The sequence below is a fragment of the Tasmannia lanceolata genome, unplaced genomic scaffold (genome assembly GCF_043159265.1).
Source record: "Tasmannia lanceolata isolate RefF3 unplaced genomic scaffold, GAP_Taslan_0.1 ptg000013l, whole genome shotgun sequence".
In the NCBI taxonomy this organism is placed as follows: Eukaryota; Viridiplantae; Streptophyta; class Magnoliopsida; order Canellales; family Winteraceae; genus Tasmannia; species Tasmannia lanceolata.
The window spans coordinates 21,919,918-21,992,006 of NW_027518690.1; the positions used below are offsets into that span (position 1 = coordinate 21,919,918).

The 72,089-nt window shown below is 37.9% G+C and overlaps 4 protein-coding genes and 1 long non-coding RNA gene across 5 annotated transcripts; 3 read left to right on the forward strand and 2 right to left on the reverse strand.

The window, feature by feature from the left end:
* Positions 1–12,193: 12,193 nt before the first annotated feature.
* Positions 12,194–13,075, reverse strand: LOC143891071 (uncharacterized; the record flags this gene model as incomplete). The annotated part of the gene is made up of 1 exon (XM_077395723.1): positions 12,194–13,075. A coding segment is annotated over one exon (882 nt), but the record flags the coding sequence as incomplete, so codon positions are not given.
* Positions 13,076–29,870: 16,795 nt separating this feature from the next.
* On the forward strand, positions 29,871–37,708 carry LOC143891073 (uncharacterized). The gene is made up of 7 exons (XM_077395725.1): positions 29,871–29,964; positions 36,211–36,587; positions 36,678–36,863; positions 36,944–37,036; positions 37,118–37,219; positions 37,296–37,595; positions 37,691–37,708. Exons 2-7 carry the CDS (start codon positions 36,267–36,269, stop codon positions 37,706–37,708), a joined length of 1,020 nt encoding a protein of 339 aa, XP_077251840.1. The 5' UTR covers positions 29,871–29,964; positions 36,211–36,266.
* LOC143891072 (uncharacterized) lies at positions 31,351–32,635 on the forward strand. Its single transcript, XM_077395724.1, has 2 exons — positions 31,351–31,379; positions 31,483–32,635. Exons 1-2 carry the CDS (start codon positions 31,351–31,353, stop codon positions 32,633–32,635), a joined length of 1,182 nt encoding a protein of 393 aa, XP_077251839.1.
* A 53-nt stretch (positions 37,709–37,761) lies between the features above and the next one.
* LOC143890654 (uncharacterized) lies at positions 37,762–38,299 on the forward strand. Its single transcript, XR_013255208.1, has 3 exons — positions 37,762–37,774; positions 37,859–38,083; positions 38,189–38,299. It is a non-coding gene; the product is annotated as an uncharacterized LOC143890654 (long non-coding RNA).
* Positions 38,300–39,440: 1,141 nt separating this feature from the next.
* LOC143891076 (uncharacterized) lies at positions 39,441–40,658 on the reverse strand. Its single transcript, XM_077395726.1, has one exon. The coding sequence runs from the start codon at positions 40,656–40,658 to the stop codon at positions 39,441–39,443; it is 1,218 nt and encodes a 405-aa protein (XP_077251841.1).
* Between the last annotated feature and the right edge of the window lie 31,431 nt (positions 40,659–72,089).

The window sequence follows — 72,089 nt, forward strand, 5'->3', positions numbered from 1 at the left end:
CAACACTCCCCCCTTGTGGGACGTAGCTATCCGTCAGAAGCGGAGCGGTGTTCAGGTCCAATATCGCCTCGTCCTCCCCCTCCTCATCACTACCTATAACAGTCACACTCGGCATTTTCGGGGCCGATGACCAGGTAGGCCTATCCTCGGTCCTAATCAACGATTTAGACCCTGAACTACTAGAAGACGACTCCCCCGAACCGGACTCAGAACTAGAGCTACTAGACATGAAAGCAGGAAAAGAAATGAATGAGACGCGCTCAAGAAAAATTACCGGATCACACTGAATGCTCCTGAATCCACCGCCGTTCACAAAAACTACTCGACCCAAACTGACCTTCGCCGAACTGGGCTTCGCCGGACTGACAGAGGAAAAAGAGGGGGAGAAGGAGGAGAAGTAAAAAAGTGAAAATGAGAAGGTAAAACCCACTCTTATATAGATTTCTCTGAGGCGGTGTGCATTAAATGAAAGGCACACGTCTCGAGGACGCCCGAGTGGTGCCACGTGTCTGTTATTAATGGCGGGCACAAACTTCGAGACGAGTTCCAAGCAGTCCGGCCCAAGCCGGACTGGGTCGCTAAAGAACAAAAAGCAGTCCGGCCAAAACCGGACTGGATATGACGAGTTCCAAGCAGTCCGGCCCAAGCCGGACTGGATATGACGCGTTTCGCAAAACGACAAAAAGCAGTCCGGCCCAAGCCGGACTGGGTCACTAAACGACAAGAAGCAGTCCGGCCCAAGCCGGACTGGATATGACGCGCTTCGCAAAACGACAAAAAGCAGTCCGGCCCAAGCCGGACTGGGTCGCTAAACGACAAGAAGCTGTCCGGCCCAAGCCGGACTGGATATGACGCGTTTCGCAAAATGACAAAAAGCAGTCCGGCCCAAGCCGGACTGGGTCGCTAAACGACAAGAAGCAGTCCGACCCAAGCCGGACTGGATATGACGCGTTTCGCAAAACGACAAAAATCAGTCCGGCCCAAGCCGGACTGGGTCGCTAACGACAAGAAGCAGTCCGGCCCAAGCCGGACTGGATATGACGCGTTTCGCAAAACGACAAAAAGCAGTCCGTCCCAAGCCGGACTTGGTCGCTAAACGACAAAAATCAGTCTGGCCCAAGCCGGACTGGATATGACGCGTTTCGCAAAACGACAAAAAGCAGTCCGTCCCAAGCCGGACTGGGTCGTTAAACGACAAAAATCAGTCCGGCCCAAGCCGGACTGACGAAGATCCGAACTGCCTCTAGAATCTGGAGTGCTCCCAAATCCGGACTGCCTCCCCAGAATCCGAACTGCCCCGGAATCCGGACTGCCTCCATTTCCGGACTGCTCCAGACTCCGGGCTGCCTCCATATTACGGACTGCTCCAAAATCCGGACTGCCACAGATTCCGGATTGCCTCCAATTTCCGGACTGCCCTCATTTCCGGACTGCTCCAGAATCCGGACTGTCTCCAGATTCCGGACTGTCTCCAGAATCCGGACTGCCACAGATTCCGGACTGCCTCCAATTTCCGGACTGCCCCAGATTTCGGACTGCCACTGATTCCGGACTGCCTCCAATTTCCGGACTGCCCCAGATCCCGGACTGCTCCAAAATCCGGACTACCACAGATTCCGGACTGCCCCAGATCCCGGACTGCTCCAAAATCCGGACTACCACAGATTCCGGACTGCCTCCAATTTCCGGACTGCTTCGTATTCAGGACTGCCACAGGCCAAGCCTCGACCACTTCCAATCGAAAGCGTACCCCACCATATTTCCCCAAGTCACCATAATAACTTGGAGAAGTGGGGGGCAACTGATGGGGTGCAACAACGCAGCAGCCTGTTAGCTTCCAACACGTGGCTAGAGGAGGGCCCACCGCAGGACCCTCGTCAGCAGGGGTAGTTTGGTAATTCTCTCGGGGTAGGTGAACCTGAACCTATAGCTGGTCGACACCTGCGTTGGAGGCATTAACTCCCCACCTACCCCAAACTTTCCTTATAAAAAGGCTTCCAAAGCTCATAAATCGGGTATTGAATTCTTACCCTCCACTCTTAAAATTCCCTCTTCACTCCGGCTCATACTGACTTGAGTGTCGAAGGGCCAGTCCGGAGTACACTCCGGGTAGGTCATTCTGACCTCGTTCGCTTCTGTGCAGCACACAGTTCATCCGGACTCTATTTCCTTCACTTCAGCTCCTTGGGCCCTCCAGCTCGGCTCTTACGTCACTGCCATATCTGTTAACCGATTTCGGGCCTAACACTCTCTATCTAGGATGAAATCCAAGTAGTGACTTGGTTTGGCAACCTAGAGGGGGGGTGAATAGGATGTTTATAAAATCTTTACCTTTTAAAAACTTTTCTTAAAATTTCACCCAAGACTTATCCCTTGTTTAATTAAGTTTGAAAGAGTTGAAGTTAAACAATATTACAAATTAATATAAGTTCAAAACCCTTGTTGATTAGCAAACTTAATTAGGTAATTTTAATCGCCTAATTAGCAAGGTTAAGATTTTTATGTTGATTATCAATGCTAACTACTCACTCAATTCTAAGCACAAATAATCAAATAAGAGAGTGAGGGGGAGTGAGAGAAATACCAACCACACAAGTGACACAAAGATTTATAGTGGTTCGGCAAACGGCCTACTCCACTCTACTCAAGGTCGCACTTGAGGATTTCCACTATTGAGACCTCCACGGCGCCCGGCTCCGAGGCTTTTACACTCCAAGGGAATTAGATAAGGATGCCCTTCCACCTTTACAATGACTCTCCTTCTCCGCCGAGTTCTAAGCGCTTTCTCCCAAGGGAATTAAAAACTACGGATGCCCTTGCCACCGATCGAATAAAGAAGAAGAAGAAGTATTAGCCTCTTACTAGGCTTGATTACAAGTTGTAGCTCCAAGGATGCTCTCAAAGATAAACAAGTTTAAACCTAACCAATCTCAAGTGGATTTTCCCAAAGTCAAGGCACAATGAAGGATTGGTGAGAGATTAACCCAAAAATGATTCACAAATGGATTTCTAGGGTTTATTAGAGTTGGACAATGTTCCTCATGTGTTTTGGACCCTTGAATGGGTATATATAAAGTCTCAACTCCATGTGACCGTTTGGGGGGTAAAACAGTCAAAACTGGGTCAAAAAATCAACTAGCCGTTGCACCCCAACGGCTATATTTTTTTGAAGAAAAACATTTCTCGGAGTTCCGAGCGAAATTCTCGGAGTTCCGAGCAAATTCTCGGAGTTCCGAGAATTCAAACAGAGCCTTTAAGTTTAGAATCTGGTGCATTTCTCGGAGCTCCGAGAATGTTCTCGGAGTTCCGAGACTGGTTTCCAGCAAACGGTGTCGAACTTGTAAAATTCATATCTCCCTCATTTCTCGTCGGATTTTGACGTTCATATACTCTACGGATATGAGAAAAATGAGAGCTATCTGTTAAAAATATTTTCAAAAATATTTGAAAATGTTTTAAATAAGTTTTGATAGGATTTAGTTGCTGGTCCAGGTTGTTGCTTCGGAACTCTGTTTTGTTCATTCTTGTGTTGAATGCCATATGGGTCCCAACATGTTGGTACACCACCATGGCCATTCACTTATCCATTTAAGTCCTTAAAGGGTGTGTTAGTCTCTTTGAAAAACATATTTTTAGGGGTTTAAACAATGTGCATTGACAAGAGGAAATGCAAGAGAGATAGGAATACATTCTACCCTTTCTATCACTCTCTTGAACTCTTCTTTTGAGCTGGGATCTTCTATGGTTGAGCTTCCATGCTTGACATCTTCAAGTTGTGGTACAAGCTCCTTGGTCCTTTGCATTAGGTTCTTGATCCTCCACCTTTGGTCTTCATGAACTTCTCTGTATGTTCAATGCTTGATATGGATGATGTTGAGCTTCTCCTTGGTGGATCCTCCAAGGTGTGATTTGTCCACAAATGCTCTAGCTCCTTTGGTTGGTTCATCTTCAAGCATAGGCCATCAATGGTGTGTGCTAGCATGGATTGACATGTAAATTCCTTGTATATAGCACAACACTCAAGGCAAACAATTAGTCCATAAATGACTAATCAATTTGCGTTTGTTAATCATCAAAACAAGGTGATTGAGTGAACCCATAGGGAACCCTTGGGCTTACAATCTCCCCCTTTTTGATGATGACAAACCAAATTGATTAGATAGGTGGGAGGAACCTCTTATGAGGATTAGATAGACAATTTAATTACTACTCCCCCTCAACATATGCATGAGTTATATTTAACAAATTATAATAAAAGGATGCATATGATAATGGATCTAATCAATTGTACAAATTCTCCCCCTTTTGGCATTAGCAAAAAGGAAGGATTAAGCTTTTAAGCACAATTACATAAAGCATAAAAGATATTCAATGAGAGTATGATGCTCCCCCTAACAACTTATCATGAGTTACCAATTAAAATCAAAGTATAATCCAAAGTATATTGGCATGATAAGAGCATGTCAACATAGGAAACGAATCGACTAAGATAAATCAAGCCTATGTTAGAAAAACAAAGAGACATTCTAATTTTAGTACACATTCTTAGGATATATCTTTGTAGATATATAAATCCAATATAATTTTACCCTATGACCCGTAATATAATAATAGATTAGCAAGTTAAAGCTTATATTTAAAATGATAGATCATTTAAGCTTCCCCCCTTAGTATTTGTCATTGGCCTTAGATAAACCTAAGATTTAAGGCATGGCATGACACATAGGCCAAAGATATGACAATGGAATACTTGGCCACCAAAACTTATTCTTGGAATAGATGATATCATATTAGATCATCCAAGATAAGTCAAAAAGCCTAGAAGAATATGTCACTGAGACCTAGGCTATGGGCTTCTTGTCTTAAACTCTAAAACACACATAAAAGCACAAGACAAGCCCGAACAACCCATGTGGAGCAATCATGCTCCAAATGAGTGTACTTATCATATGTGAGGTGATAACCACATTAGGAATCATATGATAAGTAACTAAGGACAAATTTACCTTTAAGCTCCCCTTTTGAAAATGAATCATGCAATGCATGAATCCAAAGGGATGTCCTTGCATAGACTCCAAAGGTTTTTGGATATATTTTCCAAAAGATACCAAGTTAAACTCAACCCTTGGGCTATAATGACACTTACTCTCCAAGTGTCAGTTTATCATGATAAAATGATAGCCATAGTCTATCTCATCATGATAAACAAGCATAGCACAAAAGATTTTCAATCTTTGGCTCATGCTCCCCCTAAATGTGATATCATATTTTCAAATTCACGCTTTACTTCCTTAAGTATGTAACATACATAACTAGTTAGGGAGATCACATATATATGTATACCTATTCATGTTTGAGATGTTGGCACAAGGCCAATTTGTTAGATATTTTAATTAATGTGAATGTACCATCTCCCTCTTAGAATCTAAGAAGGCTAAGGGCACCAATTGAGTGACTTTTAAGATTAAAGTTTAACATCTCATACGTGTAGATATTATCAAACAAGGGGTGATACCTATAGAATATATATAAACCAATTTGAGTTCCATTCTATAGGACTAAGACATAATGAGAATGGTCAATAAAGTACCATGTCTTAGAGAGACATCCATGAATCATGAAGGTGAGAGTATACCTTACAAGAAGGATATGATCCATATCAAGGCCTTCATGGATAGTCTACTATGTTTGGACAAAGTGAACATGACAAATGAAGTACAAGGTCCAAACATTACATCTACATCCACAACCACATGTAAAATGACAAGGCATTAGGCACAAAAGTACATAAGCCCATTGAAAACCAAAAATGTGTGGGAGGCACATGTTCCCATCACAATCTAATGTATACAACCACCTTAGTGAATTTTAATTTTACTCAAGTGAGTAAATGCCCAAATATGATTCTAGATTTCTATGATATTTTCATTTGAAGTCATACATTGAATCTAGATTCATGATTTAACTTTCCTATATAATATATATCCTTTTATGAACTTAAGGAAAGATCTAAGGATTTTATAATATATGTATCAAATGATGCAAACTACCTTGGACACATGTATTCCATTTATGAACTTTCATGACTACTTGAACAAAATACATATAACATATCTATACATATTAAGGTTCATCTTAGTCATGAGATTATCCAATTAAAGCTCTTTGGAAATACACTAATTTTTAACCCATCTATGATTCTTATTAGATTTGATGAAAATCATTAAGCATGTAATAGAATGGGTTTTGATAGGACAATTAGGTGCAAAGTAATAAACATGTTTGTTCACCTAAGGCACAAAAAGATATCTAAGAAGGGATTTGAGTTATTTTCTTAGACATAGCATCTAATACCTTAGTTTTACTAGAAATGATATATTAAAACAATTAAATACTCAATTGTCTAGCAAGTGCCATATTTGTCCAAAATAAAGTTAAAAGAATAGTACTTTGGCATTTTCTCAATTTTTGCTCAAATACTATTTGATTGCCAAAAATAATTTCATTTAAGTTCAAGTCTTAAAACCTATGGGTTTCTTTTCTTTTGGTTTTTCTAGAATGATGTGATCAATTAGCCTAACTCCTAGCAACTACCAAAACGGGTTCAAATTTTAAAGATGTACTTGAAGCTTTTAATTTGAACACATGGGCAAGAGATGCTGTTGTACACTCTATAAGGATCAATTTATGGTTTTCACATTAAATGCTCTATTGTGGTTGTCATGTGGATGAATGACATATTTTAAGTGCATGATGATTTTTAAGTATATGTGGGCACTTAAACTAGGAAACTCAAAATGATATTCAATTAGGCTCATCATATCAAAGTCTCAAATTAATTACATTCAAGCATATAGACTTTGAATTTTAAGGTGATATATATAGATATATGTTAAGCAAATATGAGCATATGATATCTATATACACATGTTTTGAAAGGATTTTCAATTTTAGGCCCAACATGTATTGATACAAAAAAAATTAAACAAGAACAACCACATTGTATCAACAAATATATTTTCAAATGATATTCAATTAAAGCACATCCCCTAATCTAAAATAAACACAATATAGATCATGTTAGGGGTTTTGGAACCCAAACCATCTTGGTTCTAAGCAAGTTTGTCCTAGGTGATAAGTCCTTTTTAACCCAAACAAACTTACTACTTTTTACAAGTTTAAAAGTACATTTAAACTTGTAATGTCCAAATCTACCACAATAGTCACAAGATGCATAAGAGTAGGTAGATGGACGGGATGAACATGATGAATTACAAGAGTGATCATGATGGTAATTGAATTTTACATTCTCTTGTAACTTATGATTTTCCAACCTTAATATTTCATTCTTGATGTTTAAGTCATTGATTTCCGTTTTAAAATTTATTAATTCAAGAGATGAAAGCATTTTGATTTTCTCTTCTTCTTCTTTAAGGAGTTGATTTTCCTCTCTTAGTGAAGCAATGGTATTACTTAGTTCAATAAAATCTTTTTTAAAAATTTCATTTTCTTCACTAAGATGTGCATGATCTATTTCTAGTGACCTAAACTCCTTGTGAATACTAGCTAAATTATTTTTCAAGTTTGAATTCTTAGCTAGTTGATCCTCAAGTTTCTTATGTAATTCTTGAACATTTTCAACAAGTTCTTCAAGTGTGAATTCGGCATTATCCAAGGGGTCTTCATTAGATAATCCCATTAAGCACATGTTTTGATTTTGAAGATTTTCAATAGAGTCCAAAATATTTTTAGCATTTTTACAAGAGGATACTTTCTCATAAATGTGTGGTGGTAATGCACAACATGTTGCAATTAGGGCTTTTGTATTTAGTAAAGATAATTTTTTATTATATTCATTTAATCCTTTAGATCTAGCATTTAACATAAATCCATTTTCAATTATCTTTATCATATCTTTATCTAGACCTTTTAAGTATGTCTTCATATGGATCAACCATGATCCATAATCCGAACCATCCAAAATAGGTAGTCTAGATCCCATCTTTTAAGTTGCCAAAAAGTTTGATCTTTTAACTCTTAACCGGTTAGGGTCTTAATCAAGAGCCCAAGCTTTGATACCAATTGAAATCCAAGTAGTGACTTGATTTGGCAACCTAGAGGGGGGGTGAATAGGATGTTTATAAAATCTTTACCTTTTAAAAACTTTTCTTAAAATTTCACCCAAGACTTATCCCTTGTTTAATTAAGTTTGAAAGAGTTGAAGTTAAACAATATTACAAATTAATATAAGTTCAAAACCCTTGTTGATTAGCAAACTTAATTAGGTAATTTTAATAGCCTAATTGGCAAGGTTAAGATTTTTATGTTGATTATCAATGCTAACTACTCACTCAATTCTAAGCACAAATAATCAAATAAGAGAGTGAGAGGGAGTGAGAGAAATACCAACCACACAAGTGACACAAAGATTTATAGTGGTTCGGCAAACGGCCTACTCCACTCTACTCAAGGTCGCACTTGAGGATTTCCACTATTGAGACCTCCACGGCGCCCGGCTCCGAGGCTTTTACACTCCAAGGGAATTAGATAAGGATGCCCTTCCACCTTTACAATGACTCTCCTTCTCCGCCGAGTTCTAAGCGCTTTCTCCCAAGGGAATTAAAAACTACGGATGCCCTTGCCACCGATCGAATAAAGAAGAAGAATAAGTATTAGCCTCTTACTAGGCTTGATTACAAGTTGTAGCTCCAAGGATGCTCTCAAAGATAAACAAGTTTAAACCTAACCAATCTCAAGTGGATTTTCCCAAAGTCAAGGCACAATGAAGGATTGGTGAGAGATTAACCCAAAAATGATTCACAAATGGATTTCTAGGGTTTATTAGAGTTGGACAATGTTCCTCATGTGTTTTGGACCCTTGAATGGGTATATATAAAGTCTCAACTCCATGTGACCGTTTGGGGGGTAAAACAGTCAAAACTGGGTCAAAAAATCAACTAGCAGTTGCACCCCAACGGCTATATTTTTTTGAAGAAAAACATTTCTCGGAGTTCCGAGAAAAATTCTCGGAGTTCCGAGCGAAATTCTCGGAGTTGCGAGCAAATTCTCGGAGTTCCGAGAATTCAAACAGAGCCTTTAAGTTTAGAATCTGGTGCATTTCTCGGAGCTCCGAGAATGTTCTCGGAGTTCCGAGCTCGGAGCTCCGAGAATGTTCTCGGAGTTCCGAGCTCGGAGCTCCGAGAATAATTCTCGGAGTTCCGAGCTCGGAGCTCCGAGAATAATTCTCGGAGTTCCGAGACTGGTTTCCAGCAAACAGTGTCGAACTTGTAAAATTCATATCTCCCTCATTTCTCGTCGGATTTTGACGTTCTTATACTCTACAGATATGAGAAAAATAAGAGCTATCTGTTAAAAATATTTTCAAAAATATTTGAAAATGTTTTAAATAAGTTTTGATAAGATTTAGTTGCTGGTCCAGGTTGTTGCTTCGGAACTCTGTTTTGTTCATTCTTGTGTTGAATGCCATATGAGTCCCAACATGTTGGTACACCACCATGGACATTCACTTATCCATTTAAGTCCTTAAAGGGTGTGTTAGTCTCTTTGAAAAACATATTTTTAGGGGTTTAAACAATGTGCATTGACAAGAGGAAATGCAAGAGAGATAGGAATACATTCTACCCTTTCTATCACTCTCTTGAACTCTTCTTTTGAGCTGGGATCTTCTATGGTTGAGCTTCCATGCTTGACATCTTCAAGTTGTGGTACAAGCTCCTTGGTCCTTTGCATTAGGTTCTTGATCCTCCACCTTTGGTCTTCATGAACTTCTCTGTATGTTCAATGCTTGATATGGATGATGTTGAGCTTCTCCTTGGTGGATCCTCCAAGGTGTGATTTGTCCACGAATGCTCTAGCTCCTTTGGTTGGTTCATCTTCAAGCATAGGCCATCAATGGTGTGTGCTAGCATGGATTGACATGTAAATTCCTTGTATATAGCACAACACTCAAGGCAAACAATTAGTCCATAAATGACTAATCAATTTGCGTTTGTTAATCATCGAAACAAGGTGATTGAGTGAACCCATGGGGAACCCTTGGGCTTACATAGGACAAAGCCCTAACTCTAGAGGAAGATTTTTTGAAAACAATGCTTTGGAAGATTTTTGGTATTTTTAAAAGGGTTAAATGATTTATTTACAAAGGTTTGGCTGGACTTGGGATGAAGATCCCAAGCTGCACTACGTACCTCGTGGAAGAGGATCAAGCCAACGTAGTTCGAAAGCAAACTTTCTTAACTACGCACAAAATGTTTTAAATTTTCAAATGTTGTTAATGCTTTCAGATTTTAAAATGAGTTAACACCCTTTCAGCTAGAGGGGAATCGATAGAAGAGCCTCTATACCCACCATATCGCGGTAGAGTATTACAGAGGGAAACGGGATCCCTAAAGCCTAAGGGGGAAGAAATCAAAACGGGGGAACTAAAGTCCCAAGGAAAAGAACAATCTCAAAGAGATGAAAACAAAACTAAAGAACCCTAATCAATCTCCAAAGGAGACGATATCTGACCCGCGAGGGAAAACCCTAAACAAACGAGAGATGAAAAAGCTCCTAACCCTAAGGGTAAACTTCTAAACAAAAGGGACAGACAAAAACCCTATAAGAAGAATTACTAAACATCAGTCACTTAGGAAGGGTCCTAACTGGCTAAACACTCTAAGAGGAGAGAATCCCTTAACCTGCGAAAACTTTAAGGCAGGAAGGGAAGAGGCTGGCTCAAGAAACGTTCCATCGTTGCCTAATCCGACAAAGTGTTCCCAAAATCGAGAGTCCCGAAACTCAAAAAAGGATCCCAAGGAACGCGCAAAGAATGATCTCGAAAGTGAAAGAACTCCTAAACCCTATAAGAAGTAATGACCTCGAAAAAGGGGAAACCTCTAAGCCCTGTAGAAAATGATGAGATAGGAAAATGGACACGAAGGGCAAAGGGGTGGCTCAAGAAACATTCCGTCATCGCCCAAATCCGAGGATGATATGCCCAAAATCAATGGAATCCCAAAATGCAAAGAGTATCCCTAGGAACTTGAAGAGACTGTGCCCGGAGAGGGAGGAAATCCCGAAGAAAGGATCACAACAAAAACAATGAAGGGGTTATGCTTGATATACATATATATGAAGCCACGGAAACCAATGGCCGAAGAGCGAATGTGGCAGCTTAAACATAGGTGGCTTGATGGAAATCATATTCAGTTAAGCTCTTGGAGACATTTAACAGGTATAACCTCATGTAAACATAGTTGGAGGTAAAAGAATGCGAGGAAGCTTTCAACCATAATACATCGAAACCTGAGACTTCTAGGAATTTGGATTATATGACATTTGTTTGAGAGGCATGATCATATCAACAGAACCTTTAAGCAATAGAAGTGATAAGGTTAGGCCAAAAGAACCCAAAACGATGACAAGAATAACATTGAGAATATAAACCAGATGATGCTTTCCAGACCAAATGGATATAATCAGCAAGATGAAAGATTAATCAAGATCCGAGAATCCCAATGCTGTACCGAAACAAAAATAGGCCGTACATTCAGAAATCAATTAGCTTGCATACTAAAAGAAAGGAATGTTATGCCCACCCCTTTTCTTATCAAGGAAAACTCGTTCGTAGTTTTAAAAGTAGCCATGAATGCATCAACAGGGCTGGCCTAGAAAGAAAGAAAGAGCAGATGTGTGAAGGAATAGAAAACGATGACAAGGGGCAGATAAATGGAGAGTCATGACCTGGGGAATATAAACTGGGCCCAGACCCAAAAATTCATGCTAGAAGAAAATGCATCAATTCTCAGGTATGAAATATAGTAATAGGACAAAATAAATGTCCCAAACTACCAAGATCATTCATCTTGAACTAGCATAATAATTCCATGGAATCACATAGCATGCAGTAGATCCTCAAACCACACTTAATCATCTCAACACTAACTTAAATGATGGAAATTAATGAGAAATTATACCTGATTCCTTATGCTCAACAGATTGCTAGATGATAGAAAACAAGTGTGATGACCGTAAAAGTGAATTGCTCGAAACTCCGGCGGAACCAAATGAACTACAGCTTTTCGGAAAAGCCACGAGGTGCCATGGAATTCCTGCAACAATTATTTTCTTCTCCTTTATCTACAACCAATATCCTAATGGCAGCCCTCTCCCAAAACTCCAAACGAAGGTATCAAGCCTCCATTTCACACGAATCAGAGGTAGCAATTGATGAAGAGATCAGAACCCCTTCTTCTCTCTCTGGAATGGCTCTCGCGAATCCCATGTTCGCGGTCAGAGCAGGAGCGCACCAGTAATCTCCGGTTCCGAAAATGATCTTGTTCTTCACTGCAATCTTTCTAGTTGTGGGAAGACCCATCATACGTTCCGAAGGATTATCCTGCTTTCCAGATATGACACCTTGTAATACTGTTAGGATTGGGTTCTGAAGCTCGGACATCACCTGTGCCATAACGAATTCGAAGTTGTTCTTAAAACAGTCTCTCATTTCAGACTCTGATGTTGTAAGCAGACGCTCCGCACCACCATTACTTATTCCTGAGATAAGCGCAACCAAAGCAGTTGTATCAAAATTTACCATAGCTTCACCCGACATAGCCTCAGGTTTAGCAGTTGCTATATCCACGAATGCAAAATTCATTCCAGAAATTAAAGAACAGAACATATTACTTGAAACCAATCCAACAGGATTTTCAGGGAGTTCAGCAGCTCCAGTGATTTGACCTTCGATGCTCTGATCAGAATGCAAGTCTGTGTTCTCGACAATATCAACCTTTAGCTGGAATGCACGGGCTCCTCCGCATACTCTTGATGTATCATTACTATTCGCAACTACATAAACCCACTCACCCTCTAATTTGGTAAAAATAAGAGAATCGGGAACGCAAAACTCGGTTCCAAACTCGATGGCCCCAAATTCATCTCCAAGCTTCTGCGAAACAACATCATCGACCCCAATGGAGAAAAACAAAATTACTAATAACGGCTTCAGAGATTGTGCCGAAGCCCCTGCCAGGACCTGTTCTACATGGGCTCTTAAACCCTTATTTCTGTGAGAGCCGGGCCATTTTTTTTTTTAACTCCAAGAAATTCTAAAGAATGGTGATAATGGAAGAGAATTTGAGATGGGTTTGAAGAGGTTTTAATAAATCTGGGAGGTGGGTTTTAGAAATGGGTTTGGTATATGTGGGTTTAGGGGTGGAGAGATGGGCGGAAATAATGGGGGTTACCGGATGGGGTTTGACGGAGAAATGAGGGAGATGGCCGGAGCTCCGGTGGGAAAACAAGCCGAAGGAGTGGGTTTTTCTTCTTCTTCTTCCTCAACTTGCCCTCTCTCTCTCTCTCTCTCTCTCTCTCTCTCTCTCTCTCTCTCTCTCTCTCTCTCTGTAAAATGAGGGTTTGATGGTATGGTATTGGGGTTTTGGGTTCCAATAGGATGGGGTTTGAGGAGATACAAAATGGTGGCTGCCATGGGGGTCGGATTGGGGATGGAAGATGGGGTAAAATGAAATGGGTTTTCTGGTGGTAACTGCGAGGAGATGGAGGTTGAGTTTGTGGATGTGGTGGAGATGGAAGATGGAAACTATGGCTGAAATTGAGGCAAGTAGAGAGGATGGGAATGGGTTTGGTAATGGTAGAAGGAGGTATTGGGGTTTGATTTGCAGGGGAAAGGGTGGAAATGGAGGTGATGTTAGGGTCGGTGGCTAGCAAATTAGAGAAGGGGAATAGGGGGAGAAATACAGAGGCGATGGTGGCTCCGATGGCTTCGCCGGATTCCGGCAAACCCACCGGAGAAGATGAGTAAAGGAGATCGGATTCTCCTCTCTCTCTCTCTCTCTCTCTCTCTCTCTCTCTCTCTCTAAGCTCTGCTCGGTGTTGGTAGTGGTGGCCGGCCAATGGTGGTGGTCAGATTAGATGCGAAAATGGGGAGGAGAAGATGGTGGTGGTATTGGAGGAGATCCTATGGAGGTGGTGGCCGGTCCTCCTGCTCCTTCTTCTCCCTCCCTTTTCTCCCTTTGCGGCGGCATAAATCCTCCTCTCCTTCAAACCCCAGTCGATGGGTTTTATTAAAAAGAGATGATGAATTTGACCCCTTTTCTCCCCCGGACAGCCCCCTAATGCGTGATTTCCGAAAATTTCTAACCAAGAGGGGGGGGGGGGCTAAGTAGAAAACGGGGTAAGAAATTTCTTTCTCTCCACATGATTCTAAACCCTCTGATTTGATCCAAGGGCCACTAGGGATTGCTTGTGAAGGAAGCAACATAAAATTGCCAAGAATGCCCTCTTTTACATGGGAAATGAAGTATTTCACCCCCCTTTTCTGAACTTGCACCACGACACCGTCCTAACCCGTTCGCTAGGCAGACGTGCACGAATCTTGTCGAAATTTCGTAGGGACCTTGGTGGGACCCTAAACTAGCCTAGGGTGTAATTTGGGATCCTAAAACAATGATTCGAAAAAGTTATGCACAAAAATATGGAGGTGCAGGGCACGGTCAAAATTGGGTGTCTACAGTCATAGACCAAATCAAAATCTGACGATGGATACCAACAACTTTATGATCAGGGGGATCAATAATTATAGACCATGGTCATAAAGACAGCGGGCAAGCCGTCGACCAGATCTAAGACAAAACAAGCAAACAAGCCAGGATCTAATCCTAATGGGTAATATACACAATACGGATATATGACACAACAATAGAATGGGTACACAATCGGAGAGTAACAACATGAACCTATAACACAACAAAAGAATGTGTAATGTATACACAATATGAATCAATGACATAACAAAAGAACGGGTATACAATTGAAGGGTAATATATGCTGTGGCCATGAGAACGACGGGTACAGGCCATCAATCAGGTGAACCTGAAAAAACGCAAATGCGATTGACTAAACCAAGGATATCCCACTAGAAATAGGTCCTAATCTAATCAACCGACAGACTCAGATATACACAAGGAATCTGTACAATCCGAGAATAAAAAGACAGTCTATGGTCACAACAATGGCAAGAGAAATACCACCAACCATATTGAAAGAATGTAAATAGGATGAATTAGACCGGGAATACCCACTGAGAATGGGTCCTAATCTAAACGATTGACTCAACAAATAGGGTATGTACAGGAAGATGACAAAATCGTAAATCGACCTAGCAAATAAGATGTGTACAAAGGAACGACACAAACTGTACACTCAAGAAGCAAAAAATAGACCATGGTAACGACCAAAGAAAATTACCGACCATGTTAGAGAACTGGAGAGTGAAAAATATAGCTAATAGTTAGACCCGAAAACTTTACTGATGGACAAGTCCCGGTCTAACAGCTATCACAAGGATCGATTAGGTTCATAGATTTTAAGTGAAGCGGATAACGAGGAATCAAGAAATGGACCATGGTCATAAAAGGTGGTGAACAAGAATCATCGGCCAAATCCAAGACTGAAGTAGTGAACAAACTCTAATTGGTGATAATAGACCAGGAAACCTCAGTAGAAAGTAGGCCCCAATCTGACAGCCGATAAAACAGATATAAATCCGAGATACAGAAATAATCATATGATAAAGATGACAGGGTAGACCGCGATCTGGATGATGACCAACCAAGAGCCAGGGTCATCGACCGGGTCTGAAAGAATGGTATGACTGAAATAGATAAAGAAACCTTATTCGAAAAGATAAGCCATAATCTAAGAATAATACACTATACACACATATATACATATATACACACCATAACCAGGGGCACCAGCCCTTATCTAATCTAACGGAGTCGAGAAAGTCTCGACTCACGACAGACTAGTGAGTGTACTAGTACCGTGTTGTAGCCATGCAAGGTGAGCTACCATAGTCTACAAGTGGGACAAGGCTCCTAATTCTAGGCTTCACATGTGTAAGCAACACATGTTCGTCCCTATATGAATGCAATATAGATATATATAAACACAGGCACCTCCTAGTTGGTTTCACTAAGTCAGTAAGTATATACATAATATATAAACAAAGTAGGGCTCCAGACTCGATCTATCGGGCACTATGCATATGATCCATACTTTAGATGTATAAGACAAGTACACCGAGTGTTATACATAGTATGCTTCATTGCTCATCGGCTGCTGTAAACACAAGTGCACTGAGTGTTTACGGGTGCAGCACTGGCGCATAGCTTGGAAATAGATTCAACAGCGCCATCAGGGTAATGACATCTCAGTTGGGCACGCATTGTATCTATCCCGTGGAGCCAATAATGAAAAACAATGAAAAATAATGAAAGAAAATAAAAAATATGATAATGCATGCTGTGCAGTGTGTGAATCCCTCGTTTTAATCACGCACCTATCTGGTGCCCCTGGATTCTAACGATAAAGCTCTCATTTGAAATGATTTTGGCCCAAATTTCTCCAAAGTTAATTAAAATGACATTTTTATAGAGTTAGGCATTGTTTCAAGAACTCCCCAGCAGAGTCGCCAGCCTGTGAACCCCGATCTGAGAGGACCGGTGCCGAGGGACGCGAGATCCCCCCTACAATCCTCAAAGATCTCCACAACATGAAGGAGAGCTCTACCGAGGAACTCTCGAAATGGTTGCCACCTTCGCAGCATAGCACGAGTGGCGATACAAGATGAATGAGATACCTCTTGATCCAAGGATGAATCCTCAAACCATGACGTACCTAAAATAAACTCAGAGTCGCCATCCATGGATAGGCCATGGAACCCCAAAAACAAATCCTCTGTGCAATGGATAACCATAAATATATATATGGGCTCGTGCTTGGTTACGAATGGAGAAAGTTTGAAGAGCACCCCCAATTCGCCCTAGTGCGAACACTTGGTCTCTTATGCCATTTATTTATTAACTTCGAAGAGTTTTGGGCAAAAATCATGTGAAATGGGAACACGCATCTCCGAGAAAACGCCTATCTAATCATGCATGTCTCGGAGATGAAAATAAGCACACACAAAATAACCGAAAGAAATATCACCTAAGAATAACTAGGTTATGAGTGACATGCCTAATAAGTGTCTAAGTTCTGGTGGACGAACACATGCATGCTACAACTAAAGGTATAAGGTTTGCACAAGATGAGAAATCTCAAACTAACATTTAATCATGAAAAGAATTAAGATATAATAAACGAAATAAAGATTAAACAGAAATACAGGCAGATAAAAGAATAAGCATGAGAGTAAGCCAAGAAATGAACACACACTATCATGATCCTATTCAAAAATTATCATCGATACACAAACACAAGCCATAAGTGCTAACAATAGACCCTAAGACTCTAATGCTTAAGCCCGAGCCTTTAGATGATCTGATATTCATCCAAAGAAGCCTACGTATCCCCGCCTCCACGAGAATCAAGGTAACGTAGTTCTTCGCACTTATTTTAAGCTATGATGCCTAAGACGTCTAGACCTCTATCCTTGACTCGACCTAAAAGACCGGACTAGATTTTTAAAGCTTCTTGAGCGATTATTAGGTTAGAGTGAATTGTGAATTTTAAGACACCCTATATGCCTCTTTGATAAATTACTCATGGGCAATGACATCCATTGATCTTATTTCCCATAGACTAGTTATCAAATATATAATTCAATACACAAAATTATTTTAATTAGTTAATCTAATCCAAGCCCATGGTAGATTCTAACCCTAAGTAATCTTTTATATTGAATTAAGGTTTTTACACTATTCCAAATTACTTTTGCAATTTTTTAATTTACTTTTGCCCTTAGAATTTTGGTTTTCTAATTAAATTAGATAAGTAGTTAAAAGAGATCATTAGAACCTTGATACACTTTGCCTAAATTAGGATTTTAAATAAAAAAGATCTTAGTTGAATTTGATTCTTAGATTGAATAGAATATACGCTTATATATAGTGTTGGCTCCGAGGTCTAAGTCCACGGAAATCCTGAGTCCATTCCAGGCAACATTATATCATAGCTAGTATTCTAATCGGTACAAGAATAGGATTGACAACTAGATTTCTCTTCCCTGAGTTCGACCCGTATTTACACGATTCGTGCACTTGCGGTTATTTAATTTCTCAAACAAGTTTTTGGCGTCGTTGCCGGGGAAGAGAGTTGCATTAGAATCTTAATTATTCGAAGTGTTAGATTAGTAGTTACTTTTAGTTTAGTTATATTTTTTGGTTTCTTGGCTATCCATCTCTCTTACTTGGTTTTCCTGTGTTTATGAGTGAAGGTTGGGTGCGAAACTCGGCCAATCGACTAGAAAGAGCAAACCGGTTAGAGACGGCGGAAGACATCGCACCAAATCCATATCAAGTAGTCATGGGGGAAGAACAAGAGCCGCCCAAGAGTTTGCGCGATCGCTTCTATCCGGCCCGAACCGTGCAACCTTCTTGCATTAGATTGCCGATTGCACGGCAATAATTTTGAGCTAAAATCGCAATTTATCTCTTTGCTTCCTCATTTTCATGGCCTCCTTTCGGAGGATGCTTATTTATTTTTGCATGAGTTTGAAGGTGTATGTGCTTTGATTAAGTTGCAACAACTTACCGGTGATGCGGTAAGTTATGGTCCATTGAAGTTTTAGAAAAAAATTAAAAAAACTGCTGAAGACGCGACGAGACGAGACGAGAATAAAAATTCAAGAAGATGGGAGAGAGTTCAAGAGAGAATTGATATATAGATTTTGGGTGAGAAAGGTTGCTAAATTAAGGGATTGAAAAATATGTAAGGTGGAGATTAAAAAGCTAATCTTAGGAAACAAATGAAATGACAAGCTTAAGGCTTGAATGGGCTTTCTATATCTCTTTTAAAAAACACATGGGTTACTTTCCTTCTTTTTTTTTCTTTCCAAAGGTTTGTCTAAAACCTTCTAATTATTTTTCAAGCAACTTTCTAAATGGTAGAAAAAATAATGGAAAGTTTCCAAGTTGAGGAATATGTGCATGAAAGGACCAAATTGTCCCTATCTTTCGAATGAATTGCAACCATGCCATATACTTTCGCAAATGGCAAATCTACCCTTCCTTTGTAATGCACATAAACAACTAATAATTCCCTTCTCCTCTCTTGATCATTTCAATCTCAACCATTGGAATTAAGATCCTTTCTCTTCTCTTGTTTTTCATCTTTCATCCTTGAAATTTCATCTTTCAAAGCAAAGTAAGGAGGTGTGGCATTATCAATTTGATCATACTAAAGCATAATGCCAATTCGGCCAACTAAGGCATCTTGGAACTTTGGATTCTCATGGCAATTGGTCATTTCTTCCCTATTTTCATATGTTAAGCTCCATTTCCTTCATAATTCCAATAAAAGCCCTGAAACAACAAAAACAACAAAAATACCTTAGTAGCACCGCTTAAAACATAAAATATGCATGCATCCTACCACTACCATTCACACATAAATGTGTTCATCAATGTCCTAGCTAAATGCAAGTTAATCTTAAACTAATGCCGGTGGTTTCTATATCCTATGTGAAACTAGGCTGTATGTCCTAGGGAAAATAATAGGATCACTAACGCATCCTACTCTAGTGTGGGACCCCGATCCCGCGAGAGGGGTGGGACACGAGCCGCCACACTCTCTCTTAGTCTCTCGTACCCACGCGATTGGCGTGTGCATTTTTATTATTGATTTTAATTCATCTTTTATGTGAACTTGGGATCACTAAGGCAATCCGAATTCCACACAAAAGAGAGTGACAGAGTCGCCACTTAGATGTGGGATCTAGGACCCATAATTAACCAGAAATCTAGACTCGTTACCTGGTTACAAGAATGGAAGGTATGGGGAGTTATCCACCACATGCACCATTCATGCCCGATAATCGGTCTTCAATTCCCAAAAGTTAACTCTTTTAAATTTATTTTAAATGGCTCATTCAACTCTTTGTTTATGTGCGAACTATGCGACATGCATCCTATGATCTAATTTCAATGTAGATCCTAAATGTGTATCTTGATTTCTTAATTTGTTTGAATTCAATCTAAGTGAAAGTTCTCCTAAAATTCTAATTTCATGGAAAAATCCTAAGTGATTTAATTAAGCATTTACAAGAAAATTAATATACAAAACCTCACAATTTGTTGTGGAGCCGACTCGCGGTTGGTATGCCATCAGACATCCAAGCTGCCTACGTACCCAAGCCTCACTGGGATCAGAGTCGACGTAGTTCGGTGCACCTAAGCTAAGCTACTTATGCCTAACTCAGCTAAGACACTGATCTAGAGTGGATCGACTGTTTCAACAGTTATAAGAGAAGTTATTTAATTCAAGTTGAAGATTTTATTATCCTAGGATTTCATCTAAGATGCTATATGATCCTATCTAAGTGTAAGTTGTCCCTTAGACTAATGCAGGTTAACCTACATCCTATGTAACTAGGCTTGTCCTAGGAGAAATTTGGGTGACTAGTGTAACTAGACCTATGGTATGGTTGCTATCCATAGCAAACGTCCGTGATGAGGCTGGACTCCTAACTCTAGGACTCCCTAAACCTAAGACTCCCTAAGACCTAGGACACGACCTGACATAAGTGTTCCTAAGTTGGGCTCTAATGGTTCTTATATCGGAAACCATAATCCAATGGTTCCGAAAGACATGAGATAAATTGATTCAAGTTCTTGAAGTTAATTAATTTCAGATTTCAAGGATTTTCGGTTTCTGGACATTTAAGGAATACGAAAGGTTCTAGGGTTCTCCAATTTCGGCCTCGAATGGCATCCAAGGAAGGGAATCGTGCGCTCTTTCCTTGTGCAATTTAATACTTAGGTTATAGCACCTTATTGCCTGGCATATCTCAGGCTTTCCGTGGACAGTAACCTCGGAGCCAATAACATGCTATAGCTTAAATATTCAAATTGTCAAAGATCGGTTGCAATTGGGATACGATTATGGATGCACTGGTCATTTTACCAGGGAAATCTAAAGATCCTAAGATTTCTGTTTTAATGGATTAAATAATTAATATGTAACAAAAATTTAAGGTTCTTTAGAAATTTTGATAATGATTTTTAATTAATTTCAATTTTGAGTGGATTTTATCAATTTTAAACCACATGAGTGATTTTACAAGTGAATTTATTGCAAACGAATTCGAAATTGATTGAAATTTCTACAACAGCAAGATGGGAATGTATGTAGCTTACTAGAAAAGTTTTGCAGACTTTTACATTAAGCTTCTATTTAATTTTGATTTAACAATAATATGACCAGATTGTTAAAATAACATAGAAACTACTAGAAATATGAATCTAAATTCATTGAAATTTCTACATAAATAAGATATGGGTAAACATAGCATGCTTTGAGATTGTCATGAATTTTAAAAATCATTTACTACCAATTTCGGATTTTTCAATTTTAAGACCAGATTATGGATTTACACTACAATCCTTAGGAAACAAAATTCAAATCACTTGAAAAGTTTACAGCATTGCCATATGAAATTTAAGACTACTGTAAAACTTTTGAGAATTTTAATTGTGATCTGATATCAGTAAAAATTCTCACAAAATCTGATAATTTTCAAAGAAAACATTAAATAATATATTAAAAAAAATCCAAAAATTCTCAAAACTTCATGGTAGAATGTATCAGTATCATATTAGTTTTTCACAAAATTTCATTAATTTTGGAATCTGTTTAGTATATATTTTATTTTTCTTCGTCAAAAAGATGTTTTTGAAGAGTTTTCTATTTTTAAAACACGATTTTCGAGAAAATTACGACTCCGGAAAATGTCCTTTAACTTTGTTCCGATGTGATGAAAACAAGAAAATTTTGAAATTCCACAAAACAAATCATCCTGAGATAGCTATTTTTTCAACTTTTATAATTTATCAGCCATTATTTTAAATGAAATTCCACTCTTCACTCAAATTTTCAAAATCCTTTGATATAATGTCCGATCCAATCCGATGGTTATTTTAGTCTATTTAAATAGATCAGTGTATTAAATTTCGGGACGAATCGGAATTGAAACACCCATGTAAATCATGATTTTGAGCACACACATATAATATCGAATTAAATTCAATTAAATGCTAAAAACCATGCAAAAATATATAAAGAATACCAAATAATCCTGAAAAAATCTGAGAATAGTGCACCTACCTGTGATGGAGATCCTCGCCGAATCCAAAAGCCAAAAATTCTGAAAAATCTCGCCGACGCTCGATCCTGCGTCCTTTCTTCCCTTTCTTTCTTTGTTTTTTTTTTATTTCCACCACGTTGATCGCGCTCCTTGTCTTTAAGGTGCGTAGATCCGAGGTATACGCTTTGTCGCACCCTTTTTTATGATGAAGAAGACCCAAAGAACACTCCAATAATTCTTGATTGTATGATGCCTTGGAGAAGAAGAAGGAATTCAAGAATTCATTTTTTGAAGAACACTTGAGAGAGTGATCACACTTAAAGGGAGAAAAAAAAATTTCTTGGGAGGAGAGAGAAAATGGACGAATTTGGATTTTTTTTTCTTTTCTGGATTGTTTGCTTTGATTTTTATATAAAAAAAAAGGTTAGGGTTAAGAGAGAAATAGCAATTTCCAATGTGAGAGCTCCCTTTTTGGCTTGTTTCCAATTTTCCCCTCTTGCTTTCTTTCTTTCTTGTTTCCAAATTGGATTTGATTCCAATCTTAATTTGTTGTCAATCAAGACAAGTTATTCTCATTCCACATTGCTTCTCTGGAAGAAAACATTTTTAAGCAATCATTCCTCTTTTCCTTCTTTCCTTATTTTTATTTTTTATTCTTTTTATTTTTCTTTTAACAAATATGATGTCACCATTGTGACATCATCAAGGTGGGTGCTCAACTCATGTGGGTCAACCATGTGGGCCGCCCACCATGGTGGTTGACCCATATGGGTGAACCCACATGAGCTCCTTCTTTGCGGGCTTTAGCCCAATGGGCCATTTCACACGGGTTTCGGGTTTTTCCGTAAAAAATCAATAAAATCTTTCTAAATTCAATATTCTATATATGGACCCAACCCATTTGACATTTATGGTGCATCCCTCACACATGATCGGACCATCTTTTTTGGGAAATAACTTTTCGGACCAAAATGCCCCTACTTGACTGTTAGACATCCAAATGCGACCAAAATACCCTCAGATTGGTTCACCCCTAAAGGGAAAAATTAAAAATGAAAAGTCTTTGTGGTCAAACTTCAAAAAATAGAAACTTTTAAAATTAGGTCCTTTCGGTGAGCAATATTAAACAGAATCATTTGGTATCCCCTGAAAATACCCAAAATGCCCTCAACACTTAAAATTTCCAAATTAAGCGAAATTCCTGAGAAATTCTAAATTTAGCAGGTTTTTCAAAATTCAGGAAATCATTCATAATCTCTCAGACATATTTCGGGGATCAAAAGAATTACATAGGAGAAGACCAAATTACCCCAAGGTGCTAGAATTTTGGCGAGACTAGGGAAAACCCTGAGACAGATTTTCGAAAATTTATGAACGGACTCAAGATTTCTTAGACACAACTTAGGGACCAAATATGATATGTTTGGAAATGTCTAAAATACCTCCGAAGTGCAAGACTAAGAGAAAATCTTGAGAGATCTAAATTTAGCAGGTTTCCCAAAGCTTACGAAATTACTCATAATCCATCAGCCGTACCCTCGAGGTGGTTTTAGACATATGAGAAATGATTGAAATATCCATAAGATGATGAAAATGTGGAAGCCCCATGAGTTTATAAAAATAGCAGCTTTTTCAAAATTTGTAAAATCACTCAAGATTTCTCAAATACAACTCGGGGGTCAAACGAGACACATTGGGAATGACCAAAATACCCTTGCAGTGCAAAATAGGCAAAAATGAGGGAAACCCTGAAAATTCTAAAAATAGCAGGTTTTTTCATTTGCTTGGAAACTTGAACTTTCATCTTTCAGAGGCCAAAGGAACCCCCTAGAGACCTTCAGGATTGCGAATCAACTTCAAAACTCTCATAATGAAATGAAATCTACCCTAAAATGTATGGATGCCTAATCTAATGCTGAATATGGATATAAAAATTGATGATACTACCGAATCTTTTTGCTTTTTAAAGCCTAGCAAAATGGGGGTGTCTACAGATGCCCATCTTTTGTAGAGATGACGTAGTCATCGAATACCAACGCAAAAGTGACAGTGCCATTTTGCGTAGCTTTGATCGACAAAGGACTCTCTAAACACAATGCAACCTAACATAATGCAAGACCCTAGATGAAATCCTAGAATTTGAACATATATCAAAATCATTTACTCTAAACACCATGAGATGACAGTTTAGAATAACAGATAATCGGATTTATTCTGGGTGCAAAAATCGTGCAATCCAGAACAAAAGATGATTATGATGCGGCGCCGTTTTCGAACGGGCAATGAAGGAATGGGATACCATTTTCAAACAGATTTTCGGAGGAAAAAAGGAATACCGTTTTTGAACGGTTTCCGAGGAAATGAGACGCCATTCTCAAATGGTCTTAGAGAGAATAATGGATGACTTTCGAAAGATTTTTAATGAAAACGAAGCATCATTTTTTAATGAGCTCAGACATATTTATATGGATTCAAAGGACACTAGATATCATTTCGAATGGATTCAACAAGAATGAGGCCTCGTATTTGTACAGGCCCACAAGGAATGAGATATCAGAATGAGACACCAACTTTATATGGTTTCCCAAAGAATGAACAACCATATTTTTATAGATCCCAAAGAAGAATAAGAGACTATTTTTTAATAGACTAAGGAAGAATGAGATATCGTATTTGTACGGTGCTCAAGAGAGTAAGAGACCATTTTCGAATGGACCTGGAGAGAATGAATCAACGCATTTATACGAATTCCACGGAAATGAGACATCACATTTATATGATGTCCAAAGATAAGTCAGAGATAATGGTAAATCGTATTTATACGAATGCCAAGGAAAATGAGACACCATATTCATATGATACTCAAAGATAACTCAGAGATAATGGAATATCGTATTTATACGAATTCCAAGGAAAAGAGACATCATATTCGTATGATGTTTAAAGAGAAAAGACCACTTTCAAATGGACTCATGGAGAATGAAATGACGTATTTATACGGATTTCCAGAAAACGAGACACCCTATTCATATGATGCTCAAAGATAACTCAGGGACAATGGAATATCGTATTTATACGAATTCAAAGGAATGAGACATCACATTTATATGATGTTCAAAGAGAAAAGACCATTTTCAAATGGACACAGGGAGAATGAAATGACGTATTTATACAGATTTCCAGAAAACGAGACACCATATTCATATGATGCTCAAAGATAACTCAAGGACAATGGAATATCGTATTTATACGAATTCCAAGGAATGAGACATCATATTTATATGATGTTCAAAGATAAAAGACCATTTTCAAATGGACTCAGGGAGAATGAAATGACGTATTTATACGGATTTCCAGAAAACGAGACACCATATTTATATGATGCTCAAAGATAACTCAGGGACAATGGAATATCGCATTTATACGAATTCCAAGGAATGAGACATCACATTTATATGATGTTCAAAGAGAAAAGACCATTTTCAAATGGACTCAGGGAGAATGAAATGACGTACTCATACGAATTTCCAGAAAAAGAGACACCATATTCATATGATGCTCAAAGATAACTCAGGGACAATGGAATATCACATTTATACGAATTCCAAGGAATGAGACATCACATTTATATGATGTTCAAAGAGGAAAGACCATTTTCAAATGGACTCAAGGAGAATGAAATGACGTATTTATACGGATTTCCAGAAAACGAGACACCATATTCATATGATGCTCAAAGATAACTCAGGGACAATGGAATATCGCATTTATACGAATTCCAAGGAATGAGACATCACATTTATATGATGTTCAAAGAGAAAAGACCATTTTCAAATGGACTCAGACAATGAGGCACCGTTCACAAACGGCCTCAAGGAGGATATGAGACCATTCACAAATGGACTCGAGAAATGAGGCACCGTTCACAATCGGGCTCAAGGAGGACATGAGACCATTCACAAATGGACTCGAGGAAAAGAGGCACCGTTCACAAACGGGTTCAAGGAGAAGATGAGACCATTCACAAATGGACTCGAGAAAAGAGGCACCGTTCTCAAACGGGCTCAAAGAAACAAGATAGCTTTGATTGATGAATTCAACAACGAAGAATTTAGAGATTTTTCATGAACTTGAATTTGACATAAGATTGGATTTGATGAATTTTTAATTTTTTGAACTCAATGAAATCGGGGATATTATAGATCGTGCCCGACAAAGATATTGAAAACTAGGACTTTGACGAATGATGAAACGACAAACCCTAGGAACGAAGAACCATTACTAACAAGAATGGATTAGGGACACTTTTATGAAACTTCAACAAGATTTTTCTCAAAGAGACTGCTGGTCTTGTCTTATGGGGATTTTGATAACTGAAACCTTGAACAAGATACTTGAAATTGGTAATCTAGAACAACGGCTCCCTTGGACATTAACATGGAAAGTAGGATTTGCCTCTTGACAGGTGTTTAGATAAATATTTCTTGACCAGGATAGTATTTAACTAACTGGAAGGAAATTCTAAATTTTAATGGTTAATCTTTCTGAGAAATTGGCTCAACCACCATTGCATCTGAGGCTCTTCCAAGCTTAAGGTGCCTTCCTGGGGTATGATCTTTTTACGAAAACTGGGCTTTCTGGTGTTTCTACTTCTGAATTTTTCTGAGCTGATCTTCTTTGAAATGTAGCTGTTTGACTAGATTCTCGAGCTCTTTCAGGTACAATTGCAGGGAGCTGACGAGGCCGGGCCTCCTTCACCGAGATAGTTGCATCATTTGGACACAAGGACGACGATTGACTCTTTCTAAAGAGAAAATTTAGATAAAAGGCACTACTCAGAGGATTGAGGAGCTCTGAATGAGTGAACTTAGAATAACAAAGATTGACTGACTATACTGACAAATAGAGTGATGCTTCTGACCTGATTAATATTTTATTTGGTAAGTCTATCCTTTCGAGGAATAGTTTTTCAATTGGTAAACACTGGACTTTTTCCTTAAAACAGTAATGCCTCAAGGATTTAATTACGATCCCTAAGATTGTTAGCTTCAATGCCCCCAGTTTTGAGGATGCCACTTGAATTTGCCTGAACTCTAGTTGATCTTCAGTCTTGATACCGACTGTAGCCTTCTTATAATGATTCTCTTACCGCGACCAAGTCACCTCCTCGGGGTTTTTAACTTGGCGGACCGTGTTAGCCTTAACTTTTGCCCGAACCACCTTTCTAGGTTTTTGATCCAGCAGGCTATCCTCTTAGCTTTTGCCTAAGCCTGCCCTTTCGAGTTTTCAACTTAGCAGGGGAATGATCTTAAATTTTGCCTAGACCGCCTTTTCAGGTTTTCAGTCTAGCAGATCTTCAAACTCCGTTCTTTTCTTATTCATCATCATTTTTTTGTTATTTATTGTGTCTCGGGACCTAGATCATTAGTTCTGAACACCGGAAGGACTTTATAGGTAAGATAGGGCTTTTCAAAGAATGGCTTAAGGCTCGACAAAGATTTCGACCGAACCTGTGAACAGGTTGCCTACGTATCCCAGGGTAGGAATCAGGTCGTGCGTAGTTCAGGGCGAATGCCCCTAGTTTGAAGATAGATTGTTTGAAGGTTAATTGATTTTTCTTTTTTTTCTCTTTCTGGAATAGTTGACTTCTCTTCTTTTGGAACTTGTCCCCTCTTTTTTTTTTTTTTTTGGAACGATTGAAATTTTTTTATTTTTTTATTTTTTTTTAATCGACCGAACTCGGTTCAACCGAGCTGCCTATGTACCCCAGTGTAGGGATCAGGTTTCGCGTAGTTCGAGGCGAATGCCCCTAGTTTGATGGGTTTTCAAGAAAATTTCATTCAGGCTCAAAGGGTTTGCAAACCGGTATTCTTTTGACGTTGGGTTTTGATTTTGGGATTTATTCGGCCGAAGGAGGCCTTCCGATGTTCAGATTGGGAATCGATCTAGGTTACTAGAGTCCCTCTGGTACTGATTATTTATTTATTATTATTATTGTTTTTTTCACGGAGTTTGACGGCGTTTCCAGGTAAGAGATAATGGATCTTCTTCTTTCAAGTTTCTAATATGTGCTTTCGACTTTCATAGAGCGAAACTTGTTCTTTGACATCCTCCATCTATGGATTTGTAACTCTTGATATCTGATGATCACTTTTCAATGCTTGCTCTTGAACTTCTTATCTCGAATTTGTTGGCTTCATGTTATGAATTTGAGAACCAAGGTCATTGATTGGAAATATAAAAGTTGTTTCCACTCTATGCCCCTTGTATAGCATATGTCTTCTCACTTTCTTCATTCTCTTTTAGCTTTCTATCTATGTCTTGCCCCTGGTATCGGTTGTAGCTTTTCTAGACAATCTTCTTATTCTTGAAATAAGTTTATCAATTCTTCATACTCTTCAGAGGGTAATGTACTTTTAATCGGCATTCACTGAATCAAAGTTTTAGTGCCAATGTTTACCACTTCAATTTCATCTTTGAAAGGCTGGGATTGGCGCTCCTCCTCTTGTTCAAGTAATTGCTGTGACTTAAGTGGAGTTTCGTCAATTTTGTCCTCATTTGAGGAGGGAGTCTTACTTTCAGATCAGAAGCATACTTAAGAAACAGACACCAGTGAACTATTGGAACTGAAATTTTTATTTAAAGAAAAAGCTATTACATCTGACGACCTATCCTGAACATGCTCAGGATTCATAACTCTGAATAAAGAGAAAAGCAAAAGATATCTTGCCCGGACTAGGCATTAACCTTGAACTGTAAAACCGGACTCAACAATTGTACTGACCATGATGACTGACTCAACATAAAATAGCAAACGACTAAAACTTTGACTGCCGCAACTGTCTAGCTTCGGAGGCTTGGCGAAAGCTGGCTCATAAATGGTACTTTCAACTTCTGATTCTTTTCATTGCAACCGGACCTGTGCACCTTTGAACCCTCAGTTATCTAAGCATTGCGATCGGCTGGCGGCAGTACTGCATGATTCGGTAATGGGTTATTGGTAGCATCGGGTCTTGGCTCGAACACAAGGCATTTATTGTCAAGCAACCTCTGGATTCTAAATTTTAGGGCAATGCAATTATCAGTGAGATGGCCGGAATTTCTATGGTATTCGCAGTGTTGATCTGTGCGCCAATTTACTGGTAAAGGATTAGGAAGAGCCCTAATGTTGGGCAGGATTATGCGACCTGAGGCTAGACACTCCTTGAGTATCCACTACAAGAAAAAAGGGTATTACCGGCGGCTATTTCCCGGCGGTTGTAATCACCGTCGGCAAATACCAAATTTCATCGGCGGTCCCGGGAAAAACGCCGGGAATCTTGATAACATCCTACTCTCTTTTTTTTAATCGTGGCCACAATTTCCCGACGGCCATGACCGTTGGCAAACTTTTGTATTCACCGGCGGTAATAAGTGAAACCGCCGGGAATACTTGATCTATAAAAACCCACGATCCCCATTTTCCTTTCCCGCGCGCGCGTGAGCTGAGAACCCGCCTATTTCCTTCCACATCTTTCATCGATTTGGGCATTTTCCTTCCTCGCGCGCGAACCCCTATTTCCCTCCCTTTTTTCCTTGCACCTCTCTCGCCGCTTAATCGACTCTCCTTTCAACGAAGCTAGGTGATTTCATTTTTGTTTTCCTCCACCTCTGCTCTGTATTTCCCCTTTTGCCTCCACCTCTTCTCCCTATTTCGTTTGGTGGTAATAACTGTTTTTTGGATCTCGTTTTAGGGTTTTGCAAAGGGTGGGAAAGAGGGCTTGAAGAAGATAAGGATAAATTTGTTTAGGGTTTTGGAGATTGGAGAAGAAGAGAAGGGTCTGATCTCTCTCACCTCACAAAGATACCAAGAGGTAGTTGATTTTCAGCCCTAAAATTCTTTTTTATTTTCTTTTTGCTCGTTCCTTTCTAACCTATCTAAAATACCTATTTATTCATGGTTTTTCATCAGAATGTAAGGTTTTTTGGGGGTTTTCATCTTATTTTGGGGGTTTTGTAAACAATCTGAGCAGATTGGTTGAGAGATGACCCGTCTCTCAATTGGAATGGGGTTAGGGTTTGATTTTTTACATAATGTGCAATCCCTCTTGCTTCTAGTTTTGAAATTCCATCCTCTTTTATTCTGTTCTTTTATTTTGGATAGTGTTTATAATCTTTAGAGATTGTATAAATGGATTTTTATAATTTTGGATTGTAAAATCCTGTATTTTAGAAGCTAAAACCTGGACTTTGTAAGCTAAAACCCTTATTTTATAATCCTGAAATGAACAATCGAGATTTTAGCTTATTGGGTTATATCTTATAAAATTCAGGTTTTAGCCTGTACAATGCAAGATTTTACAATCCTAGATTATAAAAATTCTTGTATCCAAACAGCCCGTACGAGTTGAATTTTTTGAATGTCATGTGAAGTTTTTTTTTATTTATTATTCTAGCATGTTTTCGTTGTAGTTTGTTACACAAGTGAGTTTTGTTATTGATGTTTTGTTACTTTATTTATATGTGCGAGTCTTGATTGGATGGTTATTGATGCTGAATTTAATTATCTGCATATGAAAATTGGCACTTGCTGATAAATGAATTTATAGAAATGCCATGTAATAATTTGTCTTATCTTCAGCTCTTTGCTGACTTGTTTCATTTGATTCTTGATTCTTAGCTGGTAGATTCAATTGTTCTACCATTGGAAGTGACATGCCAGTGTCATATTGATGACAAGTGTCATGCCAGTGTAATATTTATCTTCTGAATGAATACTAGTTTAATACCCTGAAACTTAAGATTTTCATTTGGCCTCGAACATTGTTCATGATTAGACGGATGTCTCTCTAGAGGTGGAAGGTGCGAAATGACCAGTCACTCCAAAAGCTTATATGCAAGTAAGTATAAATGTTCGTGTGCATACGTGAATGCAGTAGTTGGATTTTAGCCGAACTGTTGGCATCATACTCCGATCAGGTGGGCTCCACTTTGGATTACCAATTGACCCAAGATTGTTCTAATCAGACAATCCTTGCCCACACACCCATTTATAAGCATGGATTACCAAGCTAGGATATCATTATTCTTGAAGTCGTTCCTCATCTCAACCAAGAATATAGACTCCAATTTCACAATGAAACTGGGATTCTTTATTTTAACAAGTGTGTTTGACCTCAATGACACTTTGTTTTTCTTCAGTCGTACACATTCGTTCCAATCATTATCATTCTATCCTTGAGTAAAGCAGGAGAGTAGTCATGGATAAAAGTTGGATGCAACTTCCAAGGTACGACCCTCATAACGTAGGGTTAGTTTATTAAATTTGGATTTAACTAATTCGTTATCTTAATTTATAAGCCTCACGCATGTTCCCATTTTTGATAAAACAGAGTTGACCCAGCATATAGGGCAGGGTTGGATCGGTTCCTTGATTTTGCATTTGCCAAAACTAATTATGGGAACAAGATCAAATGTCCATGTGTTAAATGTGGCAACATTTATTTGGTTGATCGAATACAGGCCGAGGATCATTTGGTTGTCAATGGGATGCTTAAGGGCTACGATACATGGATTTTTCATGGGGAGGCAGTGCCATCGGCGTGTGTTATGGCTGACAGTGATCACCGAGTGCACGATGAACCCATACTACAAGATGAAATGCATGAAATGTTACACAACCTCAACCCATTGTTTAACCGTGCTATGGACAATGTGCCATCAGACGGTGGGGTTGATCTAGGAAATATAAGTACGGAGGGGCCAGATTTAAATTCGCAAAGATTTTTCAAATTATTAGAGGACGTCGAGCAGAAATTATACCCGGGCAGCAAATTCACTAAATTATCCTTCCTTGTTCGACTTTTTCACATCAAGTGTCTCAATGGATGGAGCAACAAATCGTTCACTATGTTACTTGATCTCTTGAAGGAGGCACTTCCTGATGGTGAAGCGTTGCCAAAGTCATTTTATGAAACGAAGAAAATTATTAAGGATTTGGGCCTCGATTACAACAAGATAGATGTATGCCCTAACGATTGCATGTTGTATTGGAAGGAAGCTGCTAATGAATTTAAATGTCGCACATGTGGGGCATCGAGGTGGAGAATAGATGCAGTACATCTAGATGACGAGCCATCTACAAAAGGAAAAAAAATTCCTGCCAAGATTCTGCGTCACTTCTCACTAAAACCAAGATTGCAGAGGCTATACATGTCGAGGAAAACATCATCTTTTATGACATGGCATGATGAGGGCCGCACAAAAGATGGTATATTAAGGCATCCTGCAGACTCAACAGCATGGAAGACTTTGGACTGCAAGTATAAAGAGTTTGGTTTAGAGACTCGCAATGTTAGACTTGGGTTAGCAAGTGATGGCTTCAATCCCTTTAGGATGATGAGTATTGCTCACAGCACGTGGCCAGTTGTTCTAATGCCATATAACTTGCCACCATGGTTGTGCATGAAACAACCGTATATGATCCTCTCACTACTTATTCCAGGACCATCTTCACCAGGGAATGACATAGATATCTCTACTTGAAACCTTTGGTAGAAGAGTTGAAGGAACTATGGATTGATGGTGTGCAGACTTTCGACGCAGCGAGGAATGAAATGTTTCAAATGCATGCAGCTGTGTTGTGGACGATTAGTGACTTCCCGGCGTATGCTAACTTGTCAGGATGGAGCACGAAAGGAAAACTGGCTTGTCCATCTTGCCATAAAGAAACGTGTTCTCAAAGGTTGACTCATGGAAGCAAGCAATGCTACATGGGCCACCGACGATTCTTACCAATCAATCACACATTTCGATCTGATAAGTCAGGTTTTGATGGGACGGAAGAATGGAGGGTAGCTCCGATTCCGCTATCAGGCAGTCAAGTTCTGGATCAATTACAGAGCATTAACGTAACATTTGGTAAGAAGCCGGATACTAGTGGGAAGAAGCCAACTACAACTGGGAAGAAGCTAGATACACGTGGAAAGAAACAAGATACACATGGCAAGAAGTCAGATAACAGTGGGAAGAAGCCAAATACCCATGGAAAGAAAAGGAGGCGTGAGAAGAATCCCAATGAACCTAAGGAGAATACCGAAGAGATGCCTTGTAAGGAACACAATTGGAAGAAGAAAAGCATATTTTTTTGTCTTCCGTATTGGGAATCATTGTTATTGCGCCACAATCTAGATGTGATGCACATCGAGAAGAACGTTTGTGATAATGTCATTGGGACGTTACTAAATATTGAAGGAAAAACAAAGGATAGTGTAAAAGCGCGGCTAGATTTAAAGAAAATGAATATCAGGAGAACGCTTCACCCAATAACTAAAGGAAATAACAAGACATACGTGCCCCCAACATGCTTCACAATGTCTTCAAAGGAGAAAGATATTTTCTGTGGTGCCTTGAAACACGTCAAAGTTCCAGATGGTTATTCATCTAATATCTCACGACGTGTGAATATGAAGCAGCGCAAGATTTCAGGATTGAAGAGCCATGATTGCCATGTACTGATGCAACAGCTATTACCATTAGCTTTACGTTCATCATTGCCAAAGACCGTTAGCTCGGTATTGATTGAACTTTGTAGCTTCTTTAGAGAGTTGTGTTCAAAGGTTCTCAAATCGGGCGAACTTATGAAATTGAAAAATAGGATAGCACTAACATTATGCCATATGGAAAAGATCTTTCCACCGGCATTTTTTGATGTTATGGTGCATTTGTCGATTCATTTAGCGGATGAGGCAAGGTTAGCTGGACCAGTACAATACCTATGGATGTACCCAATCGAAAGGTATGCAGAGCTTCTCAAACTTTGTTTCAACAGTTAATTTGTGTACATATTTTCAGTACAGAACGTAATACAAGTATTCACGTTTTGTAGGTACCTTCTAATATTAAAATCGTATGTTCGCAATAGAAATCGTGTGGAGGGATCTATTGCAGAGGGGTACCTTGCGGAAGAATGTTTAACGTTTTGTGCAAGATATTTGGAAGGGGTTGAATCAAAGTTGAACCGACCACAAAGGAATGACGAAGATGCTCCGTGTGAATTTGAAGAAGGATTCACTATTTTCTCAGTATCAGGACGCACTCTAGGAAAGATTCATATGGAACCCATAGATCCACGGACAGTCAAACAGGCACATCGATATGTTCTCTTCAACTGCGCTGCTGTCAACCAATATCTTGAGTAAGTTACTTCAAGTGTCATAATTTAATATTTCCCGACTCTTCTTTTCTCTTACATTCATTGATTCACATGTAGAAAACACATTGCCGAACTTTGGAGTGAGCGTCCCCGTGTGCTCCCAAGGGACATAGATCACACTCACAACGAGCGGTTTCCAGATTGGTTTAAAAAACATGTCAGTTTTTTTTTCTTGAACTCAGAACAGGTTTATTTGAAATACAACTTTTTTCTATAGCCATAATCACCCATTTTTTGTATAGGTTGAAAAGTTGCATGAGTCAAATGAGCAAATCTCAGAAAAACTTAGATGGTTGAGCGGTGGTCCATCTAACATTGTTAGGAGATATACAGGCTATATTGTAAATGGAATCCGCTACAATACTAAGGATCGCGAGCAGGGAAAAAGAACACAAAATAGCGGAGTTGTTGTCATTGCAGAAACGAATAGCTTTGCGAGCGCACGAGATAGAAATCCAACCGCGGGAGATGTTAGTTACTACGGTGTCTTGGCGGATACATCGAACTCAACTATTACGAACAACTGAAGGCATTGCTATTCAAGTGTGATTGGTTTGATATAACACCCAATAGAGGAATAAGAAAGGATGAGTTCGGTTTTACGGTTGTAAACACGGCCCGACGTTTGTCATCGGATGAGCCTTTCATATTGGCATCGCAAGCACAACAGGTGTTCTACGTACAAGATAAACCCAATAAACCCAACAACAATGATTGGCATGTAATCATCAAGACGAAACCTAGGGATTTGTACGAAGTGCGTGGAGACAATGACGAGACATATATACAGAGCGAAGCGGTGGAAATCCAGAATTTGGAAGAAATTGAACAATGGGAACGGACAGATATTGTTGGGACAGAGATTGATATACCATTGGATGTCTTCAGTCAGGAAAACCAAGACGAAGAAGAATATGATACGGAGCAAGATGATAGTGATGGAGTTGATAATACCTCCGTGGAACTCGATGGAGGCAATTCTGAGTGATATTTCAAATTTGAGTTGTGTCATGAGGTGTATATGTGCCTAAGAACAGCTTGGTCATTGTACTCTCATGTATGGTGTTGAAAAGTTTCTTTCGTGGAATATTTTCCACCTCAATCATAGCATGGATTGGGTCCATCATTTTACATTAAAAGGTTTTTTTTGGCATCATTTCTTCAAGTGTTAAGAACTCGTTTACATCATTTGGTCATTGTACTTTTATTTACATAACAAGTTTTTTTCTTCTGATTTTCGACTGTGCAAGTGTTAAGAACTCGTTGCTCTTGCTCTTTCTATACTAATTATATGCAAGGTCGTGTGGATTATATGAAGTCCTTGAATTAGAATTGGAGAAGGTTCTGATATCTGATATTTTTTCATGCATTGGTAAACAGAAAGATCTGTTTGATTTCCTTGAGCATCCATCAAACAAGAATCCTATTTGAGGTATGTAACATTCGACCATTGAAAAGTAAAAAAAAATCATATATGCTAATTTATATGCTCTTTAGAAGGATGTTACTCCTCTTAAATTCAGGTGCATGAAAAAGTTTCATTTGATAAGTAGGTTCATCTGATGGTGGTTTCATCTTCATCCATTGAAATTTGAGAATGCTATGATGTTTTCCTCTAGCAGGTCTACTTACACAGCTTATTTATCTTGATTTTTGTTGGTTTGATTTTTTTGGTATTTATGGTCTGTTCACTTCAGATTATACACCTTTTTCACATTTTCTGTTGACCCATGATGTATAATTCTAGCTAACCTATATCCTTTAACTGTATGAATACTGGGGTTACAGCTTATATGTTGTCCCTTACTGTTTAGATTATGTTCTTGATTTTTTTCTCCTTGGATTGAAAGGTTGATTAAATTTTGAATTTATGATATCTCTTTCTATGTATTGTTTCAAGTTACAGGTTATCTTATACATTTAAAAAAATGCCTAGAGAGAGTCAGGCTCCATCCCATTCACATGACTTTGAGCGTATGGATGTTCAGTCTGAAGAGGAGCCTCTCACTGACCAATCTCAGGAGGAGCATCCTAACCGGTCCAGTGCCTCCTCATCGAAGAGGAAAAGAGGGCCTACACGTTGCAAAAAGACTTGGGGCCGACAAGGACCGCCGGAACCAGTTGAATTCAACCAAATTGGGCAGCCAGATTCAGAAAATACAAGTCCTTTCGAAAGTTTCCTCGGGAATATTGCGAGGACAGCTGAAAAATGTCCTATCTCATATAGGGACTGGAGGAGGGTTCCACTTGAAAAAAAAAAAAGATATGTGGGCAATTGTCAAGGTAAACGTTGTTGAATCTGTATATATGTCTACATTTACTTTTATTATACTAACCTAATGATACTTATATTTCACTTGACATGTAATACAGACTAAATATGACGTTCCTGAAGACAACAAGCCGTATGTTATAGCAGACCTTGGGAAGAAATGGCGGGAATGGAAGTCAACCCTGAGGACTAAATACTTCCTCCAAAATGAACCACCACCACCTGGAAGCGTGATCCCGTCAGAATATCAAATTCTATGCGACTTTTGGAACTCTACTGAAGGGCAGGTAGACAATATTACCTCCTGTATTATTCTCTCCTTTAAAATATTATAGTTATATATCTATTTATTGTTTTCACACTGTAGAAACTTTGCGCAACAAATAAGGCAAACCGAGCCCAACAAACGATAGCACACACTGCCGGTTCGCGGAGCTATGCAAGAGTGACCAAGATGGAGGTAATTTCAGCAACCTTTTATGTTGATTTACTATCTCTTTTTTATATTGATCACTTGCTGTCATTATTGAAATGAGTACAGTTCAAAGCTAAGAAGAAAATGCCGAGCCGTGCGGATACGTTTGTGATTACCCATACGAAAAAAGACGGAGAGGCTGCAGATCCTAAATCCAAGGAGATTATGGTATGTTTTACATAATTTTTTATTTAGGTCAACAACTTTATATAACTTGTCATTATTTTCCCTCATATTTTTCAAGGCAAAAATTAAAGAGCGTCAGGAGCAGAATCCCAAACCTGAATCGAGCAGGATCCCTTCCAGAGATGACCTCTTCGGCCAGTTAATGGGCGAAGAGACACGTGGTAGGGTGCGTATGCTTGGGTTTTTTGCTACTCCCTCTACAACATTGGGCACTGCAACTAGGCCTCCTCAACCCCGAGGAAATAGTTTTCATCTTAACACGAAAATGGCCCAATTAGAACAGGTGAATGCAATTATGGCAGAGGAGCTGACACAAGTGAAACAACAAATGTCACAGATCTTAACCTACCTCCAGGACGTCAGCCCCAACTACGTAAGTTTTTCACTATGTCCCTTAGGATTAATATGTAAATATTTCATTTCATACATTTATTACACTATCTTTCTTAGCAGACTCCCGAAGATGTTTAGCAGTCGCGAGCTAATGCACCTTCCTCTTCTAGCAGTCATGGATTACGATTACCCTCCTCAGACGAGGTATAAATCCGTTATGTAAATTCTGACTTGATATTTCGATCATCTACATAAGTCATTAATTTTGTTTCTTATAATGTTGATAAGGTTGTTTTATTGAGTAAAATACGAAAGGGAGTTCAAGTGGCAAGGGGCATTTTTCTGAGCAGAGATCCGAATGATGAGGTTGATGATTTGCCGATTGGACTTGGATACTCCGTGGTCCAAATCGATGTCGTATTTGAGCTGGAGGAACCTTTGCTAAAGCCATCCCTATACCTCAAGACTATTGGAGATGCAGCGGGAGCACCAGTCGCTTGGCAGTCCTATCTTGTAAGTAAATGACCAATGAAAATTTTACTACTCCTTATTTTTGCTGCTATTAACTTGGTGTTTCTAATTTATTTTAATATTTTTTTGTTTGATTTCTTCTTGCAGATTAGACCAGCTCATACCGCTTGAGGCCGACCTCTACTATATGTTTTGATTGTTTTTCAGTTTCATAGTTGATTTTCGGACTATATACCTTTTGTTGCATTGTAATAGACATTTTGATTTTGTAAAGTTTCCTCGTTTATGGACTTTTGTATATCTTCTTCGTATAATGGGTCTCTTACTTTCTCTAGAATTAAAACTTGTGCGCATTATATTGCTCGTTTGCCTATTTTATTGCTATGGTGTTGCTGTTTAACTTTGAGGCTTTGGTGGTTTTGAGTAGATACCTAATTACTGAACAACAAATGTGGACAAGCTCGAGAAGGTACAATTCAATCAATTTTGTATGTAATATTGCCTTATTTGTCTTCTTCTTTTTATTTATTCACACATAATTTTTTTCAGGAGTTCGTTGTAGAGCTTGCGTGCCATGACTGAAATGAATGGGATGTAATGTTCTAGAAGGTAGATGCGGATTGGACCGGCTACTACCAAGAAGAATGTCGGTACTCAAGAACTACAATATCCTGCAAAAGGTGTGCATAGTCACGTGCAATATTTTAGTTAGTTTGATTATGGTTATGATCATATTTTCTTAATGGGATAATAATTAGAGCATTTTGCAGGGAAAGTTTGCCATTTAGTTGTTTATTGATGCTAAAATTCTGAAACCGACATTCTTCTTGTTTGTTTATATCATTTGATCTGTTAAATAGACAAAGAATGTTCTTGTTTCATACTCTTCTTAGTTTAGGGGTTCTCTGTTCAGAATTAGGAAAAAATTCTCCTCAATTTTGTTCACTTATTTATAACATTCTGTTTCTTTGGATTTATTTTCTTTTCAAATAATTCACATCCGTATGCTTATGCGCACCTCCTTGCATTTTGATATCAACAGTTCCACAAATTATTTCATCGTATGCTTGCACTGCATAGTTTCGATTTTCTTCATTATAACATTGATGGGAATTTCTTTGCAGCAATGGAGCATCTTCAAAATTCTGGTGCTTCTTTATTTGTTTTGGACCTAAGAGATAATCTAGGTGGACTGGTGCAAGTTTGTTCAATATCTCCATCTCTTACAGATATAGTTCTCAATCCAAATCAAATAAAATTTGACCAACTAATGTTGTCTGCACAGTAAAAAGATGATCTATTACCAACTAATGCTATCTTCATTAATAAGGTCATGGGACCATCACTACATTCATTTTTAACTATGTTTATTAACAAGAAAATGGAGAAGCACAGACACTCAGACAGTAGGTTGAGTCTGGTCGATATATAGACCACAAGTTTCTTTACCCGCTCCAATCATCATTTTCGTTGACCGGTCCTGAAATAAGCAATGATCAGGGAAGAAAGTTACAAAACAATTGCTATCATGAGTGAGTTTTTTGACAGAAAGCAAATTATAGGAAAATGAAGGAACACATAACACTTGGTTGAGGACAAGGTCATTTGATAAAATGACAGTTCCAACATGTAAAACAGGAGCAAGGTTGCCATTGGGCAATTTAACTGAAGCAGAGGTGGCGGGTGAGACGGAAGACAGAAGAGATGGGGAGCAAACAATGTGATCGGTGGCACCACTATCAATAATCCAAGAGTTGTACGATAAAGAGAGACTAGAGCAAAGAGAATTACCTGCAAGGTTCGCAATGGAACTTGAAGTACCTGCCTGCAACATGTTTAATAGTTGTTGGTGCTGTTCGGGTGTGAATTGAAGGGCTGTTGCATTGGAATATGCCCCTGGTGCAGCTGAGGTGTTGGCAGAGAGAGTATAGTTGTGGGCAGTAGGGACTGTTGCACGCTTGTTAGTGCCAAAAGAGGGCTGTTTTCCACGTGGAGTAGAGTTATAACGAGGGTGACTCTTTGGGAAGCCATGAAGCTTGTAGCATTGATCCTTGGAATGACCATGCTTCTTGCAATATACGCAAAAATCAGTTGGGGGGTATCGGATTGGAGCATGCTGTCCATTTCTTTCAACAATTGGCTGGACATTGAGCCGAGTAGAAAAGGCTGTATTTTCATTAGTTTGTGGAGAGATATAGAGGCCACGTTGGGTCTCCTCTTGGAGAAGAAGGGAGTAGGCACGAGAAACGGATGGCAGAGGATCCATAAGTAAAATGTGACTGCGGACAATGGCATAAGACTCGTTCAACCCCGCAAGAAATTGCATGAGTCGTTCTTGTTCTTGGTATTTATTAAAGTTGGAGGATGTATCACAAACGAAGGTAGAGTAAGAGGCTAATTCATCCCACAAATGCTTGAGTTTGGTGTAATAAGAAGATAGTGAAAGTTGATCTTGGTGAAGATTGGGGATGAGCTTTTTTAACTGAAAAATACGAGGGGCATTTTTGCGAGAAAATCTTTCAAGAAGGTCATTCCAAACAGCATGGGCTGAAGGTAAATAGACAACACTATCAGCAAGGTCTTTTTCACAAGCATTAACAATCCAGGAAGAGACCATGGTATTGGCTCGAACCCAAACATGGCACGAGACCAAGTAGCATAATTCTCTCCGGTGAGAGAATGAGAAACAAGAACAGTCCCTGGATTGTCAGAGTGATGGAGAAAATAAGGATTGTTGGTAGAGACATTTTCCTCGTTCGTACCTTGAACGGGAAAGTCATTGGAGTCTGTAATATTGTCATTGGCAGATGTGACATGGTCATTTGAAGACATGGTTAAAAGGATCTGTGGTTAAAGAACAACACAAATAATATGAATAGTAGCTTCAACAATGACACAAACGATAAGGGAAAGGAGTTGAGAACGAAATCTTGTGAGAAGGTAAAATGGAGTTGAAGAAGATAGGCCTAAAGATCGTTGTTTGCTTTGATACCATGTGAAGAACAGAATTTCATAATAGAATGCTATATCTCTTTCTTCATTACATTAGAGGTATATATACAATTACAAGAATAAATTAGGATCCCAAGATTGTAGAGAAATCTCAGGATTAGAATACTACAAAAGAAAGTCAAATATACAGAATAAATTACAGCAAATATCTTGGCTGTCAATTACAATAGAGATGGAAAGAATTTGCCAGCAATCTTTGGCTAAAGATGGAAATGGATCATGGCAGAGATTTGAGCCAAGGATAGAAATGAATCATGCCCAATCTTGGCCTAAGGATCTTGTAATATCCAAAGTAGAGATCTGGCATCTCTTAACATCATAAATGCAATGTAATAAGTTATGAAACATAAAACTTTGCCACACAAAAAAAATGAAATGTAATAGATTGATTTACTAAAGTAATTCTATGTAAAACAAAATAATTTAGATCCCACTCACCTAGCAATTTTCATGATGCTCATAAGTGGGAGAGATAGATATGGTGAAGGAAGAATACATGGCCGAACTTCTGGCTGTCTACTCAAAATTCCCTCAAGCCAATGTCTATGCCACGAACGTGCAACAATCAAGGGAGTCCAACTATGAAAAGACAACAAAAGACAATGATAAGAAAAGCATTTCTTACTGCCACTTCTGCAAAAAAAAAGAGGAAGCAAGAGATAAAGAACAGACAAAATCATGCTCAAAGAAAATTAAAACAACAATGATGAGTTGTCCCCATAAATGTTATGATCCTAGCATCCTACCACCAGGACAGGAGGCTCAAACCTAACAACAACAAATACAACATGGCATAGCAGAATCACAAATTTTGGGACCCAGCACACATTGGGTAGTCTCTATAGTCTGCAGTGATTTGAAGACATGACATTTCAAACAAGTGTTTATAGCTTGAATACAAGTTGAAAAGTCAACAAAGTGCCAGTCTTCTTTCAAAATTATGAAGTAGGATTCTTACATATTCTGGCTTGGGGGCTAGCTTTGCCCTACAAAAATAAGAATTCACGGTTGTCACAATGCATTGTTTCCTCTAAGTTCAAGGGCACACTCAGAATTCGTTTAAAGGCCCAAAAGTTCTGATTCTTTGTCTTTTCTCTAGTATTTCCACAGTTTTTTACAGTGAGACTTTCTTTTTATTGGCCAAAATCCATACAAATTCCTGAATCAGTTAGTTCCCCACTTCACACTAAAGCTTCAATTGCCTGGATGCTGTAATTATATAACAGAGAGAATACAATCGTCCAGAGAGATAAGAAGGTTTGTTCTAGGAATTCAAAATCCCGCAAAGATTAATCTAGTCAAGGAGATACTAGTTTTACTCCTCTATATATCATGTCGGTAATGTTCATTGGCCTAAAGAACTGAATACACATGTAAGACATGTACTAAGCAAATGTAGGGGGAGTGGGTACAAAAAAGGAATGGAAAAATACTAAGTTAAGGAAAAACTACTTATGTCTATGTTTTAGGTAGCAGATGGCATAGCATTTGGCTGGCGACTTTGGAGGGATGTTCCATGGTACACCGAATGGGGCCTAGTTTCTTCTTTAAATCAGTTTTCCATTCCATTGCATCACACTCAATTTGTTGGGCACTACTTGTAGTATTTTGATTTAGAAATGCATATTGCTTGGCAAGTGTATTATCCCAAGTGAGGCCCACATGACATGACAATGAGGTATTAGGTTTCCAAATGGCCAATTGGTTAGGAAAGGAATTTGAAGTTTCAATTGGAGATTAATTGCATCTATAGTTAAAAGTTTCGATTCGGGAATAATTCGGTAAGGCAAATATTTGGGAAGAGTTAAGTAAAAACATGTGTTTTTCTAGTTACTACACATGGATTTACTATATAAATATTTATTTTCCTAATTAAGTCACATTAAAAAGCATGCAAGAATGGTTAAGTACATGGGTTTGCTAGATTAGGATGTGAGTTTAAATTTCACTACAATGAATTTTTCTGTACTTATGAATTTCTCATGGGACGTACTCATCATATATATGAAATCGATGGATTATCTGAAATCCATGTTTAATTCAGAAAACTCATTCTTAATTTGGGAAGTTCTTGTTTAAGTAAAAAATGTGAGAAATTTTCAATTGTTCAGAACATTCTGTTGCATCTATTGTTGTACCCTAAACCAAAATCAGTACTAAATGTCTGCGTCACCTGCTAAATTTATTGAACTCAAATTTGATGGAAGCTCTAAAGGAAATCTCTGAGCCTATTCAAGTGTTGGTGAGGTGGTTCAAAATCATTTAGGAGTGATTGTAAAGGTTTTCTCAGACCCTATCAGCATCAAAGATTCCCTCACAAACCTTCACAATTCAAAGGCTGAATTAGTGGATAATTTATTAGTGAAAGTAATATTTCCGAACTATAAAATTTCATGGATATGATTTTTATTTGCATATCCTTATTCACTGCTGCGTGCTATGATTTACCATTTTAAAATTGTGAGGTTGACAGTGCTATTTTGCTCATCACAGGTTGGCATTGAGGTCGCTAAGCTATTTTTAAATGAAGGGGAGACGGTATGCATTTCCTACGAGATATGAACTTTGAATATTTTCCATTCTAAATCTAATCAACAACAATAATTTTTCAGTTTGTTCCCTATTCAAAGTCAGATACTCATGTATTTATGTCACTATAAACTCCCCTTCTTTTCATTTTTTACTTTGTTGTTACTGATTTGAATATTAAGCTGGCAACTAAAACGAATTTTGGCTTAACTAGTACCAACTCGAGGAAGGGTATGTGGAGAACTTAAAATCGAATAGTACTTGTGGGACGCAGGGTTACATGGAGGGATGTACATAAGAAAGATAAGTGATGTTATTGGATGTGTAGTTCTACTTGTCTTTGATGTGGATAATGTGTTAAACGATAATTTGTTATCAGGTATATATGTACCCATGAAGAGAATGAAGAATAATAACCCTCTTTTATTTTTATTTAAAAAAAAAAAAACCATTTACCGGCGGTCCTGAACGCCGGTATATCCTCATTTACCCCGCCTCCAAAACTATTACATACGCACCGGATAAAACTATTATCGGCGTTTATTAACCGCCGGCACTTCGTTTGCCTTTTCCCCGGCGTTTTCTAACCGCCGGCAATAAATTCCATATAAAACTTTCCTCTGAAATTGGCCGGCGGTTATAACCGCCGGCCATATATGTTTTTTGCCGGCGGTTGAATACAACCGCCAGCAATATATTCCCCCACAGTATTTTCACCGGCGGTGGTATGACCGCCGGATATCCGCCGGTAAAATTATCACCGACGGATAGGCCATCTTTTAGCGGCGTTCTAGAACGCCGGGGAAAACCTTTTTTCTTGTAGTGATCTCAGATGGTGGAAGAGGGAGAGGGGTAAATTCTATCTGGGCCTGTGGTCGAGGTGCGACAGTAGGTTGGGTATAATCGATCACCATGGGGTTCTGAGGTTTTGAAGGCTGAGGCTTGGAGCGGGAAAGGTTATTAATTTCAACTGATGGAGACTTCCTGAATTCTCTGGTATTCGGGTTACTTCGGTTGAATACACCTTGAGCCATAGCCTCCTCTATTTGGGTGCCTGCCACGATAAAGTGTTTGAAGTCCGGATAATACTGCAACGACATGTGATACTGGAGCTGGGGGGAAATATTTTTCATGATTATCTGGACCTGCTCTTCCTCAGAAGGGCGCTCCATCATCTGAGCTGCTAGTCTCCTCCATCTTTTAACAAAAATCAGAAAGGATTCTCTCGAGTCTTGCTTGGTTCTCTCTAAATCATTTCTAGTGATTTCTGCCCCATCATCATATTTGAACTGCCTGATGAATTGCTCACCGATATCCTTCCATGTCCTGTAACGAGTCTTGTCTAGGACCATGAACCATCTCTTAGCAACTTTAGTAAGTGAAACAGGGAACAGCTGAGCCATCTGTTCAGGAGATAAGCCTTGAGGCTGACACATGATGGTGAACATTTGCATATGTGTGATTGGACAACCCACACCATCATATTTGTCAAAATCTGGCATTTGAAAATTAGCAGGGAGACGGATTTCGGGAAACAGTGTGAGGTCACTGGGATTGAAACCGCCCTGGTCCTGAAACTGGATGTCCTGAACCTTCCTGGTAAGAGTTTCTAATTTTTCCATAACTGCCTTGTCTATCATGGACTGAGAAGGCCTACTGCGATCCTCGCTGTACTGCTCTTTTTTCAGATCTTCTTCGGTTTTATCAGGGATAGGGATGAATATTGGCTGGGCAGGTACGGCTGAAGTAGCTGTATGGTGCATGGGCCCTTTATCTTTGGACAACGACGGTCCCAATTTCTCAGAAAGCTGAGCCTTGATAACTCGGTTCTCTTCTTTGAGTTCTTGAAGTTGCTGGAGGATCAAAGTGAGAGTATCGGTGATAGCAGCGGATGGAAGACCATCTTGGTTGTCTGCCATTGGTGAGAATGAGGACGAGAAAGGGGGAGATGCTGGGGTTCTCAGAAAAGGTGGCGGAGAGACAGATTTCCTCTCTAACCGTGAAGAAATTCGAACCCAAGGAGTAGTAGGCTTAGCTATGGTGCCAACTTCCTGTCATGGAAATAATGAACACGAGGTATATGAGCTTGACATTCATGGAGTGTTCATTCTTAATGACTGAAAAAAAGATTACACATTTAAGGAAGTAATTGGGACAATAGAGTGAATCCCAAAGGACCAAGATATGACAATGATAATAAAATCGTATAAGGAAATGCCCCTAGTTCATGGATCATGAGAGTGAACTCTGAAGGACTTAGCAAAATATTCTTGAAAAAGGTTGTCCTTAGAGTAAGAAAGACTAAGGGTACAAGCATGATCAGATCATCAAGATTGCACAATCAAATGATCGAGACACAATTTCTACCAATTGAGAAAGGGAAGGAAGATATAATCTAATCACACAAGAGGCGTATGATAGACAGACGATCAAAAGATTAGATGAGATTACATAAGATTACTTTCAACGGATAGATCATGAATGACTAATCCTATGAGATCTTAGGAAAGATGGGATTTATATCCTAACCCCAAAGGAAATTTTTTTTAATCTTCGTACACTTTATCAGTGCTACCTGAAGGCATCAAACCCTAATCCTAATCTAGCGGAGTGGAGAGAGGATCTCGACTCATGACTTTGTTTGTGTACCTAGGACCAATCGCAGCCATTGGAAGATGGACTACGGCCTAATCTAGACACAAGTGGGTAAGATATCCTAAACTAGGCTCACACACGTGATGCACATGTGTTCGTATACTACATGCATGTGTGGGTTAATCTAGGGGTAAGGCCAAGAGTTCCCTTAGCGCGAATCCATGTTCGATATACTGTACCAGTGTCCGGCGTATCAGTACATGAACAAGAGATCCGTTTACGCACCATAAGGTGCTAGGCTAAGGGTGGAATGCTTCTCTAGCACAGAGGCACCAGGTGATGAAATCCCAGTCAACCATGCTAGATAACACTCCGGGTTCCTAAAATAGGACGTGTGTGCATGTGAGATGCAAGGGTTTAGATGCAAGTGATGTAAGTGTGTGCAATAAGTTTGCGCAATTTATGATGCCTTCAGATTTTGTTAGATTAAGTTGGAGTAAAATGTGATGAGAAAATAAAACAAGACAAACAAACTAATCTAGCAAACATAAAAGAGATAGAGTTTTTATGAGCCAATTAAAATAAATTAAAATGAATTATCTTTTGAAATTTTAATGAAGTTAGGTGGTTCCCAGCAGAGTCGCCAAACTGTGTGACCCCGATCCCGCGAGAGGGGTGGGACGCGAGCCGCCACACTCTCTCTTGGTCTCTCGTACCCACGCGATTGGCGTGTGCATTTTTATTATTGATTTTAATTCATCTTTTATGTGAACTTTGGATCACTAAGGCAATTCGAATTCCACACAAAAGAGAGTGACAGAGTCGCCACCTAGATGTGGGATCTAGGACCCATAATTAACCAGAAATCTAGACTCGTTACCTGGTTAGAAGAATGGAAGGTATGGGGAGTTATCCACCACATGCACCATTCCTGCCCGATAATCGGTCTTCAATTCCCAAAAGTTAACTCTTTTAAATTTATTTTAAATGGCTCATTCAACTCTTTGTTAATGTGCGAACTATGTGACATGCATCCTATGATCTAATTTCAATGTAGATCCTAAATGTGTATCTTGATTTCTTAATTTGTTTGAATTCAATCTAAGTGAAATTTCTCCTAAAATTCTAATTTCATGGAAAAATCCTAAGTGATTTAATTAAGCATTTACAAGAAAATTAATATACAAAACCCCACAATTTGTTGTGGAGCCGACTCGCAGTTGGTATGCCATCAGACATCCAAGCTGCCTACGTACCCAAGCCTCACTGGGATCAGAGTCGACGTAGTTCGGTGCACCTAAGCTAAGCTACTTATGCCTAACTCAACTAAGACACCGATCTAGACTGGATCGACTGTTTCAACAGTTTTAAGAGAAGTTATTTAATTCAAGTTGAAGATTTTATTATCCTAGGATTTCATCTAAGATGCTATATGATCCTATCTAAGTGCAAGTTGTCCCTTAGACTAATGCAGGTTAACCTACATCCTAGGTAACTAGGCTTGTCCTAGGAGAAATTTGGGTGACTAGTGTAACTAGACCTATGGTATGGTTGTTATCCATAGCAAACGTCCGTGATGAGGCTGGACTCCTAACTCTGGGACTCCCTAAAACCTAAGACTCCCTAAGACCTAGGACACGACCTGACATAAGTGTTCCTAAGTTGGGCTCTAATGGTTCTTATATCGGAAACCATAATCCAATGGTTCCGAAAGACATGAGATAAATTGATTCAAGTTCTTGAAGTTAATTAATTTCAGATTTCAAGGATTTTCGGTTTCTGGACATTTAAGGAATACCAAAGGTTCTAGGGTTCTCCAATTTCGGCCTCGAATGGCATCCAAGGAAGGGAATCGTGCGCTCTTTCCTTGTGCAATTTAATACTTAGGTTATAGCACCTTATTGCCTGGCATATCTCAGGATTTCCGTGGACAGTAACCTCGGAGCCAATAACATGCTATAGCTTAAATATTCAAATTGTCAAAGATCGGTTGCAATTGGGATACGATTATGGATGCACTGACCATTTTACCAGGGAAATCTAAAGATCCTAAGATTTCTGTTTCAATGGATTAAAGAATTAATATGTAACAAAAATTTAAGGTTCTTTAGAAATTTTGATAATGATTTTTAATTAATTTCAATTTTGAGTGGATTTTATCAATTTTAAACAGCATGAGTGATTTTACAAGTGAATTTATTGCAAATGAATTCGAAATGGATTGAAATTTCTACAGCAGGAAGATGGGAATGTATGTAGCTTACTGGAAAAGTTTTGCAGATTTTTACATTAAGCTCCTATTTAATTTTGATTTAACAATAATATGACCAGATTATTAAAATAACATAGAAACTACTAGAAATAGGAATCTAAATTCATTGAAATTTCTACAGAAATAAGATAAGGGTAAACATAGCATGCTGTGAGAGTTTCATGAATTTTAAAAATCATTTACTACCAATTTCTGATTTTTCAATTTTAAGACCAGATTATGGATTTACACTACAACTCTTAGGAAAAAAATCCGAATCACTTAAAATTTTTACAGCAATAAGACATATGAAATTTAAGACTACTGTAAAAATTTTGAGAATTGTAATTGTGATCTGATATCAGTTAAAATTCTCACAAAATCTGATAATTTTCAAAGAAAACATTAAATAATATATCAAACAAAATCCAAAAATTCTCAAAACTTCATGGTAGAATGTATTGGTATAATATTATTTTCCTTCGTCAAAAAGATGTTTTTGAAGAGTTTTCTATTTTTAAAATACGATTTTTGAGAAAATTATGACTCCGGAAAATGTCCTTTAACCTTGTTCTGATGTGATGAACACAAGAAAATTTTGAAATTCCACAAAACAAATCATCCTGAGATAGCTATTTTTTCAACTTTTGTAATTTCTCAGCCATTATTTTAAATAAAATTCCACTCTTCACTCAAATTTTCAAAATCCTTTGATTCAATGTCCGATCCGATCCGATGGTTATTTTAGTCTATTTAAATAGATCAGTGTATTAAATTTCGGGACAAATCGGAATTGAAACACTAATGCAGATCATGATTTTGAGTACACACATATAATATCGAATTAAATTCAATTACATGCTAAAAACCATGCAAAAATATATAAAGAATACCAAATAATCCTGAAAAAATCTGAGAATAGTGAACCTACCTATGGTGGAGATCCTCGCCGAATCCAAAAGTAGAAAATTTCGAAAAATCTCGCCGACGCTCGATCCTGCGTCCTTTCTTCCCTTTCTTTCTTTGCTTTTTTTTATTTCCACCACGTTGATCGCGGTCCTTGTCTTTAGGGTGCGTAGATCCGAGGTATACGCTTTGTCGCACCCTTTTTTATGATGAAGAAGACCCAAAGAACACTCTAATAATTCTTGATTGTATGATGCCTTGAAGAAGAAGGAATTCAAGAATTCCTTTTTTGAAGAACACTTGAGAGAGAGAGATCAAACTTCAAGGGAGAAAAGAAAAAAAAATTTCTTGGGAGGAGAGAGAAAATGGACGAATTTGGATTTTTTTTTCCTTTTCTGGATTGTTTGCTTTGATTTTTATATAAAAAAAAAAGTTAGGGTTAAGAGAGAAATAGCAATTTCCAATGTGACAGCTCCCTTTTTGGCTTGTTTCCAATTTTTCCCTCTTGCTTTCTTTCTTTCTTGTTCCCAAATAGGATTTGATTCCAATCTTAATTTCTTGTCAATCAAGACATGTTATTCTCATTCCACATTGCTTCTTTGGAAGAAAACCTTTTTAAGCAATCATTCCTCTTTTCCTTCTTTCCTTATTTTCATTTTTTATTCTTTTTATTTTTCTTTTAACAAATATGATGTCACCATTGTGACATCATCAAGGTGGGTGCTCAACTCATGTGGGTCAACCATGTGGGCCGCCCACCATGGTGGTTGACCCATATGGGTGAACCCACATGAGCTCCTTCTTTGCGGGCTTTAGCCCAATGGGCCATTTCACAAGGGTTTCGGGTTTTTCCGTAAAAAATCAATAAAATCTTTCTAAATTCAACATTCTATATATGGACCCAACCCATTTGACATTTATGGTGCATCCCTCACACATGATCGGACCATCTTTTTTGGGAAATAACTTTTCGGACCAAAATGCCCCTACTTGACTGTTAGACATCCAAATACGACCAAAATACCCTCAGATTGGTTCACCCCTAAAGGAAAAAATTAAAAATGGAAAGTCTTTGTGGTCAAACTTCAAAAAATAGAAACTTTTAAAATTGGGTCCTTTCGGTGAGCAATATTAAACAGAATCATTTGGTATCCCCTGAAAATACCCAAAATGCCCTCAACACTTAAAATTTCCAAATTAAGCGAAATTCCTGAGAAATTCTAAATTTAGCAGGTTTTCCAAAATTCAGGAAATCATTCATAATCTCTCAGACATATTTCGGGGATCAAAAGAATTACATAGGAAAAGACCAAATTACCCCAAGGTGCTAGAATTTTGGCGAGACTAGGGAAAACCCTGAGAAATTCTAAAAATAGCAGATTTTCGAAAATTTATGAACGGACTCAAGATTTCTTAGACACAACTTAGGGACCAAATATGATATGTTTGGAAATGTCTAAAATACCCCCGAAGTGCAAGACTAAGAGAAAATCTTGAGAGATCTAAATTTAGCAGGTTTCCCAAAGCTTACGAAATTACTCATAATCCATCAGTCGTACCCTCGAAATGGTTTTACACATATGAGAAATGATTGAAATATCCATAAGATGATGAAAATGTAGAAGCCCCATGAGTTTATAAAAATAGCAGCTTTTTCAAAATTTGTAAAATCACTCAAGATTTCTCAAATATAACTCGGGGGCCAAATGAGACAAATCGGGAATGACCAAAATACCCCTGCAGTGCAAAATAGGCAAAAATGAGGGAAACCCTGAAAATTCTAAAAATAGCAGGTTTTTTCATTTGCTTGGAAACTTGAACTTTCATCTTTCAGAGGCCAAAGGAACCCCCTAGAGACCTTCAGGATTGCGAATCAACTTCAAAACTCTCATAATGAAATGAAATCGACCCTAAAATGCATGGATGCCTAATCTAATGCTGAATACGATTATAAAAATTGATGATACTACCGAATCTTTTGCTTTTTAAAGCCTAGCAAAATGGGGTTGTCTACATCTAGTCATCAGGCGGCGATGTGAATCGCCAACTGACTGGACGGAGGCGCTCCTAGCTAGGACAAACTCCTAACTCTAACACAAACACACATCAAGCACATAACAAATCAAGGACAAACTCCTAGCTCTAAAACTCTCCATCTATAACAAACTCCCAACTCTAAGGGAAGAGATTTTTGAAAACAAGGTTTTAAAGTTGATTATTCAAAAAAAGATTTAAAATGTTATTTTCAAAAGTTTGGCTGGACTTGAGATGAGGATCCCAAGCTGCACTACGTATTTCGTGGAAGGGAATCAAGCCAACGTAGTTTGAAAACGAACTTTCCTAAACTGCGCTGCTAAAACTCAACACTTTAGATGCTTTTTGGATTTTTCTGATTTTTTTTCAAATGCTTTTGATGTTTTAAATTTGTCTTGAAGTGTTTTTTATATTTTTGGTGTTTAAAGCGTGTTAACACCCTTTCAGCTAAAGGGGATCCGATAGAAGAGCCTCTATACCCACTATATCACGATAGGGTATTAAAGAGGGAAACATAATCCCTAAAGCCTCGGGGGAAAGAAAACAAACGAGGGAACTAAAATTCCGATACGAGTAAATAATCTCAAAGAGATGACCAAAAGCTGACAAGACTTAGCCATTCTCCAAAGTATGATATCTAACCTATGGAGTAAAATCCCCAAACAAATGACAGATGAAAAAGCTTCTAACCCTAAGGGCAAACTTCTAACCAATGACGCTGAAAATGGGACTAACAAGACAAAAGGTGCCTAACAACTCTATGAGAGGGGGGGGAGTATGAGGCTAGGTAAGCCTTCTAAAGGGAAAACTCTCTAAATGAGACAAGACTTGTCTCCAAATAGGGGCTCTACATGGCTCTTTCATTGCCCTTGCAATGATAAGACACTAATGACTAAGAGGGGATCTAAAGACTAAGAAAATCTACTAAATAAAAGAGGGGAGTGCTACTAGAACCGAACGAGTCCCCTAAAGATGGGCTCGGGCTAATGCCTTCATCGCCATTACAATGGAGGGAAACTGATATCTGGGGGTATCTAAAAGTTTAAGAAATCTCTATCTTAAAGAAATAGGGAATAAAAGGAAAGAGCGTACTACCACGATCGGGTAAGTCCCTTCAATGATGGGCTTGGGCTATTGCCTTCATCGCCCTCTTTCTCTTCTCAAATACCAATACCAAAATTGAAGATCCTGAAAAAAATAAAAATAAATCAAAAGTCAAACCCAACCCAGTGCTCTTTGAATATTCGCTCGAAATCAAGAATCACAGATGAAATGAGGCTAAACACATAAATCTGCCTATATTGATCAAACAAGCAAGAACATAACCACTAAAATAAAGCTGAAGATAATAGTGGAATTCCACTACTGTACCATACATTATCAAAGCGGCAATACCGAGGTAAGTAACTCAATCACATTGTTATATTCCTCAAATACACACACCAAGGATATATTCTAGGAAATTCAAAGTGGGAGGAGAGGAGGGTATTGGTGGTGCAAAAATGGAGGTGGAGAGGATGGTTTTGGATATTAGGGATCTTCTTTGTCTTCCTCTCTCTCTGGTTTGTAAAAATAGAAAATCAGCGCTCCCCTCAAACCCTAGTTCGTTGGGTCTTTTAACCAAAGGAAGTGATAAATTCGACCCCTTCTTAACCCCAAGGACACCCCTTTCATAGTGTACTTATGGCAACTTTTATACTAGCAGGAGGTAGCTCGGGCAAATGAGAGGGGGGGGGGGGGCGGGAAAAGTAGGAAATATCTCCTTTCTATTAATCTCAACCGTCCAAATTGCCCTTATAAATAAGAGGCTAGGATTAAAACCCTAAAAATATCTAGGAAGCTTCCAAGGAAGCTCCTCCCAACTAATCCTAGTCCTAAGCCCCCATTAACTCATGATTAAGCTTAATAGTTACTTGCCAAACAAGAAATGAATCTTTCTTATTTACAAAAATCCCTAGCTCCTAGATAATGCCCCCTAATTATGTAACACATTAATCTACATTCCTGAATATTCTCCTGGACAGCCCACCGCAGTAAACTTGAACTGACTTTCTAGGTTCAAGCGCAACCCATTTTTTGGCTAAATCGCCACCCTTATTCCTACACTACACTACACTACAAATTTCAATCGTTCACTAGGCAAACCTCGACAGATTTAGATGAAATTTCATGGGGACCTAAATGAGATCCTAACCTACTCTAGGGACAACTTGGGGATGCTAAAACACTAATTTGATAGGGTTTCTATCCTAACTGAGCTTAATAGGGTTCGGTCAAAATGGGGTGTCTACATGGCGACATCAATGAATAATCTTCAGGTGGATGGGAAACAAGCCAAGGTGGATATTGTTGGGAAAGTTGCCTTGACTATCATGGTGTAGACACCCCATTTTTACCGAACCCCAATTAGGTGTATTTGATTGAAATCCCATCAAATTAGTGATCTAATGTCCCAAATTTCACCATAGAATAGCTTAGTGTCTCACCAAGGTCCATGCAGAATTGAATAGAAATCGGACAAGAGTTGCCCCTCAAACGAGTTCAGTGTATAATGTGGTGGTAGTGCGGTGCAATAGGGGGGTGAGCTAATCCAATCTAGGTGTACGCCTAAAAATCTATGTATTTGGAGGACAATCCTTATCAAACTAATGCTTTAGGTGCCCATAGATACATTTTTCAACAGATTAGGACCCCAGGAATCTCTCTGCAAAGTTTCAGAAATTTTCGATGAAAAATTGCACTAAGGACAGGGCAAGTTTGTGCTGATATCAAAAGTGGGGGAGGTGCATTATCCAAGCAGAATCGTGCATTTGTGCGCCCATCAGGATTAGTAGTGCCAATATCAATGCCCAAAAATCATCTATAAATAGGTGGCTAATCTCTCATTTTAGGGCTAATTCACATTTTTCCATAATTCTGCAAACAAAGAAAAAAACCCAAACCCTAGCTCGTCTCCATCTTCTCCGGCCTTCTTCTCCGGCTGTCCTACCGGAGTGTCAATTGAGCTCCTCCTTATTGTTTCACCTTTTGTTATCTTCTTTTCCATTCATTTCTCTGAAAAAACTAGATCCAACACAAAATCAAGCCCTAACTCAACTCCTTTCTTCTCCGGTGAGCATCGGCAAGCTCCGACCGACCTTATTCTTTTCCTAGCAAGCTCAAACCTTAGATCCATGCTATTTCCTTCTAAATCCGAATCTTTTCTTTAAGTTTGTAATCATCAGGGTTGGAATAAGCTTTGGATCTCAAAAAAAGAAAAGAAGAAAGAGCTTGAATTTGACCAAAGGATCCGAGTATATTAAAGAATTTTGGAAGAAATTTGATTGAGCAAAGAAAGAAGGAAGATCAGGCAAGAACCTCTATAATTTTGGTCAAAATTGAGAGCTCAGGTAAGTGCACTAGAATTTGAATACATTTTTTCAGCTCATTCAGATTTATTTCAGGAAATTATAAGCACTTTCTTTAGATGAATGTGACAGTATATGTTGATCTATTCTTCGATATTTAGTTGATTTGTGATATGTTAATGATAGCTCTGATTCGTTGTTTTTGTAGTTTACTTATGTTAGAATTTTCAGTTTCCTTCAAACGATTTTTAATAAGAAGTGTATGTTTAGAATGCAAGATCTGTGTATGAGGCTATATGATTGTGTTTTTATTTTCTGAATTTTATTTGGATATTTTTCTGTTTGTCCTTTTAATTGATTTCACAAATGTTGATGAGATTTCAGAGCATATACTGTAACATTTACATGTGAAATTTAGAGCGTATTTTGTTACATTGGTTGACAAGATTTTAGAGTATGTCCTGTTGCATTTCAGCGCATATTCAGAGAATGTTCTATCATATTTGTTCCTGAAATTTAGAACACGTTTTGCTGTATTGATCAATGAATTTTAGAACATTTGTTTTCTTTTGGCTTAGGTTGTATTTTCATCGAAATTATCCTCATTTTTAATGATTTACGGATTTGGAAAAGGGTAAACAAATGTAAATAATATGGTGGAAGCAGTCGTGACATCGTTTCCTAAGGGCAAACCTGGAGGACATATTTTTTTTTCACTCCTGTTTCAATAATGACATTCTCCTGTCAGCCTTCCCTGTCGTGACTTGTCTCCTGATTATTCTCCTTAGTTCTGTTTCCAATAGAAGAAAATTGTGACTAAATAGGTAAAGCATTAGGGTGTAAATTTTAGTTATTAGACATTGATGCCAACACAATCATGGCTGGTCATATGCATTTTAAATGCATTTCTTAGTCATTGGGAAATGATTGTAGTTCAGCCATATCTTGATAAGTGTGCAGCCCTACCCTGTTTTCTTTCAAATTTGGCTTGTAAAATTGGTGTTATTTCTACTACTTCCGAGTGTATTTTGAGAATCCTTTTTAGAATGATGAGGGTCATCTTGTAATTCTGTTGAATACCATATGACAGATTGAGTTGGAGCAATTTTGGGAGGGCTGTAATGATATCATTTCTCAAATAGAAATAACCTGTGATATTAGCCTAAGTAAATTATGTTATTTACACACCCCTGTATAGTCAAAAGAATAGTCATAAATGCATTAGGGGGGCTGTCCAAGGAGCAAAGGAATGGTCTGTTATATCATTTCCCTTTAGTTGATTAGGGCTCTTGGGAGGGGAATTTCACTTGCTGATTTTGGGGAGTCAAGAGAAGAGAGAGATCAGCTATCATCTTCACCGTCTTTACAGGCCAGTTATGCCCTATTCTTTTTCTTCTATTATCAACTCCATTACTTAATCCTCATCTTCAACTCCACTATTTTCAGCCACCCAATTTTTTTAGAATCCTCCATCGTCAGGTCCTTTATTTGCAGCCATCGCAGGTCATCTCTATTCTCATCAGACCCCATTCCTAATCCAACAGTGCTTTCTTCTTTCGGCTGATATTTTAGGGGCAAAGTAGAATGATCTAGCAAAGCAATCAAGACCATTTCTTTACTGTAAAGTAAAGTTTCTTGGGTATATATTCTTTCATGATACACACAATACAAGTTATACATCACCAGGTTGAATGTCTCAATTTTTTTTTATCTTGTATCTCCTCAACTTATGTGTTTGGTAATGAAAGTATATATGCATTTGAACTTGTTTGGTTCATCTAATTCTGTAAACGTTTTTTTTTAAGAGATCTTACATGTCTTCTTTCATATTCCATTTTCTTGTGTCATGTCCTACCACCTGTTTGATTCTAACTTGTCTCACATTAGGTGGTGTTGAATGATATTGTATTGGCCGTGTCTTGATAATTTGTATACCTTACTTGCTTTTCTCCTCAATGGGTTTGTAAACCTGTCACTACCCTTGTTGGTTCTCAATTCAGCTTGTGAGAAACTCTGACAAGGAATACTCATAATACCTCGAACCGCAAGATACAGGTCAGATTAGTGTGAATAAGAGTAATGTCATTCCTCTAAATGGTCAGTAAGGGAATGACGTCCATAGCCGCCATATATGTGTATGTTTTCTTACTTATATTTATTTACTTTTTAATCTGTTTGGATAGTTAGTTTATTATATTTTTCATAGAAATTATAATGCTTTAAAATAAACCATATGAAATAGATTATGTCATTAATAGTAGCCCACCTTTTGATTTGTTAGAGGTGTTTTCAGAAATAGCCAAGTTTATCTCATAGAAAGTCTATAAAAATTATTTCCATTTTCATTTTGAGTGGATTGATGTTGATACGAGCATGACTTGTTATCATATAAATGTATTTACTTATCTCACTTTATTCTCAATTTTTATCTTGATAAAAGATGTTTAAATTTGATAAAGATATGGGTCAGTTTAGTTGGTTGGAGGCTGCCATAGGATGATTGCCTTGTGCTTAGCTCTAGTAGAATAATCCCCAATTCTTTTGTTGTAGTGCATGATATACGAACAGATTCTCATTCTGGTAATATTAAAAGAGCTGAAAGTTTGTGACTGTTAAATTGTAAGGGTAGACGATATAACAGTAAAAACTCTTTACCCTGTTTCAAACATCAACATGTAAGTGTAACCTGAAGGAGTTTTGAATAACTTATAAAGACTTTTGGGATGCATATGTTTATTAAATGGTCTATTAGTTAGTCAGGGTATAAAAGAGTATGCCTTGAGATTTTTTTTAAAACAAATCTGTTGTGCAACCTTTATTACTGTTTAGACAAGCATGGTATGAATAGACATAAAAGAGGAGATTGTAGAAGTCATTTTCGAGTTTTGAGGTAGTGTTTTAGATTTTAATGTCAACCTAAGTGGTAATTTTAGTACAAAGGATTTTTGTAATAACTTTGGGTATAAGAAAGCGGTTTAGAATATAATTAAGTATGTTGTTGATCTGTGAGTACAGGTTCGTTATATAATACTTTGGTTTACTGGTTAATTTTTTGTTTTGAAATAGAAAATTGAAAGTAAACTGGAAAAGTAAATGAGAGAATGTTTTGTAAGGTTCAAATCATAATAGTCATAAAAGTCATAAAGGGATGTATGCTTCAGGTGTCATAACTGACATGTTATAAGGATCAAAGTTCTTTGGAAAAGGGTCTTGCATTTAATTAAAAAATGATTTTCTTTAAGGCCCTGAACCATAGTTGTTTTTTGTAATATCGAAGAGTTTTTCTTGTTCATTTACCTTAATTACTAGGATAATTTACAGTAGGTAATTCTCATTCTCTACTATTTGCATTCTATTTTGCATGATTTTAACTCCATATTAGTTGCTTTTGTTTTTGGACACCCAATGACAAATATATGCTTTGTATGTGCACATAAACTGCTCAATGAATGCTTGTGTGTTTGTTCAATTTGATCATATTGCATGTAAGAGTGCATTGCCATGATCTTAATGAACGTTGGAAAATAGATGAGTCCTGTTTGAAAATTTTCAATAACCGCAAGTGCACGGATCGTGTAAATACGGGTCGAACTCAGGGAAGAGAAATCTAGTTGTCAATCCTATTCTTGTACCGATTAGAATACTAGCTATGATATAATGTTGCCTGGAATGGACTCAGGATTTTCGTGGACTTAGACCTCGAAGCCAACACTATATATAAGCGTGTATTCTATCCAATCTAAGTATCAAATTCAACTACGATCTTGATTTGGAAATCTTAATTTAGGCAAAGTGTACCAAAATTCTAATGATCTTTATTAACTACTTATCTAATCTAATTAGAAAACTAAAATTCTAAAGGCCTAAGTTAATTAGAAAATTACGAAAGTAATTTGGAATAGTGTAAAAATCTTAATTCAATATAAAAGATTACTTAGGGTTAGAATCCACCATGGGTTTGGATTAAATTGATTAATTAAAATAATAATTTGAATTAGGTTGAAAATCCAACTAAACAGTCAATAAATAATAAGATCTAAAAGATGTCATTATTTATGAGTATTTAATCGAATTAACCCTCTAATTTATATTAATTATATAGAATTTAATCTTTGTTAATCAACAATCATCCATACGAAAGGGGAAAGCCAATGGCATGGATGATTGGGATTTGTACAAAAACAAAATCATACACAATTTGTTATATGAACCACTTGTTTTAATTACTTCTCTTTTTTCTTCCCCATGGCTTCATCTAAACCCTAAGTATAGTGGGTTTAGCTACTCATGGAGAAGGGGAAAGAAACACAGAAAATAGAGAGAATAGAGAAGAGAATTGTCATTAAAAACTTGAAAAGTAAAATAAACACAAAGTACCTTCTCTTTTAATTGAATTTAAACAAAAATACATTGAACTAGATTTGAAAGAAATAACAAAAAATAAAGAACACTTAGTCTTTTTCTCCTCTTCGCAATAGCCGAATCTTTGATCGCCTTCCTTCAAGCCTTGGTGCCGCCTTGGATTGATGCCGGATAGTTGGTTCTTGTTGAGAGAGAAAAAAAAGAGTTGAGAGAACAAGAGAGTAAGAGAGTGAGAGATGGAGAGAGTGAATAAAATGATAGAGAGTGTGAGAGAATGTGTAGAGAGGCAAAAGGGAGAGAAGTAGATAGAGATAGAGCAATAGCCGAACTCCACTGTGGGAGAAAAGAAGAATGCCAAAGAAAGTCTTAAGAGAATCAGAGAGAGCCTTTTGTCATCTTTGATTGCAATATATAGAGGAAATCTCCTTCTATTTTCAGCTCCAAAGAAGTTCACAAAAATAAGAAACTTGGCATCTTTGTATTTTTTCACCTTTCACCTTGTCTTTGTAATTTCAGCAACATTCACCTAGGGGTGTGCAATGGTTTCATCAACTTGTAGCAACAACTTTGGCAACATTTTCTTTTTGACGTGGGAATAAGAGGCAAGGGCTACTGTTTTCTTCCATGGTGTTATATAATATATTGAAGCAAGTGAGGACAAAGTAGCAATTGGGTCCCACTTTCTACTGCATATGTATGCAATACACTTAAATAGAAGTTACTTTTTTTTTTCAATTCAAATACGTGGAAGTGGCTACTATATAGAGAACGAATTTGCATGTAATTCCCATTGTAGCTCAAAACTTTCCAACGTGAACAGAACTGCTGGGTATAGAATGTAAGTGGGTCCCACTTCAAAAATTGCAAGTGGGTCAAACAAAATTAGAAAGTGGGCTGAATTTTTAGAAGGAAACAAGGTGGGTAGAAATTTAACGGTTAAGATCATCCTAGGTGGCTTACATGTGTGATTCAATGCATGGGCTGATTTGTAGTTTCAATACATGGAAGGGTACATAGGAGGGTTTTGGAAATATGTATTGTGTCTAAAATAGCAAGTGAATTGCAAGGTGGTCGGTGGAAAAGGATGTTCAAGTGGGTTCCTCTTTTTGATATCGCCACACTACAATATTGATAAATGCGCCCTTCTCTCGTTTAGATAAACCATAAGCAGGTAAATTCATGGGATCAGTGATGGGGATGGTGCCACTAACAATATGATGGCATTTGTAAAAATGCCCTGGAATAAGCTGCTTGTATATGAAATTTGAAAAAGGGCTGCCATTACCAAAACCGAATGTTCGCTAAAAATCCCCAGATTGAGCAGCTTGTGTATGGGTTTTCATTTGTGGAAAATAGCAAGCGATTGGTGGGTGGGTCGGTTGGGCAATTTGGGTTGATCCAAACCACTCATTTGATTGGCTACAACATATATAGATGGCGCCCCTCTTTTTATTTCCATAAGCTGATCCAATCCATCCATCTAACAGCTGAAATTCGACTAATTTCTAGATGGGAGGTGGCTAAAATATACCAGTAGAAATAATCAACTAGTAATTATCCCACTCCTTCACCGAACCATGGGACAATCTGAGCCGTTCATTTGTGAGCCTTGATATTTCAATGAGCCATTAGATCAATCAATTGTGCCCCTCCATAGAGTAATCCAAACCGTATATTTGATGGATCATAATGTACATTGATGGTTCTCTCAATCCCTTTCACAAGATGATCCAAACAGTCCATTTAGTAGGCTCACAGTCACAGCCTACTAAATCAGCAATAACTTTTTAACCGCTGCTCCACATTTTGGCCAAAAGTACTTGATGGAAAGATCTTGAGAAGACCTAAAACTTTGTAGTTTACCACTTTCCCTAATTCTGTCATTTAATACCATAAATATGTGGTTGAAAAACGGACCAGCAACATTGTGACAAAACTGCCCCTGCATCAAAGATGAAAATAGCAAATGGGACTAATTCGTTGTGAGCCCTTGGTGCAACGTGGGTGAGGATGGTGAGAGCTGATGTGTAAATGGGTGCCAACATTGTATAAGAGAAGTGATATATACACCCACTTCTTGATTTTCAACAAGCCGATGCCCTTTTTATCTTTTTAGCTTCATTTCCTTCAAAAATCCACTCAGAACCCTGAAACACCAAAAACAAGAAAATACCTTAGTAGCACTGCTTTAAAGGATAAAATATGCGTGTTTCCTATCACTACCATTCGCACATAAATGTGTTCATCAAGTCCCTTACAGTTGTTAGATTAGATGAAAAAGCCTATTAGATTATATCTGGTTGTTAGGCCTTTTGAACTTTATCATCAGTTGAAAGCCTATGAATTAAGAGGTAGATATTAGCTATTTATAAATTCTTGCATTGCAATTTTTTTTATGAGAAATTTAGCATCAAGAAGAGAATTCTAGGTAATTGTCATTGGTAAAATACTTTTACATGATTATTGTTCTCATATTTCTAAGAAAGAGGTACTGTCAAGCTCTATTACTTAAATAGTGTAAGTTGCCTCCTTTCCTTAGTTTAAATTCTTAAATGAGTCTTTTTCTTTAGTATTCCTGTGAGGATGTATACGGACATAATTTTATTTAATTGTTCAAAGCCCATATTAAACAGTATTCCTTGTGATTTATGACATCTTCTATTTTGATGAGCATTTTTTTTATGTCCTTGTAATTTTTTTTATGCTCATTTGTGTTAGGTTGTGATATTAAGTTTGTATGTTTTATCTTATCTGCAAAGAATGTGAGGTTGAGAGTATCAAATACATTGGTTTCACATTGTGGAATGGTGTCTATAGATATTCATATTACCATAGCTTCACATTTTCACTTTTGTGGTTTAAGTTAATTTTCCTGCGAGATTAGTGATGGAATTATAATCTTGAGTCTCCTCAGGATGTTTGTAAACCTTGATGGTTTCGTTTTTTTAGTTTTATAAATTTATTTAGTCTCTTAGATAGATTCTTCTGGTTAGTTAGTCCTTCTCATTGTAAGGGCGATGAAGGTGATAGCACAAGCCCATCTTTAGGGGACTTGCTCGGTCCTAGTAGCACTCGCCTCTTTTATTTAGTAGGCTTACCCAGCTTTTTAGATATTTTAATCATTTTTAGAACCCTTTATCATTGCAAGGGCAATGATAAGGATACTTGGAGCCCTCCCTAAGAGATATACACTGTCTCATTAGTGTTAGATATATTCTTTTAGGAGACTCGCTTAGTCTCATTTAGCATTCTTGTATTTCCTTTCTTTTAGGAGACAGACTTTGTCTCATTTATCTTAGTTATCCTCTTCTTATTGGAGACAGACTTTGTCTCGTTTGCTCTACTTATTTTATCCTTTTAGGAGACACGCCTTGTCTCATTAGCACTTCCTTTGTGGAACCTTTTAGCATAAGATTTTCTCGCTTAGCTTGATTGCCTTTTCGCCGTTTAAAGACTAACTCAGTCTTGTTAGAGTTTTACCTTTTTGAGATTTTATTCAGTTACCTTATCACACTAGTTTACTTGTTTGTGATCATGCTGGTTTACTTGTTTGTGACCACGCTGGTGTACCTGTTTGTGAGCACGCTAGTTTACTTGTTCGTGAATCACACATGTTTACTTGTTTAGCATCTTTATCTTGGAATATGTTTCAAACTACGTTGGCTTGATCATCTTCTATGAGGTACATAGTGCAGCTTGTGATCCTTATCTCAAGTCCAGCCAAACTTTGTAAATAAATCTTTTAAACCTTTTAAAAACATAAAAATCTTCCAAAATATTATTTTCAAAAAGATCTTCCTCTAGAGTTAAGAGTTTGTTATAGATAGAGAGTTCTAGAGTTAGGAGTTTGTCTTTGATGTGTTGTGTGTTTTGTTTGTGTTGGTGTTAGAGTTAGGAGTTTGTTAAGCCTCCGTTCGGTCAGTTGGCGATACTTTTCGCCGACTGATGACTAGGTCTAGGATGGGTTAGCAATTCTATTATTTTCCTTAGGACACATGGCCTAGTGCACATATGATTTAGGAATCACCTGCATTAATCCATGATAAAAAAATTACATTTAGTTAAGGCATATAGGAGGTTTTAAAATCACAATCCACTTAAACATAAATAATCGTGCAATAAGCTTTAATAACTAGTCTGATCTTTTAGGTTGAGTCCAGGATAGAGGTCTAGATGTCTTAGGCATTATAGTTTAGCATAAGTGCGAAGAACTACGTTGCCTTGATTCTCGTAGAGGCGGGGACACGTAGGCTTCTTTGGATGAACATCAGATCATCTAAAGACTCGGGCTTAAGCATTAGAGTCTTAGGGTCTGTTGGTAGCACTTCAGGGCTTATGTTTGTATATTGATTATGATTTATTGCATAGGATTATAATAGTGCGTGATCATTTCTTTACTTACTCACATGTGCAGTAGCATTTACCTGCTTATTTACCCTGATCGTTTGCTTAGCTGTAGCTCATTTATCTTTCTAGCTTATCGTACTTGTTATATCTTGTATAGACCTTATACCTTTATCTGTATCATTGTAAGCCCAATGGTTCCCACCTTGGCAATTCCCATCTTATTTTGATGATTCCAATACACAAGTGATTTAAGATCACTAATGTGTTTGATTGTTTAAGTTGTAGATCATAATTGCTTAAAGTCAAGATTGCTTAGATTGAGGCCAAGAAGCACTCATTCGACCACATTCGGAAGGCCAAAGTCATCGGAGATCCAAGACAATTTGAAGACTTGAAGAATCGCATTGAAGATCGAAGTCTATTTAGATTGTATAAGATCCAATCCTAATTTAGATTTTAAGAGGCTTAAACAAAGTAAATAATCACACACCCTAAATGTTTATGTGATTGTCCTTGTGGTGTTCCAACACTTTGGAACCCTCATTTACAATCCCAACTTGGTGTAAAGTTGGAAGCCCAGAAACAGAATTGAAAATCTGCTGCTGATAGGCTTCTCGGAGCTCCGAGAATTCGCTCCGAGCTCGGAGCTCCGAGATTTGGTCTAGTAGAAAAATTCCAACTTCTGTTTGTATTCCCGGAACTCCGAGATCAATTCTCAGAACTCCGAGATCAATTCTCGGAACTCCGAGAAAATTTCTCGGAACTCCGAGACAACTATAACGGGAAGAATTTTGACCGTTGGAAACTTTGCCAGATTTACAACAATGCCCCTCAAATGGTCATATTGGGTTTTCCTATATATATGGGTATTCTCTACTTCCCAATCATCAATCCTAGCACTCTTAAACTCTACTTGAATATCCCAAGAGCGAATCAAAGCTTGTTTATGCCTCTCATCCTCTAAGATTAGGATTTGGATCATTAGGCTCAAATTGTACGTCTTCTACAAAGTTTGTTGTAAACCCTTGTGAGGCATTTTTTGTTTTCTTTCCTTCTTATTCAAGAACATTGTATTGGGCGAGTGTTCGGAGAAACAGAGCCCACTCTCCGTGGTGTAGATTGCCACCAAGGTTAAAGCATTCGGAATTGTAATCGGCACCGATCTTCGCCGAAGTTAAGAAGATCAAATAGTGAAGCCATCAACGGGTTTGGTTGGTAGAGTGGAGTAGGCCTCGCGTTTGGAGGACCGAACCACCACTCTATCTTAATCTCTTGCTTTACATTTGCATTGCACCTTTAGATTTAACTTGTGTGCTTGAATTTCATCTTGATCTCTTAAACTTAAAAATTGGGTTTGAGTTTTTAGAAAGGTTAAAACTTGTTAGCAACCTAATTTTTTACCTCCTCATTAGTTGCCAATTAGGGACCACCCTTGGAATTTCGCTTGGTATCAGAGCTTAGGCTCTTAAAAGATTTTCTTTTCTTAAAATCTTTGGTAAATTTTCTTTAAAATTTCAAGCAAGAGAAAGATCATAAGATCTTTGGCAACTTTCTATTTGTGAAATGGCAAATATAAATGGAACCGGACTTCCGGAAGGCCATTCCACAACTAGACCTCCTTTCTTTAATGGGTCCAACTATGGACATTGGAAGACAAGGATGCGCATCTATCTTCTTTCGATAGATGTGGAACTTTGGCATATTGTTGAAAATGGATACATTTTGCCTTCCAAGCCATTTGAAGAATGGAATGTTGAAGATAAAAGGCATGCAAATTTAAATTACAAAGCTATAAACTCTTTGTTTTGCACCTTATCAACGGAGGAGTTCAATAGAGTAGCTCTTTTTTATTCCGCAAGCTTATTTGTGATACACTTGCCGTTACCCATGAGGGAACATCACAAGTTAAGGATTCCAAAATAAACTTGTTAAAGAGCAAATATGAAATGTTTAGAATGGGTCAAAATGAAAGTATTTCCGAAATGTATACCCGATTTTCTAAAATATCTAATGAATTAGCAAATCTTGGTAAATCTTATCCTACTGATGAGCTTGTGAGTAAGTTGCTTAGGTCACTTCCTCCTTATTGGAACCCAAAAGTCACCGCCATCCAAGAATCAAAAGATCTCAAGACTCTAACTATGGAGGAGCTTGTAGGATCTCTCATCACCCATGAGATGCTCCTCACTAGCCGACAAGAGGAGAAGAAGCCAAAAGAGAAAGAAAGAGAAAATCGTTATCTAGCTCTAAAGGCCTCCAAGACGGACTCATCATCAAGTGATGCGGATAGCGATGAGAAAGAAGCGTTAAGAAAATTTAAAAGCTTATGGAGAAAGAAGCATAAAAAGGATAAAAAGAAGAAGAAAGAAGAAAGTGAAGTTGAGGGAGCTTTAAGATGCTTCAATTGCAAGAAGATTGGACACAAAAGACCGGATTGTCCTCTTCTCAAGTCATCTTCCTCAAAGTACAAGGGAAAAAAGGATTGGAAGAAGAACAAAGCTCTTGCCGCCGGTTGAGATGCTACTAGCACCTCGGGCAAAAGTTCAAGCGAAGGGGAAGATAAAAAAGATGATCTTTGCCTCATGGCATTCACCCATGAAGAAGAGGTAAATTCTAACCCCTCTTGTCGTTCATCAAGTAGTGATGGTGAAAAAATATCTTATGATGAATTATGTTTAACCTTGCATTCTCAAATTTCAAAAAATAAAGTTCAAAAGAAATCTATTTCCAAATTAGAAAATGAACTTGATGTTTTGAGAAATGAATCTTCTTCTTCCATATCTCAAGCAAAAGTAAAAATTGAAAATTTTAAACTTGAGATTGAAACCCTTAAGGGTATTTTGGATGAGAAATCTTGCCAATTACAAAATGTGGCAAGCTCTTTCAAATCTTATGAAGATGAAATTAATGATTTTCTAAATCAAATAACCTATTTTCATAATGAAAATGAAAGGTTAAGATTATGTCTCCATGGATTTTTAAATGGTAATAAAATCATTAACATAATCTTGAAAAAGACTAGTCATAGACCTAATCATGCCTTTTATGATAGGACTAGTCTATCTAACCCTCATGTTAGATGCCATTATTGTGGAATAAATGGTCATTACCAATTCCAATGTGCATCTAAAATTAGGGATTGTGGTGGAACCAAGAAATCTTGGGTTCCCAAAGCCCCTATATGATTCTCTTCATATGTGCTTAGATTAGGGGCTTATTGCTTAATTATTTGTATATCTTTATCTTTGAAGTTTAAAATCCCCTCTTGTATTGAATTTATTTTCCAAATAGGGGGAGTTCATTGTTTGTCTTTTTCCTTGAAAAAGGGAGAGCTTAAAATGTAGATTTTATCCCTTTAATTTTTCTTTTACCCCATCTTTTTGATAGATGCCAAAGGGGAAGAGAAATCTAGTGTAAGAAAATTATGCATGTTTTTATTGGAAAATCTCTTGTGCTTGTCATCATCAAAAAGGGGGAGATTGTAAGCCCAATGGTTCCCACCTTGGCAATTCCTATCTTATTTTGATGATTCCAATACACAAGTGATTTAAGATCACTAATGTGTTTGATTGTCTAAGTTGTATATCATAATTGCTTAAAGTCAAGATTGCTTGGATTGAGGCCAAGAAGCACTCATTTGACCACATTCGGAAGGCCAAAGTCATCGGAGATCCAAGACAATTTGAAGACTTGAAGAATCGCATTGAAGATCGAAGTCTATTTAGATTGTATAAGATCCAATCCTAATTTAGATTTTAAGAGGCTTAAATAAAGTAAATAATCACACCCTAAATGTTTATGTGATTGTCCTTGTGGTGTTCCAACACTTTGGAACCCTCATTTACAATCCCAACTTGGTGTAAAGTTGGAAGCCCAGAAACAGAATTGAAAATCTACTGCTGATAGGCTTCTCGGAACTCCGAGAGAATTCTCGGAGCTCTGAGCTCGGAACTTCGAGAAATCCTCGGAGCTCCGAGATTTGGTCCAGTAGAAAAATTCCAACTTCTGTTTGTATTCCCGGAACTCCGAGATCAATTCTCAGAACTCCGAGATCAATTCTCGGAACTCCGAGAAATTTTCTCAGAACTCCGAAACAACTACAACGAGAAGAATTTTGACCGTTGAGAACTTTGCCAGATTTACGACAATGCCCCTCAAACGGTCATCTTGGGTTTTCCTATATATATGGGTATTCTCTACTTCCCAATCATCAATCCTAACACTCTTAAACTCTACTTGAATATCCCAAGAGTGAATCAAAGCTTGTTTATGCCTCTCATCCTCTAAGATTAGGATTTGGATCATTAGGCTCAAATTGTACATCTTCTACAAAGTTTGTTGTAAACCCTTGTGAGGAATTTTTTGTTTTCTTTCCTTCTTATTCAAGAACATTATATTGGGCGAGTGTTCGGAGAAGCGGAGCCCACTCTCCGTGGTGTAGATTGCCACCAAGGTTAAAGCATTCAGAATTATAATTGGCACCGATCTTCGCCGAAGTTAAAAAGATCAAATAGTGAAGCCATCAACGGGTTTGGTTGGTGGAGTGGAGTAGGCCTCGCGTTTGGAGGACCGAACCACTTTAAATCTCGGGTGCACTCTCTCTTAATCTCTTGCTTTACATTTGCATTGCACCTTTAGATTTAACTTGTGTGCTTGAATTTCATCTTGATCTCTTAAACTTAAAAATTGGGTTTGAGTTTTTAGAAAGGTTAAAACTTGTTAGCAACCTAATTTTTTACCTCCTCATTAGTTGCCAATTCGGGACCACCCTTGGAATTTCAATCATGCATGTGTTTGTTCATCATAACTTAGATACCAATTAGGCATGACACTCATAACCTAGTTACTCTTAGGTAACACTTATTTCATTTCTTTTGTGTGTGCTTATTATTCATCTCTGAGACATGCATGTTTAGGTAGACGTCCACTCGGGGATATTTGTTCCCATTTCACATAATTTTCGCCCAAAACTCTTCAAGGTTAATAATAAATGGCATAAGAGACCAAGTGCTTACACTCGGACGAATTGAGGGTGCTCTTCGGACCTTCTCCATTCTTAATCAGGCACGAGCCCATATATATATTTTTGGTTATCCATTGCACAAAGGATTTGTTTTTTGGGTTCCATGGCCTATCCATGGATGGCAACTCTGAGTTAGTTATTTTAAGTACGTCTTGGTTTCGAGCCCTGGCTCCGGATCAAGAGGTATCTCCTCATTTTATCCCCACTCATGCTATGCTATGAGGGTGGCATCCATTTCGAGAGTTCCTTGGTAGAGTTCTCCTTCACACGTGGATGATCCAAGAGGCCGTTGGGGGCTCGTCCCCCAAGTCTCTCCCGGATCGGGGTCCACACATGGGAAGCAAAGCTAAAATCTGAAAGAGACTCGGTTTGGGTTTTTTTTTTGGAAAACCCAATGTATAAAAGGCTATTGTGGTCGGCAAGAGGGCTTTTGGGCTTGGGTGAGAGAAAGAGAAAGAGAAGAGAGAGAATGAAAGAGGGAGAGAGGGAGAGAGGAAGAAAGAGGAAGGGTTTTTCTTCCTTGGGGTTTCTTCTCGAGTTTTCTCTTGGGTTTTTCTCGGGTTTCTTCTCTGGTTACTCTTTGTGTACGGTCTTGGTTGAGAAGTCAAGGAAAGGGTTGAGGGTTTGTGGGTTTTGGTTTTAATCCATTGTAATCCTTGTATATTGTTGATCTCATAGTGGAAGATCGTGTTCTTACCTGTAGATGTACGCATCTTGTCGAACCACGTAAATCTTGGTGTTCATCTTTTGTTTGTGTTTACTTTTATCTTTTTCGTTAATTTTTTTAACCCGGAATTTATCTAGGCCCGGGCTAGCATCTTACATTTTATTGATGAATGAAAAAATACATGAGGGGATTTTTCTGTTATTTTGTGCATGATCGGATCGGATTTGCCGGGCTGATTTTCTCAACAATGAACAATGAAAATCCATTCTCTATTTTTAACTTTTCTAACAACAATTAAAGGGAAGTGATTTATCCGCCCCTTCTGATTACTTGGGACATCCTAGCAGTCGTGTACCAATGAAAGCAGAGGGGCTGATGTACTTCACGTCAGAAGGATTCAATGGGGCTGATTGCCACATACACTGCTGCTAGGTGTCCCAAGTAATCAAAAGGGGCGAATATATCACTTCCCCAATTAAAATATATAACAATTTCTAGTAAAATAGAATATGCATGGATATTATTTCCAGACACACAATGTTCTTTTATGCTTATATAACAGACAAATGTTCACTTCTCTAGCATTTGAAAAACAACACACTCCATGGGCAAGCACAATGCATACACGAGATGATGCAAAGAGAGAAAATGAGACATAACAAACACACCATAATAAAAATAAAAATAAAACAAAGGTTTATACTTATCAATGTGATCTATTATACTAAGGGTGAAATACAAAATAAATGCATTTGGAGTCAAATTTATTGGTTGGCTGGTGGTTTCAACTATTTGCATCCAATCAGGGCCGTACGATCCAAAAGACCATTTTGCACTCTTCTTCACCAATTTTTCCTATTTTTTATCTCTTGCACTAGCGGTGATCACCGCTGCAACTTGGAAGAAGATGAAGAATAATAGGAAAAATAAGAGGAAGAAAAAGGTAGCGAGGAAGAAGAAAAAGAAGAATTGACGCCGGAAAAAATGGGAGGTGTCGGCAAAAGACGGGATCCACTTTTTTAATAAGAGCTCTACTTTCTTCATTTTACACTTTTTAACGAAGCTGTCGAAGGCTATTAAAATTTCCAAAAAGCTCTAAGCCACTAATCATAAAAGCATAAAACAAAATGATTAGTGCCATTATCAAACTATGGAAATGGGATATCAATCTCGTATATGTTATATTATACTAGTAAAAAACTCGTACGATGCACGAGCCGACAAAGAACTGTATGGACCACGTCATAGGTTTATCCAAACCGTCCATGTGATGGAACACAACATCAATAGGTTGTGCCCCAAAAATCATTTCCATAGGCTGATCTTAGCCCTCCAATCTATAGATGTTTCCATAATTCATCTTCAATCGGATGGTTAAGATCACCCTATAGATTTTTTATTAAAAAAGTACAAAGAATGCTTTATAGCTTATTTTTAGAAAAAGCTAATTAATAGGAGCCGTTTTCACACTAAGCTAATCAATAGGGGTGTCTCTCAAAAAAAAATTGAGAGTGATTTTGAATTAATAGGAATTTCAAAAGCTAATTAATAGGAGTGTGTCTCTAAAAAAAATTTGAGAGTGATTTTCTCTCCTAGACGATTTGTTTATCGTTAAAATTAATAACCTAATTAATAGAGGCATGTTTCACATGAAGAGAATTAATAGGAGACAATTATGTTACTTGAACCAAAAGTAAGTTATTTTTAAAAAGAGCTAAGTGTTCATTAAAAAATCTAGTAGATATAAAAATTGGCGGAACCGGTTCGGTTTCAGTTCGGTAAAACCAAACCGATTCAAATTTAGGTTCGATTCAGTTTGGGGGTCGAACCGAACCGAAATCAAACCATTGCCACCCCTAATCCCACCTAATAAGCCTTGTAAAACTGCTCATCGGTTTAAGGGGCTGCTGTTGGATCAAATATCAAGGGTGCTGCCTTTTTCAAGGTGGGCCCCACCCATTCTCTCACAGCCAGTACTCCCTGCCTTCTCTAATTGATCATGAATCCTTAGCTGGACCCAATTATGAACACTTGAGATCTTTGAAGAAAGTGCACACCATAAATAGTGCATTTTAAAAAAATTATTGCATGAGGTCACTTTATTCAAAGATCCAAACCGTTCATTTGTTGCGACCCACCATACAGGCCTCGCCGAAAAAATTATCTCCCTAATATGATCCCAACTCTTCAAACTATAGAGATTTTGATATGAGCAGTCGTCGTATTAGCAAAAAAATATATAAAAAAAAAGCTACTTTTTCTAATCTCGTTGGTGATAATAGAAATCTAATACAATAAGCTGGGATGAAAATAAGAGAGTTTTTTCCATTTTTTTGGAAATCACATGAGAATTACACGTCACACAGAAATACAGTGTATAAGCTATACACAGAAGCTGCATGTGTAGAGGGGACACGTGAGTTCCAGAGAGATTAAAAAACCATAAATGAGGGGGGTAAGATTGAAATTATATGAGTTGAATGGAGCATTAAATTATCGAATTCCTTTCTATACACAAAAATACAGTGTATAAGCTATACACAGAAGCTGCATGTGTAGAGGGGACACCTGAGAGATTAAAAAACCATAAATGAGGGGGGTAAGATTGAAATTATATGATTTAATGGGTGCCTTTGTTAAAAGCATAAAGGGGGCGGGGGTAGGATTGAAATTATATGATTTAATGGGTGCCTTTGTTAAAAGCATAAAGGGACGGGGGGGGGGGGGGTGTAGGATTGAAATTATATGAGTTGAATGGGTGCATTTGTTAAAAAAAGTCAAAAAATGTGACATGTAATTCTCGTGTGATTTTCAAAAAAATGGAAAAAACTCTCCTCTTTTCATCCCAGCTTATTGTATTAGATAAATGGGATTTGCTTGGCAATTTCACTTAAAGCCATTCGTGGCTTACTTTTGGAGAGAACAGCCACCTCAGATGAAATAATGAATATGACAAAAACTGCTAAAATGGACTG

What these genes read in the sequence shown, in the direction of transcription:
- LOC143891073 (XM_077395725.1), top strand. Translation starts at nt 36,267, where the DNA reads ATGACTTTGAGCGTATGGATGTTCAGTCTGAAGAGGAGCCTCTCACTG. An exon ending in ATATGTGGGCAATTGTCAAG is followed by an intron (nt 36,588 to 36,677) that starts GTAAACGTTGTT and finishes CATGTAATACAG; the next exon opens with ACTAAATATGACGTTCCTGA. An exon ending in CTAAATCCAAGGAGATTATG is followed by an intron (nt 37,220 to 37,295) that starts GTATGTTTTACA and finishes ATATTTTTCAAG; the next exon opens with GCAAAAATTAAAGAGCGTCA.
- LOC143891076 (XM_077395726.1), bottom strand. Translation starts at nt 40,658, where the DNA reads ATGGTCTCTTCCTGGATTGTTAATGCTTGTGAAAAAGACCTTGCTGAT.
- LOC143891072 (XM_077395724.1), top strand. Translation starts at nt 31,351, where the DNA reads ATGGATAAAAGTTGGATGCAACTTCCAAG. An exon ending in AGTTGGATGCAACTTCCAAG is followed by an intron (nt 31,380 to 31,482) that starts GTACGACCCTCA and finishes TTGATAAAACAG; the next exon opens with AGTTGACCCAGCATATAGGG.